The sequence below is a fragment of the Onychostruthus taczanowskii genome, unplaced genomic scaffold (genome assembly GCF_017590055.1).
Source record: "Onychostruthus taczanowskii isolate IOZ18803 unplaced genomic scaffold, ASM1759005v1 scaffold81, whole genome shotgun sequence".
Classification (NCBI taxonomy): domain Eukaryota; kingdom Metazoa; phylum Chordata; class Aves; order Passeriformes; family Passeridae; genus Onychostruthus; species Onychostruthus taczanowskii.
Genome location: NW_024506002.1, coordinates 1,800,259 through 1,870,475, shown reverse-complemented (window position 1 = coordinate 1,870,475; position 70,217 = coordinate 1,800,259). Strand labels below are relative to the sequence as shown.

The following is a 70,217-nucleotide window of genomic DNA, read 5'->3' as shown; positions in this document are numbered from 1 at the left end:
TCAAAGATCAATTAATTCCCCAGGGTATTTAATCCCTGACTGCCTGGGTAGTCAGAGGGCAGGGGAAGCCCTGTCTGTGCTTGGAGAAGCAGCAGGAGCTGTTCCTTCCCAACCCCTCTGTGTCTCCAGCAGCTCTTGTGCTCATCCAGCTCCTCCTGATCCCAGGGGAAACACAGACCCCACGTGAGGGAAGGCAGAGATGTGTTCTGGACTCTGAAATAAAAACACAGACACACAGAGCATGGCACATACCTGGGGCAGCAGCCCAGATCTTCAAAGGTTTTAATTTTACCCCACAGCCCCTCCCCAAATTTTTGGATATCCTCTTGACAAATCACTTTAACAGTTTTATTTACAGTAATAAAAATAAATTACTCTTACAGATGAATGTATAATATTATACACAATAGAGATACAGTGCAATAACAGCATTGATTTGTTTTCACTCGGTCATAAAGTGCATCAAAGGGGCTTGATCTGACCATAACTGAATGACAACTGTACATTTCCTTTGAGATCAACTTTCCCAGTCAAGTCTAAAGGCTCATGACAGCGCTGGCAGCAAACAAGGCGCTGTCCTGACTGCTGTGGGATGGCCTCATTCCTGGGAGATCAGGTAGCAGGGAATGGGGTGATTGATTCCCCCGGTCCGTGCTGCTGGCAGGGCTGGCCCGGGGCTCGGAGCCCCAGGGGTGAGCACGGAGCAGGCTCTGCCTCTGCCGGGGCTTCCTGCTGGGCTTGGCCGCCAGAAACTCATCCCTGCCTCGGGCTGGAGGGTTCCCTGCCCGAGAGGACGCTCCTTATCCCGGGGCTGGTGTGCTCTGACCTGCTCCCAAGGGACATCAGCCTCCAGCCCTGTCCTTGTCCCTGTGCTGCAGAGCCCAGGGCCGCAGCCGGCCCCTGCCCAGCTGGAATAAAAGCTTTTCCTAGGACGAGCCAGCTGTTTTCCAGCTCCCAGAGCCCGCAGTAAGGCCATAAACCTGTGCTTGTGGTGGCAGTGGCCAGGGACACGAGGTGCTGTCAGTGCCCCTCCGCAGGGAGGGATCACCTCGGAGCCCACTCAGCTGCTTCTGGCACCGGGCAGAATTCCTGGAGGAACTGTCCCCCCTGGAGCTGGAGACAGCTCACTCACACCCCTCCAAGGCAGGGAATAAAGGGCTTCACACCACCCTCAGAGTGGGGTGTTCTCTGCTGGAGAGCCCCTTTTCCCTCTGTGCTGCTCTGTGCCGCAGTTTTCCAGCGGGAACGGCAGAGCTTTGTTCCCGGGGCTGCAGGGATATTTGGGGTGCTGGGGGGGATTTTGCAGTGGGCAGCTGCACTGACAACAGAAGAGCTGCAAAGGGTTCAAGTGGAGCTGCCTCACCTCACCACGAGGGAAGGCTGAGAGGAATTACAAGGAAATACCATGTGCATCCAACAATTATTCCTGACAATTAGAAGTGAACTGTTAATTCTTCATTAGCAATGATGTGGGTCTTGATGCTGGTCAGGACACACCAATACAAGTGAATACCAATGGCCTTTTGAAAGGTCTCCCCAAATTTGATGCTTTTACAAGAAAGAGATATTTAATCACCTAATGAGAACAGTAATGGTTTCTTGGGGGTTCATTCCAGGTTCAATTAAAACTCTTTGATGTGAGCAGACTGGAGCTGCCACATCAGGACTGAGACCCTTGGAATCTTTACTGCTGGTTACTGACACGAAGCTGGTTAAAGAGAGACATTTTCACTGCTCAAAGTCCCAAACTGACCAAAAGGGAAAAGGAAAAAAGAAAATGAAGCCCAAAATAAAAATAAGCAGCTTTGTTGGTAGAGTCTGTACATTTTAACAGGGATTTTTGTACTTTTTTTTTTTTTTTTTTTTTTTTTTTAATTTCTCATGCTGGGGCAGGGACAAGGGCTTGTTGTAAATGCACAAGCTCCCCCCAACCCTGGCACATCTCCACAAGCCTCAGGGCAGCTGTGGTTACTTTTTTTTTTTTTTTTTTTTTTTTTTTAATTTCTTATGCTGGGGCAGGGACAAGGGCTTGTTCTAAGTGCACAAGCTCCCCCCAACCCTGGCACGTCTCCACGAGCCTCAGGGCAGCTGTGGTTACATCCCACCCCACGGTGGCCCTGGCCTTGTCACAGTGTATTTGAGGAATGTTTGCTCCTTCTTTCCTCCTCGCCCTTTCCTCGTCCCCTCCGCTCAACCAGCCAAGCACCAGCACCAAAAGCTTTTCACCTCTACATTCTGCTGGCCACCAGCTCGTGGTGGAAAAGCCAAAGGCACCCAGAAACCTGCAAATAAATCAGCAAATAAGCACGGATTCATTTCCCTGGCTATGTTGATCCCTGCCATAGGCTCAGGGCTGGTGTGATGCCACCTGTAATTACTCAGGACCAGTTTTCTGCCCATTTCTGCTGCTGTGGATCCAAACCAGCTGCTGGAGAGTCCAGAAGTGACAAGAGTCCAATCCCAGCCTGGCTCTGGCCTCTCATCCTTTATCAAAAGCTATTTGCAAAGCTCAGAGTTTGAAGATGCAGTGGCAAGACCCTGTCCAGGGTGAGGACAGGGAGCCCTTCCCAACCAAACACCCAGCAGCCCTCTCCAGGCAGCTCCAGCTCCAACCTGGGGGACTCTGTGGACATCAGAGGACATCTGCAAATTTCCAACCAGCCAAAGACCCCGTGCTTTGCAGGACTGCCACTGTCCCCTTGTCTCAGCTGAAAAGCACAATCATTAAATCAGAGACTTTCAGAGCCCTCAGTTTTACAGAGATACAGAATTCCAGGTGGAGGAGGCCTCCCAGTACATCCAGCACCAGGAAACACGGAGCACTGGATGTACTCTGGTTGCTCTGTGTCCTTCTGGTGGTGCCCAGGAGGTGGAGAGGGGCTGCTGGGCTCTTTTCACCAAGTTTTGGATCCTCAGTGAATACACAGAGCATCCACCAGCTGGAAACCCCATTTGGCTTTTGGTGGTTCCCTCACCATTGGTGCCTCATCCACATGGGATTCCATTACATTCATGGGAGCTGCTCCCTCTTTATGGCAGCAGAACCCCATCCTAAAGCCCTGAATTCCATCCTAAACATGTCCCAAAGCCAGCCCCAAGCACCAGGACGTTCCCACCCTGCACACAGCAAGGCTGCCTCAGTGAGTGATTTCAGGTTTTAAATCAACTTTCCTGGAGCTCAGCATGGGGAGGCTCCGAAATCCATCACCCCCCCAATGTCCAACATTGCCACTCCAAATTTTCCCAGTAAAAGGTTTTCTCTGTGGGAAACAAAACCAAAACAAAGCCAAAGCACTGCAGCAAACAAAGGTACAGTAAAATGGCCAGAGGTTTCCAAAGGCAACGCGTGGCAGGTGAACCTAAACCTCTCTATCCTCTTCTTCACTTCCCCTCGTTTCCTCTGATAAAACAGGAGAGGAAGAACAGCAAAAACAACACCTGGAAATTGCACTAGTTTTATTTAGGGGAATGACTGCAAAAATGCCAATTTATCAAAATGGGGGTTTTTTTAGAGGAGATTTCTTAAGACTTTTCCTGAAACCTAACAAGTGTTTTTAGCAGCTTCCACGGGCAGCTTTAACATCCCAGAGAGAGAGGTGCTAGACCGTCAAACAAAAAGAAATTAGATCCTTATTTTACAGTAATTCTGAGCATGGAACAGCTCGTGCCTCATCCTGGTGCTGACTGTGAGCTGGGTCGGGGCACTCAGGGACCAGAACTCAGAGTTTGCCTTGCCAAAGGGGCTCAAATGTGCCTGGGTGACCCCCAGTGTCCCAGGGAGGACACCCTCTCTGCTCTTAACCTCACCCTGGCAGGGGCTGTGTCCTCAGCTTTAGCTCCTCGCATCCCAAATCTTTCTCCTCTTGCTGTGGAGAAAATTTTCATTGATCCTCATTTGACTTTGGTGAAGTTTACCAGCGCATCCCTCAAACTGAGACACATTTTATGTAAGCAACTAAACTCCAAAAAGAACATTGTTAAAATCAAGCTCTTCAGCAACAGGGAATTTACTGGAAAGCCAAGAAAATGCAACTTATTTTGTGCCAAGGTTTCTCTGGAGCTGATTAGTTGAACTACCTTTCATCTAAAGATACAAAATGGGCTGCCCAGAGAAACAAATCCTGACTTCTAGCTAGGGTGGTTGTATAAAAACATTTCAAATGTTCACAATGTTTCAAAAAGGGTTTAAGCTATTATGTTTTCACACTGAGGAACTGCAGGGACCTGGCTGCACTTAAGAAACCAGAAGAAACAGAATGAGTAAAGTGTTTGTATAAATATTAGTCTTACATATATATTTACTTTAAAACTTACATTGATTCCACATTGTGCCAACTGCCCATTCTCCAAGGTATTCATCAGAGAAAGGAAAGGAAAAAAACCCCAAAACCACAAAACATAAAAACTCCAAGACTGGCCACCTCTCACAGGCAGACAATAAGTCCAAGCCCCAGGCACACTTGGGAACCTCAGAGCTTTCTCTTGTGCACTTAGCTCCGAGGAGCGAGAGATTCATTGCCAGATCCAGGGACAAAACCCACCTGGATCTGTCTGTACCCAGCCAGAAAGTGACTTTGTACCCTCTGCAGCCACACAAAGCAAGAACATTTCTTCCACTATCACAGACTCACAGAATGTTACAGGTTGGGAGGGACCTCAAAGCCCACCCAGTGCCACCCCTGCCATGGCAAGGACACCTTTCCCCGTCCCAGGCTGCTCCAGCCTGGCCTTGGGCACTGCCAGGATCCAGGGGCAGCCACAGCTGCTCTGGGCACCCTGTGCCAGGGCCTGCCCACCCTCACAGGGAACAATTCCTGCCCAATATCCCACCCATCCCTGCCCCCTGGCAGTGGGAGCTGTTCCCTGTGTCCTGTCACTGCTCACCTTTGCCCAAATCCCTCTCCAACATCACAACAATTTCTCTACAGCAAAGCAGAACATTTGGGTACCAGACCCAGCTGCTGGAGGGTCTCCCAAGCCCCCCCTGCCAGGAGCCCGGACAGCACACCCCCTGTGCCCTGAGCCACCCTGGATGTCCCACCCCAGCCCTGCCCCCTCTCCGGGGGTTGTTGGGCTCTCCCTTCCTTGATCAGTGAATGCACGATTCCACCTCCGGGCCAAAAGAAAGCCCAGGATAAAGGACACTTCATCACGGCCTCACTGACACCACAAAGCACATCACACAGCACGGGAATGTCGGGGCTGGCGCTTCTCTGACGAAGCGAGGTAAAGTGGCAGCATCAGCAATGACACGTGTGGTGACAGAGGCTTCTCTCTCGGGGACTCCAGCAAGCCCGGACCCCTCTTTGGATGAAAACCCCACCCCCTGTAAACAACTCGCGTGGAAGAGGGGAAAGCAGCGCCCCACTGCCCCGCTGGACAAGGAGAGCCCTTCCTTGGCCTCCCAGACTTTGGGGTGCAGGGCACCCCCGCTGCCCTCACCTCGCCAGCGCTGCCCCAGTCACATTTTCGGGGGGAGGTGGGGGGGAAAGAGGGAAAGATCCCCTGGGTGCCCCCACCCCTGCGACAGCCCGAACAAGCCACACCTGAAGTGTCTTTCAGCCGCAGGTTCTCAAAGTGCTCCTCCAGCCCCCGGGCACGGGCAGCCCCCGGGCCCCTCCGCCCCGCGCGGCCCCCCGGCCCGAGCTCTCCTCCCCCATTATTGCATAGCATCGCAGGCCCTGATTTCGGGGGATGGGCACAGCCCCCCCACGCGTGGGGACCAGCCCCGCCGGGGGGGACGCGACACCTCCCTGCCCGCCCCCCGCTCCTGTGGCCTTCCCATGGGATGAGCCCCGAGGCGTGAGACCCCCCGGATGGGGCCCGCTGCTCCCCTGGCTCCTTACCCCGAGAGCAGACAAACGCCATCGTGCGAGGATCCCTTTGCTTTGCTTTGTCTTTTTTTTTTTTTCTTTCTTTTTTCTTTTTTTTTTCTTTTCTTTTTTTTTGGTGTTTTGTGTTTTTAAATAAAAAATAAAATGTGTAAGAAAATAACATTTCTAAAGGAAACCATTATCATTCTACTCTCTCTCTTTCCTTTTCTCTTTTGCTATTTTTTTTCTCTCTCTCTCTCTCTCTCTCTCTTTTTGGCCATCTTTCCATGGAACGAGATGTGCTGACCGGGGAGGGGACTCCTCCCGGTAGGAGACAATAACGACAGAGGGGAAAAAGAGAAGGAGCAGGAGAGCCAGGGAGCACCTCTGGCTCTTGCTCAGTCCTCACACGTCGCTGGATGTCCTTGGTCTGGAGGAGAACGTGGAAGGGATGCACCCGCAGCAGGCCAGCCAGAGCGACTTCTGGATGTCCGGGTTTCTGAAGGCGTAAATGATGGGGTTGATGAGCGAGTTGCAGGTGGCGGGCAGCGCCAGCGAGTAGGTGTACACCGCGGGGTAGCTGGAATCGGCCACCAGCGAGTAGATGGCGAAGGGGATCCAGCACAGGGCGAAGGTGCCGAGGATGAGCGACAGCGTGGAGAGCCCTTTGCGGGTGGAGGTGGCCTGCGCCGTGGCGATGAACTGGTGCTGCACGGCGATCTGCTGGGCGTGCCGGAAGGCGATCTTGCAGATCTGCAGGTAGAGCTGCATCATGAGGGCGAAGAGGAGCAGGAAGGTGACGGCCAGCACGGCCGCGTTGTCCTTGGTGACGGGCCGCAGGATGCTGCAGGAGCTCTGGTCCCGCAGGCAGTTCCAGCCCAGGAGGGGCAGCAGCCCCACGCCCAGGCACAGCAGCCACATCAGCAGCACCATGGCGCAGGTGAAGCCCAGCGTGCGCTCGCTGTGGTAGGTGAGCGCGTTGTACAGCGACAGGTAGCGGTCCACGGTGATGGCCAGGAGGCTGCAGACGGAGGCGGAGAAGGCGGCCAGCAGCAGCCCCGCCGCCGCCAGCTCCGCCGCCTCGCTGGGCGGCCGCAGCAGGTAGCGCACGGCGAAGTTGGCCACCAGCCCCAGCCCGGCCAGCAGGTCGGCCAGCGCCAGGCTGCCGATCAGCAGGAACATGGGCGCCCGCAGGCTCGGCGTGTAGAACAGCACGGCCAGCACCAGCGCGTTCTCGCCCGCCACCGCCGTGCCCGTGGCGCACAGCGCGATGTCCCAGGGGCTCACGGACCCCGCGGCCGCGGCCCCGCCGCCCGGCGCCGCCGTGCCCGGCCCGGCCGCCGCCGCCGAGGGCCAGGCGGGGGGTTCCGAGGCGTTGCCGAGCCCCGGGAGCCGCTGCTGCTGCGGCTGCGGCGGCCACGGCTCCCCCATGGCGGCGGGGCCGTGCAGCATCGCTGGGGAGAGAGGGAGAAGGGGGCGGTGAGGGACGGAGCCCGAGCCCCCGGAGAACCGCCGAGCCCCGAGCCCAGCCCGGGCAGCGCCGCGCCGAGCCCGCACCTCGACCCTCGCCCGGAGCCGCGCCGAGCCGGGCGAGACCCTCGCCGAGCCCGCCCCGCGTTCCGGAGCCCCCCGCCCCGGGACACCGCGCCCCGCACCGGGCCGCCCCCGCCCGCCGCATCCCCGCCCGCTCCCCGCCAGCCCGACTGCAGCTTCCCTGGGATCGAGCCTCCCATCCCCGGCTCGCCGCCCCCCGCCCCGCACGCACCCCTGGCCGCTATCTCCCGCCGGGCTGAGGCCGAGCACAGCTCATCACCCCGCTGCCCGCAGCCGCCTCCGTGCGCTCGGCTCCGTGCAGGGTCCGCAGCCACTGCGCACCCGGTGAGGAACCGGCCGCCCCCTCCTCCTCCCCTCCCCGGGGCACGGCCACCTTTGCTACCTATTTATAGCGCAACCCCTCAGCCCCCCCCTCCCGCAGCCCTTTCTTTTTTGCGTGCAGTGAGTAAAAATAAACACTATTAATAGGCCAGCGCCTGTATGCGGAGCCGCTGATGGAAGGAGAAGGCAGCGGCAAGGAACAGCCTACGTTAAGTTTCTCCTTCCTCCCCGCCTTTCCCCCCTTTGGAAAAGGCTGGTGCGAGATGCTCCCGGCCGGCGGCAGCGTCCTGCCGTGCCCGGAGGAGTGAATCCCCCCGCCCGGGGTGGGCAGCCAGCCGAGGTGTGAAGGTCGGGGCTGTGCCCGCAGCCCGCTGCCATCCCCCGCCGCCACCATCGCCCCTTCCCGCATGCAGCCGCGACGCCGGGGGTTGTTGTTTTACCTGGTTTTAATGCTCGAGGATCAGCTTGCTCCCCCCACCCCGTTTTTATTTTTTTCCTTGCCGGTCCTTCCAGCCCTTGGTGCGAAGCCTCATTCCTCGGCGAGCATCGCTAATAGCGTTGGCAGAGAGCTGGCATCGACTTGCACTTAATATTCCTGCCCCATTGGATCTGCTGATAAATCTCAACTCTGACGTCAAAGTCTTCACTTATATTCATGATCCAAGTCTGTGAATCAGAGCCGCTGTGATCAGAATAACAACAAGGCTGGCTCCCCGCTCCACATCCCCTTCCACACCCGCAGGCACGCGGGGGGTGCCGCGCCCGCCCCGCCGATCGTTCATTCATCAGCCTCAGCCTCCCGCCGCCCCGACGCACCTCCCCAAGGTCGGGCCCGCTGCACCTGCGTCCTGCGGATGCAGCTTGGGCACCGGCCAGGCCCGGGCGGCTGGCAGGGTTTATTTTTACCGCTTGTGCCGAGGGACGCGGGGATGCGAAGGGAGGGCGGCGATCCGGCGTGGCGCGGCTCCGGTGCCGCGCTCCTCAAGGACAATGTCCAGGACAGCGGCGCCGCGACGCGGCGGCTGAGGCTGCTCGGGGATCCTGTGCGGCCAGCCTGGGCCAGGGGCATCCCTCCACAGGGAAACACCGCACCCCGCAGCCTTCGCCCCACACGGGCTTCCCTCCAGCCAGCGAAAAGCTGGGATGAGGAGGAGCTCGCCGGAATGGGGACCTGCCCAAGGACGCCGAGTGTGGGATCTGTCCCCCTCACCGCAGCACCCACCCATCCCCAGAGCTTCCTCCCCGACTGTTTGGGAAAGGAACAGCCTGGAAAGGAACAAATCCCAAAGACACGATTATTTTCCCAGCTATAAATGGCTCCGTGATTCATCTTGGGAGCAGGATCATCAAAGCAGGGATGCTCAGCTCCTGGATCCACAGGATTTCAGCTACACCTTCTCCCTTTTTTCCTACTCGTTTCATAACACTCCAGCTTCCCTCTTTCATCCCCCTCTCTCTTCCAGGCTGGAGCAGCCAGCTCAGCGCTGGGAAGGATTTCCAGCTCCTGATGTGCAGAGATATTTAGGTGAATAGCAGTGATTCTGGCTGAACCCAACCGCCCCAATTTGGAGCATCTGTGTTGCTAATCGGGCCAAGCCCCATCCCAGGGACGTGAATCGTCATTTACCTGGGGCCGCGTGACCGAGCGCCGGGCGGCAGCACAAGGGGCGGAGGAAAGGCGAGCGAGAGCTGAATGAATTCGCTCCCGCTCCCGGGAATTACGCACGGCCCGGGGAAGGGGAGGCGGCGGAGCAGGGACGCGCCGCAGGCAGCGCTGGCGGCGCTGGGGATGCGCCGGCCGGGCGTGGCGGTCTGTGCGGTCTGAGCCCAGCCAGGACGGGCCACCAGCGCTGCGGGGCTGAGCAGGGATGTCCCCGCTGTCCCCAGCCCGCGGGCAGCAGGGCTGAGCGAGGATGGGCACACGCAGCACACGGCAGTGACCCGGCCCGGCCCTTGTCCCCTGGAGCTGCCCCTGGCAGGGACACGCGCGCTCCAGAGGGTCCCGGCTGATCCCAAACCCCTTGGGCTCGCTGCAGCTGCCTTGGCCCTCCTGCTCCGTGCAGCGTCCCACCCTTCCTGCCCTCTCCCTGCCGAGCCCCTCAAACACCCGGCACTCCCACGGCAGCCCCTTCCTTCCCACCTCCAGCTCCTCCCCTCGACATCCCACCACAAGTTTGCCACAATCCTGGGATGTTTTTCCTGTGTCCTACAGGAACACCAGTCCCTGGCAGGTGTTACTCCTCTTGGCTCCAGAAGTGCCCCTTTCCGTACACACATCCCAGTGGATTTCAGCCACTGCTGGGAGCTGCTTGTCCCCCTGCACAGGGAAGAGCAGCCCCGTGTCTCCAATGAGATTTTTTGGGGTTTCACCTGTGCAAGGGGGTGCAGTGCATTGGCAAAGCACCCGCTGGGGTACCCCAAGAATGCTGAGATTTTCTGGCGACAAAAATGGCATTATCTGGCCCCTTTTAAACCAGGGCTTGCTGTCCCCAGAGCAGCCCTGCTGCACATGAGGACAGGCCACTGCACACCCTGTTTTCAAGGCTTGAGAGTCTACTTTTTGAAGTTGTATTTAACGTTCTGAGCTCCCTGAGTAGCTGCAAGATCATTCTGAGAATATTCCTACATTAGACATAGGAGTTTATCCATATTTAAATTACAGACTCAATAGAGAGGAGCAAAGATCAAAGCTAAGCAAAGACACAAGCCTGATCTGTAATTACAGAGCAAGAGGCCACCAGCCTCACCTGAGAATGCTGTTCAGCATGGAAAAAGTCTCCCACCTTCATTCCTCATCATCCTCCTTGGATTTTGGCCCTTGGGAAAAAGCTCAGTGCTGGACAAGGCAGGTTTTCCTGTGGCACTGCCCTGTGGGGGTGCTGGGTGCTCCCAGCCCACAGCAGGGCTTGACCTGGAGCTCATCCTCCCTTAGAATTTGTGCTTTTTTGCTTAAAACAAGTGGGTGGCAAGTTAAAACCGGGGTGGCAATCGCTAATGACGTGGTGTCCCAGGCCCAGCCCACTGGGAACCAAAGCTGGAACAAGAGCTGCTGTTCAAGGGCACACTGGTGGTACACAGGGATAACCACAACTCCAATTCTCCATCATTTTTACCTCCACAAGTATTAAAATCAGCTTTACATCTTTTCTTCGGGTAAACGTCATCACCTCCCAGCATCCCATCAGCTTTACCCACCCCAGCTCCCACTCCTCTGGGAGCATCCTGTGGCTGAGCTGACAAATCCAGGAGCTCCCTGCCTTGTGCCAGGCTCAGAGCCACGCTGCTGGAACATTCCCCCACATTTCATTTCTCCCGGCGTCTTTTCCGCAGCGAGCGGATCCAGCCTCATTCCAGCACCTCCGCTGTTCCCTGTTACTCCAACGGCTTGAGGAGCTCTGAGCAGGAAAAGCTCAGCTATAATTAGCAGTGCTGACTAATCAGGGTGGCAAACAAGCTCTCGGAGCCCGTCAGCCTCCCCAAAACGGGGCCGTCGGGGGCTGCGCTGCTGGGAGCCCTACATTCAAAGGCTTTGCATAATTTGCGGTGGAAACGAGGCCATTTTCTCACTGCTGCCACTGGAAAGATGGGAATTCTCCTAGAGCTGCTCCAGCTGCAGCATCCCAGCCTGGTGGGAAGAACCAGGGCTCCGTGGTGGGTTCGGGTGGTTGAGGTGCCGGTGCCAAAGGCAGGCACTGGAGGAGCTGGAGGGTGCCAGGCAGGAGTGTGGCTGGTAAAATGACCCACCTCTGTGGAAAAGCAGCTGATTTGCCTGAAGATCCTCTCTCCAGGCAGCTGGAGTGGGCCCCTTCCAGGTCCTGGCTTGCAAGGGTGACCTCTGCCACCCTCCTGCAGCAGCACTGCTGCAACCCTGACTTCACCTCTTGGAGAGGCACTTTGGCTCTCCCAGCAGCAGGGAAAACCTTCCTGCCCCATTTCCTCTGGGCTGTTCAGCCTGGGGACAGTGGGGACACCATGTCCCACTGCTCTGTTGCTGTTACACATGCAGGGAACATTCCCCACTTGGGGGGACAGTGCCTGGCTGTGCCAGCAGGGAAGGAGCGATCCCAAGGCTCACTCCCACGTCTCCTCCTGATTGCCACCAAACAAACACTCAGGCCAAGCCAGGGGGAGGATTTTTGCTCCTTCCATCAGTGATATCATCCCCACACAAATGGTTTTGCTCCAAGTCCTTTCCTGAGCCAGAGGGACATGTTTTGGAGCACCTTTGCTGGCACATGCCGTGTCACCATATGTCACTGAGCAGGGCTTCTGGGGAAAGGGTTTTTTTTCCCAAAATTAAGGGTTTTGCACTGTGTTTTACTCCTTCTCCCAAGCTGTATGTGCTGCTCTGGCTGGGTGCCTCATCAGGAGTGACTGTTTCCCTAAACTGCCATTCAGCTATAGGGAACACTGGGAGCATGCAGAATATGAGGCAAAATATGAGTGTGATAATTAATAATTAACAATAACCCAATTTACCTGATGTGGCATGGAGGTAAGGAAGGTTTTCTAGGAGTTTGGATGGGGAAAAATAGGAAAGATCCTTAAGAGAAATAGAAAAGCTGGAGGTTTTTGCATCTGAGTGCTGGGCAGCCGTCCCTCCCTGCTGTGCCCCTGCCACCTGCTGCCACCAATGGGAGTTTTCCAAAACCAGGCTTGGAGTGAGCTGCTCTGGAGCACCAAACCCTGGAGCCACAGCAGAGAAGCAGCTCTGAGCACCAGGATGGTCCCAGCTCTGTGTGGAAAAGCCCTCGGCTGCCCCGAGCCAAGGACACACCAGCACCAGCAGGAATCCCCAGGCACCGAGCGTGGAATCCACGCAGGGATGGATTTGCTGCTCCATTCAATCCCTGAACCCCCTGGGGATCCCTCCTGGGGGACTGGCATGGGGGAACATGAGGTTTTCCATGGGGAAACCCCCCTGTGGTGGCCCTGGAAGCACCTCCAGCCTCCCCAGCTCCCTTCCCGCTGGGCAGGAAAGACTTTGGCTTCCAGAAATCCTGGGGAACAAATTCCCAGCTTTGAAGCAGAGCACCAGACAGCTCCACACCCCCATGCTGGTCCTCTCTATTTATTGGTTTTAACTCGGGCTTCTGACATTGAAACAGGATCCTGTGTGGAGCCACAGCACTGGGCTCCCCTCCTGAGCACGGACACGTTGCTGGGAATTAGCCTGGGGAACCACAGTGCCTGGATCCAGAGCCTGCTCTCCAAGATTGGGTGGCTTAGGACACCACCCAGAAAAGGCCACAGCTGCTGGCTGGGAGTGAAATCATTTCCACGAAGCAAGTGCTTGGCTTGGAAAAGATCTGTTTACTTAAAGAGAGCCATGAGTGGGGCTTGCCAGCAACGTGGTCACATCCCAGCCCTCAGCCTGAGCCATGCCCACCTGGATTTTGGGGGGTGGAAGTGCTTTTCCCTCTCTGGGCACTGCAATTTCTCCTTCAGCACCACTGTCCAGAGTTGTCTCAGCACTTGGGGATTCCCCCAGGATAAAAGAGAAATTTCCAGGAATGTGAACACCCAGCCAGAGTGTAGAGCTGCTAAACATCCTGGGAATCTGCCTTCTCCATCCTCCAGGCTGGGGTTTAAAGCAGGGGGGTTCTCTGGTCCCACAGGAAATCCCTCTGCCCTGGGGGTTTCACCCAGAGCTGAGCTGGGCCTCTCCCCTTGGTGATGCTGGAGGTGGCTCGGCTGTGAAACATCCTCCCCCCAGACCCCCACGGATGAATTCATGGCAAAAAGGCACCTGGAGCAGGAAATGGGAAAAGCAGCAACAGGGAAAACCCTCCAAATTCTTTAAAACTACTGAATTTGAAGGGGTTGGGGGAGATGAAAGCAGCAGGACAGATGGGGAGGATGAGACCCAGAACTGCACCTTCCCACCCAGTTTTGAGCTGTTCCCCTGGGGATTTTATGATTTTTTTTTCCCCCTGAAAGGTCAGCTCTTCTTGTCAGAGCTCGAAGTCACAAGCAGCATCCCTGACACGAGTGCAGTCGTGTTTGATGAGTCACTTGTTTAACAGGAAGAGGCTGCTGGTTGCTATAGGGATGGCAGCAGAGGGGAGAGGATCCCTCCCTTACCACAATCAAACAGAAAAACGCAACAATTGCGGCCCGAACTCCCCTTTGCTGGAACTTTTTGGCACAGTTTGGTACCCTGGCTGCAGGGATGGCCAGGCAGGTCCCTGAGCACGGGACATCCTGAAGTTTGGGGACATCACAGGGCTGGGAAAAGTCGAGGGAGGGGTCTGGATGAGTGCTGGGCTTGGGTTTGGAGCTCCAGGGGTTTTGGGGTGACAGAAGGGGACCCTGCTGAGCTCTTCAAGGCTTTTCCCTCTGTGGAAGGGAATCACAGCACTCCCGGGAGCACCTGATCCCTCTGCCACGGAGCTGCTGGAAAGGCGAGCTCCGCGCCGGGCTGGGGAGCCGTGCCTGCTGCCACCTTCGCAATGAGGCCACCGGCACACCGAGGACACCCGCCAGTGCCACCGTGACCCGTCTCCTCCCGGCTCGGTGCCTGCCAGCCTTCATCCCCGGCTGGCAGCACCCCCAGCCCGCAGCCAGGCTCCTCCCGGGGCTGCTCCGCCCCTCCCTGCCCGCCTCGTTCCCCCTTCCCTGGGATCCATCCCCGCATTCGGACCCGAGGAGGCTCCTGGCTGCTCTTACAGGGACACGGTGGGGGAATTCTGCCAGGTCCATCCCCGTAGAGCCTCGGGAAGCCCCAGATGCTGCCGTTCCCGGGGACACCCCCAGCTCCTCATTAGGGAATCGCTAATTACCTCACCATTGATCCTCGACGCTTTTTGTGGCTGAGTTGAGCTCCGCTGCTCCTGCCAGGGATGCAGTTTGCCCACTCGCACTTTTTCCTGTGGATCAGGAGAATTTGGTGCCTCTTCATGACAGGGAGGTGAGAGGGAAGAAACCTCCAGCCTTCAGCTGTGCTCTGCAAAAGTGTTTGCATTCGATCCCTCCTGCATGAGGGGGTTTAAGAGATCCTTATTGTGCTACCAGCAGCTCTGGGTTTCAGAGAGGAGCACGTTCACCCTTCCACAAATCCACTGGGAAAAATAAAAGGTGGGAAAAATGAGAAGACGGCACTGGGGAGACCCAGACCTCCTGGGGGCATGATGGTTTTGGGTGCTCTGATGCCCCGGTGGCACTGCCAGCACTGGGGAAGGCTCTGTCCCCCCACCTCCATCCTCTCCAAGCCACCACGGCCCCGCCAAACCCAACCTGGCAAATTCCCCAGGCATTTTGGGAGCTCCTCACGCTGGCAGCACCACGCCCATGGAAGGGGGAGCACTGGAATTCCCTCTGCCCCACGAATCCCCTCGTGCTCCACGGGGTGTCTGTGCCCAAATCTGCCTCGCTGGGTGCGTGAATTCCCCAAATCCTGCCCTGCTGGGTTCCTGCATCCCAAATCCCCCTTATTGAGCCCCTTCCCATCACATCCCCCTTGTTGAGTGCCAACCCCCAGATCCTTTCTCAGCGGGTCCCTGGCCCCCAAATCCCGTCCTGCTGTCTCCCTGCACCCCAAGGTGCACAAGCCCAACCCTGGGGAAGGGAGAGATTCTCCACGGCCACCCAACCAAATTATCACAGCCCTGTGCTTAATGAAATCCGACTCGAAATCATCCACCTTGGGATCATCTGAGGCCAGGTGGTTCTTTCAAGGAGGAAAACCCCTCGTTTTCCCCGCCAGGTGTTTCTTGAGGCACACCAGAGGTTCTTTAAAGAGCGCAGCACAAGCGCAGCTCCCGGGTCGGCTCCGCACACGGATTCACGCCGGGACACCGCGGGCCGCCGAGAGCACGGCTATTTTTAGCTGCGTGGCTTTTTAAGAGAACAAAACCCCATCCAGGAAAAACACCGCGGGGATATGGGAGAAATAAACCAAGCCCGCGTTGCCGGTCCTTGGGAGCGCTCGCTGGAGCATCTCCGAGTCCTCGGGCGCTCGCAGCCCGACCCCCAGCCCTGGCTCACGGCAAATTTAGTAGGAAAATGTCAGCGATTTACCCCAAGGCACAGGGTGTCGGCATTTCCTGGCTCTTGTTAAACCGGGAACAGGCAGATCAGAGCATCCTCCCGGCGCACAGCTGGGTGCTGTGGCATTAATTAGTGCCTCAGCTCAATTAGTGCGTGGGGAAGGGGAGGGAGGCGAAGGCAGCGGGGTTGGTTTGCGGAGCACCCAGGGCAGGTGGGGCCACGGCCAGAATCCCCCCAGCAGCCTGGCCCGGCCCTCGGGGCTGTTTTGGGCTTGGAGCATCCCCAGGGCTGGGCTCCGTCCGTGTGCCCCAGCTGGGGCCCCCCAAGGTGTCCCTGGGAGCCCCTTCCTGCCTGGGCCTGGCAAATCCAGGGGTATTTTCCCCTCTAATGACAGCACTTTCATAATCTAAACCCTTCCAGGTGACACAACCCGGCAGCCAGAGCAGCAGCAGGGTGGCACAGCCCGGGGCCTCACCTCCCCCTGCCTCTGCCAGGAGGGTGTGCCCGGAGAAATGACCCCAAAACAGGGAGTTTGGGCTACCGCGGGTGCCCTGGCAAGGGGCAAAACCCTGCCTGGGAGCAGGGCTGTGCCTGGGTAGGGCAATTTGCTCAGCAGGGTAAATAAAAGAGAATTAATGCACAGCAAGAGCCGCTGGAAAACCCCCGAGCCAGCCCAGCGCCCCAGCTGCTGCTGCTGGCTCTGCACGGCTCTTGAGACAGCCCAAGTCAGGCTGGAGCGAGGGAAAAGGGGAAAAGAAGCAGCTCAGCTTCTCCCAGCACCTGAGCGAGAGGAGATGCCCTGGAGCAGTGCTGGGGACTGCTCAGCAGTTTCCAAACTGAGCAGAATACTGAAGTATTTCACCTCAGCTTGTCCAGCCGATGGGAAAGAGAGGATTTTTACAGGTGTGGGTTGGACCTACATGGGTTTCACAATCCAGGGATTCTCTGGGATGCAGAGATGGAACTTCCCACCTGCCACAGGGGAACAGCTGCTGACGGTGCCCCTCTGGCTGCCAAGGGGAGAGCAGAGCTCAAATCCACCAAAGATGCACAATGGCAAGGCACACCTCCCTAAACAGCTCCCAGCAAACTTGGAGGAAAAGCAGGGTGGAAACAGATGGGATGAAACCCAAAGCAAGGTGACTCCCCATCTGTGGAAGTGGCTGGATGGCTGGCAAGGCACACCTCCCTAAACAGCTCCCAGCAAGCTTGGTGGAAATAGATGGGTTGAAACCCAAAGCAAGATGACTCCCCATCCGTGGAAGTGGCTGGATGGGGCTTGGAACAACCTGGGAGAGGGAAAGGTGTCCCTGGCACAGGGTGGAACGAGATGGTCTTTAAGGTTCTTTCCAAACCACTCCATGACGATTCCCTGATGATAATCAACGCTGCAGGGATGGAGGAGGGGTCTGTGGGTCTGCAGAGCGGCTGCTCCGAGGTTTTGGAACAGGAATACCCGGAGCAGAGCCGCTCCCTCCCAGCAGATCCAGCAGCGCTGTTCTGCTCAGTGCTGAGCTGAAATCGGTGACAGGAGCTGTCACTCAGACCCCAGGGACTAACAGGCAAACCTTGAAACACGCCCGGGGAAGGTGCAGGGCAGAGCAAAAATTTCCTTTCCTCCCCGGGAAGGGAAAAAGACAACTCCAGGAGCCACTCTGCAGCCTCGGGGAGCAGAGGACACTCGGCAGAGCTCGAGGAGGGCTGAGGGAGCCGCCTCCCAGTCAGCCACGGCTCCTCCCAGTGCCGGTACTGGGAGCCACTGCCGGAGATGGCATCCCCCAGATCACCGCTGGGATGTCACCACACACAGTCCCCCAAGCTCCTGGTTTTCCCTTCCCGCTTCCTTCAGTGTTTTGCTCCATCCCACCGCTCCCAGAGGATGCTCCTGCCTCCCAGCACAGCCCTTCTGTCCCTCGGCTCTGTCCCCTCTCTGCTCCGAGCACGGACACAGCTCCTGCTCCCTGCTCCAACTCCTGCCAGGATCGCGCCCCGCTCCTTCCCCGCGTTGTTTCAGAGAGGTTTGAGATATTTTTAGGAGGTAACGTGGTGCCAGCTCTCCCAGGAATCCTTCTGTCCCCGAGTCACTCTCGGAGCACTTGGCTTAGACTGGTAGGAAACAGCATGGAGAAACTATTTTTAGGAGGTAACGTGGTGCCAGCTCTCCCAGGAATCCTTCTGTCCCCGAGTCACTCTCTCAGAGCACTTGGCTTAGACTGGGAGGAAAACAGCATGGAGAAATTGGTTTTCCCAAATCCAGCAACCTCCTCCCGTGGAAACTTGAATAAAACCAAAGCTTGGCTTTTCTGCTGGGTCTGAGGTTCAAGAAATTCCATTTAAACCTGGGTTTAGGTTCAGTTTTGTACCATCTATGAGAAACCAGGAGAAAAAAAAAGTAAAATCTCCATTCATTTTTTGACTTTACTACTCCCTAGGGGTGAGTTAATAAAATAATTCCATTTTGCTCTGTCTGCTTGCTTCAGACATCCCATAATACCCCTTCCTGATGCTCACCAGACCTGTCCCCACATCTCAGGGGACACCTGGCAGGAGGCTCTGGCAGGAGATGAGCACCCTCAGCACCTGGAGGAGTCGGGGCTGTCCCTCCATCCCCAGCAGCAGCAGGTCCCAGCTCAGCTTTGGCTCTTCTGTGCTGAAATGATGGCAGAGAATTCTGAAGGAATAAACTGGATTTTTTCCAGACTTGTGGCCTTTTGCTTGGAGAAATATTGTGACTCAAAATCTCAAAATGAGCAGCTAAATGCTTAAAAAAAGAAAAAGAAAAATGAAAAGAAGAGGACCTGGGGAGGATGGCCAAGAATAACCCTTTCCCTGATCACCCCCAGTGCTGCCTCCTGCAATGCCCAGAGAATTGGCTGAGGAGGAGCTGAGGGTGGGAGCAAAGGGACCTGGAGCAGCTTCCAAATTGAGCAGAATACTGAAATATTTTACCTCAGCTTGTCCAGCTGATGGGAAAGGGAGGACTTTTACAGGTGTGGGTTGGACCTACACGGGTTTCACAATCCAGGGATTCTCTGGGATGCAGGGATGGAACTTCCCATCTGCCACAGTCCCCACATCCTGCCAGGACACTGCTGTGCAGCTGATGCTTCCAAAATATCCAGAGCATTTCAAACCATCCAGAAGGACCAACAGACCCATACTGGGGGGGATGCAAAGGAGCCCAGACAAGGAGGTCTCTGAGTTGTCATCAACATGAGATTCCTGGCTAAACACATTTCCCTGCTGGCTTTGAGTGGGTTTATCCCACAAAGATCTCCAAGAGAGCAACCCTGTGATCCCAAGTGCCTCTGGACACAGCTGGGTCTGCACTGACAGATGGGATTTCCCTTCCTTTGGGGCATCCCAATCCCAATCCCAATCCCATCCCATCCCATCCCATCCCATCCCATCCCATCCCATCCCATCCCCCACAGCACTTTCCCTGCCTTCTGCCTGGCAGTGATTTGCTGGAGTAGCTGTGGCTGCCCCTCAGAGAAGGAAACAAAAACACTTCATTGAGTGCTAATTAGGGCACTTAATCACTACCAAACCCGCTCAGCTCCTGCTGAACTCCACCTGCGATTTCAGGGACTCACAAACTTCAGCTGCATTTGGCCCCAGCCTCCCATGGGCTGGTGGCAGCAGCAGCCCCAGATTCAGTTCAGCTCTTGATGGCTTGGCCCTGCTAATTCCAGGCCTTAAATCCGAGTAAATGTTAAATCTTTTCTACATCAAAATTCCTCACAGAACACGTTCTGTTAAAGCAGCTCACCCCAGTTAAAAAACACCTGGAAAACAAAATGAACCCTGGTAGGTCTGGGATGTTCCCAACCCCAAATGCAGCTCCCAAACCCCATCCTTGCCCTTCTGCCCTTCCTTCACACTGCCTGGGACTTGGAAATCACCAGGGAAGACCCAGTTGAGACTATCTGAATATTTTTAATTGATTTTACACAAGCTGAAGTGTTGCAAGCACTGCAGTGTTTTGTATTTGTGTTTGTTATTTGTATTTAGGAGCTTTTAAAACAACTGACAACCACTAAATGCACTCATTATTAGCAACTCAAATATTTAACAGCTGCTGCTGCTGTGTAATTAATTCATGCTTCCCTTCCCAGCTTTCCCTCTCCTGCGGGTGCAGAAACTTCCCCCACACTCCAGCAGATCCAAACAAGCACCACGAGGAAGGGGAGGGATTGGAAGGGACCTTAAGGATCATCCCAGTCCATCCTTGCCATGGCAGGGACACCTTCCCCTATCCCAAATCCCATCCAGCCTGGCCTTGGGCACTGCCAGGGATCCAGGGGCAGCCACAGCTGCTCTGGGCACCCTGTGCCAGGGCCTGCCCACCCTCCCAGGGAGAAATTCCCTCCCAGTATCCCACCTAAACTGCCCCAGTGTCACTTTGAGGCCATTCATTCTGCCACAAATGATGCGTAAAGATCAAAGCATTTCCCTTGCAGCTTTGGCTGCAGAGCACAAGGACAGGGTGACCCTGGCACCACCCCAGTGCCACTGCTTCCTCTCTAACCCTCCCCACCCTGAGCTCTCCCTCCCAGACACCTCATCCCACCCGGATTCTGCTCTGGCACCACAGAGATTGCCCAGCCAGGCCGGGGTTTGCAGGAGCAAGAGGGAAGCAGAGCAGCAGCAGCCCCGAGGTTAATTAGTGCAGCACTTTACACGTTGGGAATTAATTACGTTTCAGAGATTGTTTCCTTTTGCTAAATGCCGAGCCCACAATGGGAAGGTCTGAATTGTCTCAGGGGCCTTTCTCAGTCCATTTTATTTCTTGTACCCATCAGATAGGATTTGTTTTAAGTATCTCCAAAACTGAGCTGGCACAGGGACTTCAAAAGCTCCTGCTGGTACCCGGAACGTGCTGAGCACCACCAGCAGGTCAGAGAGCACCTCTGTGCTGCAGAGCCAAGGGCAGAACCTCTCCACCAACACTGCAGGATCCGTGGAATCTGAAGCAAAATATCATTTCATAGAGAAATAATAACCATGGGATGGTCTCCACCCTCACTCCAGTAGAGGGTCTGGAGAGGAGCTGCAGGGACCAACCCAGCTCCCAGATTCCAGCATCAGTCCTGCCCCAGTGGCACTCAGCTCAAACCACTTTGCTTTCAGCCCTTCTGGATTTGGTTGTTTTCTCCCAATTTCCAGGGAATGCTCTTCCTGCAGGTCCAACTCATGTTCACTGGAGTTAAAATTAGCTCACTTACTTATTTCCTGCTAAGGTGTGACCCAGCAGGACAAGGGCCAGACAGCATTTGGGATTTACAACATGGTTTTACAGAGCAGCTGCCATCTTCCAATCTCCCCTGCTCCTACTGCATGGTATTCCCATAAATTCCTACTCACAGGATCCCATTTTCCTGTGCAAAGGTGAACTGCAGTGAACCACAACGAAATGAAAACCTGTCCTGCAATGAACCTCAACAGCTCCAAGCACAGGCTCCTGGTTTTGCCTTTAAATGTCTCTGCTCCAGATCAGTCAGATGATATTTGCAACAAAGTCTCAGGAAGCCCAAAACAAGGGGAAAGAGGGAGGAGAAATCCCAGGGAAAGGCAGCAGCAGAGCTGCAGGGGTGATGGAAGGATGGAGGAACAGAGGCCCTGGGTAACCTCTCCCTGCTGCACCAGCGCAGCAGTTACAATCTCTGACACTGAATTATTCAATTCTCCTGCTCTGACCCGTTCCTGCACAGGTTGTAGGGATGCAAACACAGCAGGATCAGCATCCTCAGCCAGCCAGCAGGCTGGGAGAAGTTAAGGAGTGAAATTCAAGGAAAAGCCTCTGGGTGCTGTGGGTTTGATCATAATGACCTTTATTGGAGACAGGTGGGGTCATTTATTATACAGAAGTAACATCACACCATTCTCTTCCCATTTAATTCCTTTTAGTCTCCTTATAAATCTGTAGCAAAAGTGCACTTTGAACAGTTTTTAATCTATAGTATATATCTTTCAATATTATCTCTCAGTCAGGTATTTTATTTGTAAAAAGGTATCACCAGATATACAAAATACATGTCTAGTGTACTACATTACTTTTTTTATTTACTGTTTAGATTATTTTTAACTCAGTGCTCTCTTTTTTTTTTTTTTTTCATTTTTTGCAAGACTCAGTGATGAGAGTCTTCTGGTGGCATCACCAGGAGAGGACTCACAGCTTGTGTGTGGAGAAGGGGAGAAGACTCTTAGCCAGGAACAATTGTCACACAACAGGAACATGATGACAAGAACATTTGCTGCTGTTGAATGTGTCTCTTAAAATGACAGTACTCTGTATAATAAAAAAGAATTAAAAAACCCAATGTCCATATTTTATCTTCTGGAAGAGATGTACCAGGAGAATGGAAGCTGTACCCAGCTGGAATACAATGGCAATGGTTCATTTGCATTTTGAAGGCAGGAGTTAATTGCTAAACATCACCTTTGTGGTCATGAGAGGAAGGAACAGACACAGGCAGCACGAGGAGCTGTGAGATGCTGCTTTCCTGAGGACAGTGTTTTGGTAAAATATTGAATATCCTGCACAAGCCACAGAATTGCATAAGTTAAAGATCCTCAAGAACAACAAGCACTGGGGACAGATGAGGGGCTGTGACAGCCACACTGAGGACACAGAGCTCAGGGACCCAGCAGAACACTCATTCCCACTGGGAGGCTGGAACCAGCTGTGACAGGCTTTGGCACAGCAACAGGACTTCTCCAAAAGAAACTTGCACAAGATTTTCTGAGATTTCTCACCAACTTCCTTAGTCCTTTCTTCCTAGTTATCCTTGAGATTAGAATATATACACATAAGAGATAATTGCTTCATTTCAGTCTTCAGCAGACCAACCATTTCCCCTGGGAAACAAGGCCTAGAGAGGTAAAACAATCAGAAGCATTTTAGGGGGTTATGATTCCCAGATGGAGACAAACATCACCAACAATGGCTGCAACACTGACCAGGTAATGTCTGCTGGGTTGGTTGGTTTTCCTTCTCACCTGTTCATTACCCTGAAGACTGAGAACCCCTGGATTAGTTCCCTAAACACCCCTGGCCAACCTTCCCAACTAGTGCTGTTTCTGTGGATTAGCATAGATTCAAAATGCAACCTGCATCAGTTTGCTTGGAATTGAGTGAAATGTGGAACAGATCCTGCTTCAGAATGAGGGCACTTTTGGTTTATGCAACAGCTCCAAGAAAGGCTGGAATTCCCAACTTTTCTACAGCAGAGATGGTCTTTGACAGGTCAGGGCTGCTCTGCTCCCCTGGAACCGGCAGCAACGGGGCCTGGAGGCAAAACTGCTGCTCCCAAAGGAAAATGCACAGCAGGAGAGGCTGGATGTGGAGACAGTTCTCTGCCTTCTGCAGGAGAAACAGAACAGCACAAATAAGAGTACAAAAAGAAGCAGTGCTGTTTGTGTTCTCTAAACCCAAGAGAATGCAGAATGGGGAGGTTTACAGTGCTGCAGAGAGAAGGGTTTGTCTGCTTTTTCTTTATAAAAATTACAGACTTGACATTTCCAATATGTCTTAGCTTTGTACTGCTTCTCAAGTCTGAGTCACCAAAAATATCCAGCAACCAGCTGCTGCTCATATCCTAAAATATGCCTTCAGCTGACACTGAATATTGAAATCGTTCTGCTAAAATACAGAAAAACGATGGCAGAAACCAAGGTATAGCCTCAGGCCAACTTTAAATGGTAAAAATCCTACAATGCTACTTTGAAATCTCTTCTTGAGTTCATGAACAAATAAGCAGCCGGGTTTCAAGTAGAGGTAACACAGATTTTGGAAGATAGCACATAAAAAAAAAAAAGCCCAGAAAGAAAACTGGAACAAAAGCTCTTCTTGTTAGGGCAGTTCAGCACTAATCCTCCAAAGAGGGCAGGAGGGAGCTCTCCCCTCCCCCTGGGTCTGTCCTGGTCCTACAGCAGCAGTGAGGAACTGCTCTGCTGGCACAAACGTGTTCCACTCGGACAAAGCTTGATCCCTTTTCCTTGTGTCCATCCTCTGTGTCTCTTGTCTCAGTCCCTGGACTGGTAGAAGAGGATATATCCAGACTCAGAGTTTTTGGAAATGTCTGATGTTAACCCATAGAATTCTTCAATGGCCTGGGCGTCAATTTTCTGAAAATTAATGGAAGTTTGAATTAGCTTCAATCACATCACCACCCTAAAAGCCTTTTCCCAGATAAACCATTGTTCCCAGCTCTTGGAGGTGATCTGGAAAGCCAAGCAGTGCTGACATGGTGACACTCCAACATCATTCAATCCAACAAAACATTTTTTTCCCCACTTAATGACTTACTGACTATTGAAAAAACAGGAAATGAGGATGAAATAATAAACTTCTTAGAAGGGATGCAGTCCTAGGCTGGACTACAAAACAAGTGATCCATGAAAATGGATCCTTAAAGGACTACAAGATATTCCTATATTTGCTTTTCTCATGCTGGTACCTTGCCTGAGTATTTTATAATAAAAGAAAAAAAATCAGTCACTAATCAGGCAAGAAGGTTTTTGTACAGATGTGTAGATTGAAAATTCAGCTAAAATAACTCCACATTTCAAAGTTATTGTGACCCTTTTAAGGAGAAAAATCCTGCAAGTGCTTCCTGAGCTCTGTGGGTATCATCTAATTATGATCTTTGGTCATAAAAGAGCTTTTCTACCAAGCAAAGCCTTCTGGAGTATTACCACAAGGTTTGTGTCTTAAGAAAATCTGTTTGTATTTCAAGTTGTGACCTCTGTGCAGAAAAGCTGCTTTGCTCTCATACTCCAAGCAGCAACTGGAGGGAATTTTAAAGGGTTTTTTAAGATATCCTGGTCCAGGTCCTGAGCACAACTGGCTTCCCACCAGTGAGCTGGATCCTGCAGCCCAGGGACTGGAATAAAACATTCCCAGGCACCTGTGCTGCTCAGCACTCCACTGAGATGGAGTTTTTTAATCCCTTTAGGACTCTGGATCCCCAGAAATGAGAGGCTGAGGAGGAGATGAACCTCAAGTTTCCTTTTACTCCCAAGGAACAAAGTTGAGGAAGTAAAGGAACGTTGCAAACACAAGAAGCTCTGGGTGGAACACCTGCCCACCTGAGGAGGAGCAGAGACCAACCTGTGATTACACCTCAAAAGAAAGGGACCCTCCTCTTTTAAGCTGCAGAACCCACTTGGAGAAGGTGAAATCTCTGCTCCCTGAGCAGATTTTGGCATCACCACGAGCTCAGCAGCACTGGCTTCTCCCTGTGGCACTGCCAAACAGCACTGAGCTGGGAGCAGCCTTTTCCCAGCACAAGAAAAAACAGACAGGAGTTTTCAGAGGATGCATCAACTGCAGAAATTCTCTCTGGAAGGGTTTTGTTAAACACCTTCTCTTAAAAAATTAGAGGGGAAAAAATCCCCCTAACAGATATTTTGTCTTTTCTCCATTCAAGGAGTGAGGGGAAGCTGAAAGCCCCTGCTGAGACTGGTGCATTTTCACACCATTTATTAACATAACGTTACTCCAGACTGTTAGAGGCACATTTTAACAGAAATACAGTGAAAGAACACTCCTCAGCTCCTGCAGTATATTTAGCAGACAAGTCAAACATGTTTTATTTTAAGTGCCAGCTCACTTGCCATGCAATCAAGCCTATTTCCACTACTCATCCTGAATGCAACTCAAACATTTGATCCATATTAATTCATGCCTCAGATATTTTTAGTTTCAGCACAGAAAAACTGACTTCCTTCTTTAATTTCACTATGCACAGAAAACAGAGTGGAACTGAAAGGGGATTATATAGATTCTGTTCTTCCCATTCTTATTGACCAGATATAGTTTAACCCAGTTGTAACTGCAGAGCAACAACCAGTGGATGGCTGTTACTCTAAAGCTACAACTCTTAGGATTCTGCAACCTCACCTGGCATTAAAAATTATGTTTTTTGAAAACTGAGATTTGCTCATTTCCAGACATCTATTCTGGTTCTCCAAACCAAATGCAGTTCTGCAATCCCAGTGTCAGCACTCAAATCCCTGAGGTGTTTTTGAGGCAGAGCCATTCTGTGCCTCCCCTCAGTGTGGAGAGCTCCCTGGATGATGTTTCCAGGTAAACTCTGGCACTGGGTGCATCCCCTGGCTGCTCTGGTGACAAATGTCAAACTCAGATCAGCCACAGATCACTGGCTCAGGTTTTCAATCCATTTTGCTTGGCTCAGGATCCCCCTTGGACTGAGTTGTCCCCTGGATTTGTTGTTTCCCCATATGCTGCAGGATGTTTGGGGATCATCAATCTCCAATTTAATTGAGAGTTGGCCCTCCCATGAAATCGTAACAGACAAATAAATCTGCCTTCCCCACTGCTGACATTTAGTGGGTAATGAGGACAAACTCCTTCCTATTTTCAGTTTGGAGCTGTTCACTCACATCACTTGCCAAAAATGCAAGAAAGCTTTCTGTATTTCAGGGGGAAAAGGCTTTTCCTGGCTTTCAGATGCAATATCTGTGAACAAGAGCTTTGCACTCACCTTTTCAAACCTGTTTTGTTAGGTGGCCACACCTAGAATTTAAACCCTCCAAAGAGCTTCGTTTTTACAGCATTTAAAAAAATATATAAAAGAAGATGAACTTGAAAACCAAAAGCAAGCCAGAATTGAAGACAGAAAAGGAACATAAAGGAAAAAAATGTGTGTTTTTTTCCCAGAAGAGAGGAACTACACGACAGCTCCTTGGATTTACTGCCCAATAACAGACAGCACAATTTAAAAGCCATTTTTGGCACATCTATGAAAGTGTCAACAGTGCTTGCAGATAAACAGAAATTTGGTTTTGCCCTAAAAGTGAAGATATAACATAGAAGTGACTGATAGAAAACAAATACATAATAAGAGGGTGGAAAAAATATTTTCCATCTTTTAAAACGTGAAGTTCATCTCCTGGATGGAAAAGACAGAGAATACTTGCATTTCAAAATATTGGGCTGAACACTATTTCCAAATTAGGTGACACAATTTTGTACTTGGACTATGACAGAAACAGAGGAAAATGACCCCAATAACATAAAAATGGGGAAAAGGGAACTGCTGACAGCCACACACACTGGGGAGCCACCCCTGATGCTCAAAGCCATGCAAAGATTGAAAAAAATTAAAAATGGGGAATGTCCTACATTTTTATTTCAACACAAGCATGGATTTTGCTATTTAGACACTTAATCAAGCCTTGACCACGGGACCTCCAAGACAAACAAAGCATTTTCATCTTTACAAAAAGCAGCTCTGCTGTGGCATTTGTTCTGCTGTTTGATATTTGCTTAATAATTAAGTGAAATCCATGGATGTATAAATATTGTGGATAGCAGCCTTTACAGACATGTTGGCAGAAAAGGAAAAATTTGCTTGAGCTGTTTCAACATCATCACTAAAAATAATTTTTTTTCTACAATTTGTTGGTGAAAAGTGACCCAAAAAAAAAGTGAGAAGCTCTTAAGTGCAGCAGTGAAATGCAAGTTAGCAATGGAAAGGAGCCCAAAAATGGGCTGCAATGGGTTTTGGGTGTTTTGTTTTCCTTACCCACCTCCACAATGTCATCATCAAAGAGCAGCCAGAAGCCGTGGCTCTTCACGATGGTGATGTAATGCCCACGGTTTGGGCCACTGCAGGAAAAGGGATGGACATTCATCAGCCAGGAGCCACTGCCCTCCCCAAAATCACCTCTGCTGTCCCAGCTCCACTTCCCAGCTTTCCCCTGGGGAGGTTTTTGGATTTTTGCCTGATTGCTTCAATTAAAATGTCACAGTTGGCTACTTGAAAATACAAAATATCAAAAACACACAATGCTGTAAATATTTCATATCATCACTCATAGATTTTAAAAACCAAAATTAAAAATATTTCAATCTCTATTTTGTTGTATTCACCACTGCTGAGTATTTTGATTAAAATTGAAGTTTTGAATTAAACCAGCTCTGAAATATTTTATTTCACAGCAGGAATTCCTTAATTTCTCAGTGTGGATTAACCTGACCACAGCCAGATCTTCTGGGAGAGCTCTTCCCACTTTTCTGGTGGAAGTTTCCAATTCACAGAGTGGAATTCCTTTGTTTAGGGCAACTACATAGAACTAAATTTAAACTTAAACCTAATTTAAATTTAAACCGTAATAAAACCCTACGTGCAAAATATTTCAAACAAGTTTTGAGAACTCAAAATATTCAGAAAATCTCATTTATCTCAAGCCTTTGGTAAATTCCCAGTAAGAATTGAGAGCAGGCGAGCTACAGGAATCCTAAAAGCTCCAAACAGGATAAAATGTTTGAGGAAAAAAAAGAAAATGACTTAATAACCTGAATAATTAATCACCATTATCCAAATATGTAAGTGGAGGCACAGGTATGGCAAATAAAAACTACACAAGAAAATGGATTGCATGAGATCCTAAAATGGTAACAATTCTATATAACTATAACTGCACCACAACAAAAATCTTCTAGAATTATATGAAGTTTATTTATACTAAGTCTATGCATTACTAGCAATTTTTTCCCCTCACAAAGATATTTCAAAGCATTTATGTGCTGTCATAACTGGTTACTTTAAAACTCACACTTCCTGCAGGCAGTTAGAAATATTTTTTCCCTTCCAAGAGGGCTTTCTTTCCTAAAATGCTTAGACGTTCTTTCCTCTTTGCTTTTAAAACCAGAACTGAAGCTGCTAAAACCAAAATTTAATGAAGAAAATAAGGATATTTTAGAAACCCAGCAGTGCACAGTTTATTCCACATGATGGCACCAGCTTCTAAAGAAACTTCAAGGGTTTGGGCAGCAGCAAGATGAAAAATATAATTTAATTCTATTTCAGTAGGTGTTTTTCCAAGACTTCTTTTTCTTCCATTTAGACTTCCTGGAAAGCAGGGTTAGGGGTGGGGGTTTTTATTGTTTTGGAGTTTTTTAATGACTGCTCTTTGCTACAGCTCAAAGAAAGAACTAGTCTGATGTGTCACTGTGCTGATGACACAAATGACACAAAATGACACAAAAGGACAAATCTGAGCCTGTAAAGGAAAATTTAAAATAGTAAATAATCTAGGTCTCAGTTCTTAATTGGCTAGTTTAGTCTTAAAAGATCTTTTAAAACAAGAGATTTTTAGCCATTTTTGTGCCTTGCTAATGAAAGGCTGCAGAACTCATGGTTGTGAGGCTGTTTCACTGTTAAGAAATAATAAACACCTGAGTCTGAACATGAACTACCTTCTCAAGTGCTTTCAATCCAGACCCAGAGAAACCGACAGTAAAAGATTTAAAGTAAAACTTAAAATAGCAAAAAACCTAGTAAAAAAGACATTTTTTAAAAAAATCCAAATACTTCCAGCCAACCAGCTCTGACAGTGCTCCTGCACTGCCAAGCAGCGTTATAAAACAGCACAGGGATGAGAGATTCCCTCAGAACTGCAGGGGAAGGCAGGGATGTGCAGCAGTACCTGCCACAGTGCACCACCACGGCCACCAGGTCGTACATCCTGTCGGGGTTGGTGGCATCCCCCGAGGTGTTGAAGAGCCGCAGCTCCAGCGGGAACACCACCCTGTAGGACAGCTTGGTGTAGCGGTGCAGCTGGTCCATGTACTTGAACCTCTTCAAGTGCAGAGCCAGGATCATGGGCAGCTTCTTCACCCTCATTCTGAAGCACAAAAATGTGGGGAATAAAGGGTAAGGATTAGCAAATCACCCCAAAGAAAGATTTGTTCAAGAACGGCTTCATTATGAGGAAGCGCCGTAAAAGGAATCCAAAATACTGATAGAATAAAAAAATCTTTTTTTTTTCTCTCTTAGTGAGAACAGGCAATATTTATTCCAAATTATTAACAGCACAACTGACATCTGAATGCAAGACAACTGCAAGAAAACATCAATTTTTCACCCATCAGTGGGAAGAAAGAGCTGGAATAAATCTGTGTTGCTGCTCTAGCTGCGACCAAGTCTGAGGGGAGAAATAAGATTTTTTTGTACCCAGTGCTCCCAGACAAAGCAGATGGAATGTTTTCCAGTTTAAGCTGATTAATGCTAACTGGGGAAAATGTGGATGTCTGGAAACACCAGATAGAAACTCTTCAGGGAAAAACACAGAATGAATCTCCTCACGACGAGGCTACCATGAAGTTACTTGGTCTCTCCACTTCTCCTTCACCAAACACAGACCTAGACAACCTCACCTTTCCTTTGCCTGAATTCACCAGGTGTATTCACCCAGAAATTTAAAGAGAACATCTCCCTCAGCCTGAATATTTGGCCCTTACCTCTTCTGTGCCTCCTGTTTGCTGCGGCACTGCTCACAATAGTATTTGTATTCACTGCATAGAGTTTCAGTGTTACTAAATCCCCTGTGGAAATCAGAGAGTGGCATGAGCAGGGATATTCCAGAGCATCCAGGCTGAAAATGCTGAAAAAAACCCCAAACAACACACAGAGGATGAAGCTCCTTTCATTCATGGTGCTCCCAGACCCATTTGATGTGTATTTGTCCCGTTCCTGGGAAGCAGCATCAATGTTCAGCTGGAAAAATCTGGAATTTGCACTATTAACTGCCTGTTTTCTGGCCAGAAAAAGTAATAAACAGCAAGAAGGTGACTGAGTTTTGTTTCCATCAGTAGGCATTCCATGTTTTCTTTAGTGGCAGAAATTAAATGTTCACATCTCCAGCCATTAAGTAGCAAAGTCTGGATGATCCTTCAGCTCCCAGCAATTAGAGATCCATTATCAGCTATTAAATAGCCAGATGCTGGATGCAAATTAAATATCCAAGCAGATGATAAGCCTTGGATCCAACAGACAAACACATGGAGCAAATCTCTGCATGGAGCCAAACTGACCCTTAACATCAGGGCCAGGCAACTGAAATTCAATAAGAATATGAAAATAATCAAGAATTTATTGTAAAACCAAACACTACATGTTTATTTTTGATACAGCCTGGCTGTGTGATGTTAACAAATTCAAATCCCCATAAAAGAAAGTGAAAATCTTAGCTACCACTACTATTTATTAACTACTAAAACCCACTTAGAAACCTTCCAAAACTCACAATATTTTACCTCATATCAAAGCCTACAGAGAATAACTAATCCAGGCTCTTTCCTTCTGACCAGGGCAGGTATTTTTTCCATTCCCAAAGAATTCTGTTTACCTTAGACAATGTGTAATTGATGTATTTTGTTCCACATCAACCGAGAGGTCCAGAAAGTCCTCATCTTTGCTACTAACCTTGAAAAAAAATAGTAAGAAGAGATATTTGGTAACAATTTAGAGCCGGAAGATTTCTTTTATCCAATTCTGGAGTGGTGCAAAGTGATTAAAAATAAATGTACACACACACAGAGGCCTTTTCTTGAGGTAAACTAAAAGTGATTAAATAATCTGATGTGGTGTTAAAATCTGAAGAGGAGCATTAAAAAAAATCAACAACAAAACAAAGCCAAAAACCCATGGAGAAAAGCACAAAACCCCAAACACTTTCTCATGAAACATCTCTCCCCCTTTAGACTTCAAGGCACTTCTGATTATTTCACTGGCAAAACCAGGTTTGAAACACCCAGAGCTCTCACTGGAGAGGTTTTAACCACATTCCATTTTCTCTGCAGCCTGCTGCAGCTTTCTGCTGCATTTCAGGGTGTAACAGTCAATACTCAGAGGCAAGGCAGAAACAGGCAGATGGCTCCTCAATTAAATGGGTTAGCAGGGAGGAAAACCATCTTTCCATTTGTGGAACAGTCACATTTCACTGCAAAAACCTTGAGACAGAATCCTATTAATGTCATTTTTAGAGCTTCCCCTCACCACATAGCTATAACTTTAGATTTTAATTGCCAAGAGCAGTCTTTTCTGTTGTAATCACTTCTTGGGTTTTTTATTTCTCTCCCCATCTGGGTTTTCTTTTTTTTTTAGCACTATTAAATCAGAGGATATGACGAACTACAAATCCCTGGCCTGAAGGTGCTGTGGTTCTAATTCTAGACTTCATGCCACTTTTTTTGGTCTCAAATAGAGTGGCCAAGGACCAGCACTCAACACAGAATTCCAGTTCAAGCAACTCAGTTCGTGCCAGAGTTAAATTAAGAGCAACTCTCATGTAGGAACACAACATAAACTCTCAGTCACTGACACAGGGAATAACATGGAGACAAAAAGGCAGCTTGGATCAGCCAGGTGCAGCTGCCTCGATGGAAACAGGGAGGAGAAACAGGGAAAACACTAGGCTTTTTCTGGGCAACATACCTTAATGAGCACTGGTTTGAACATAGAGTCCTAAAATAGGCTATGCTTCATATTTTAACAGAGACAGTGCAATTTCATCTACCCTAATGAATGAAAAAGGGTGCTCAGTGTTAGGGAAACCAATCCAGAAGCTGGGAGAAAGCTAAAGAGGAGTGCTTTGGTGGTGCACGTACAGCCTCACAGTTAAGACATCTGGTTTCATTGGTTAGTGTTCCTTGGAAGATTTCATGGACCCACGTCAGATCAGGCTTGTCTCCTTCTTCACTCTCAATGCTGCCATTCTGGAGCTTCCCATTCTGCTTCTCCTGCTTCTTCTCCTCTTGCAGTAAGTCAGCAATAGTGTTGAGTAGGTAGTTTAGGAATTCGTGTGCATCCTGCTGCATGTAATTATCAAATAATTCTGGAAAGGAAGACAGGGAGGAGAATGAACAACTACAGACACTTCCCAACACCAGGTCACTGTGGTTTTTTCCCTTCCCTCTTCTCCCCTGTTACACAGCTCTGGTGGCACTGGTGAGTTTGGGAAGAATTGCACTTTGTTGTTCTCTCAATGATTATCTTCAGGTTGCGAGAAGCAAACAGCTGAAAAATACCTTTAAGGAAACTTAGTTTGGCCATTTCTCAGAACTGAAGAAAACCATGATTGGTTTGGAGTTTTTGTAGTTTTTTTTCTTCTTTTCTTTGGAAAGTGAGATAAATAAAGAAATTCAAATGTGTTGCCTTGAGCCACTGGTTCATTAAATTCAGCAGCAAGGGGCAAAAATCCCCTACTGGAAGTTTGTTATCTTTTCAAGTTCAAGCACAGAGGAGAAATCAACAGACAAAAATCACCTCACCAAACAGCCCTGGGAAATAACCTCCAGTTCTGATCCTAAGGAATTAATCCTGCCACAAATGCAAGAGAACAGGTTATGAGTGGCTGGGTCTCCTGTGAGAATTCATGAGAGCCTGGAGCAATGACCTGGAGTGTGTTTTGTTCCTCTAGGGAGCACCATACCAGTGTGGAATATCTGGACATTTCAAGTCCAGAAACACAGACACTAAGATAAGAACAACTCACAGGACAAGCACACAGGTGGTGAACTTCACACCACAAAAATCTCCAAGAAACCTGTTAAAACTTGACAATTCAGACTCCAAAAGAAACCCACATTTAACATTTTACATGCTTAAAAATGCATTAAAAAATAATTTCTTCATTTACCATTTTCCTTCCTCAAGCGGGAAATAAATTTCTTGGGTGGGATGACTCCCACCTTCTTCTTTTGTGTGGCAATACTGTTGAAGAGATCAGAGAGGCAGGTCAGGAGGCTTTCCTTCTTTCGAGGCTGCACCTTGTATGCCAAAACCTTTTCCCGAAATGGCCGACAAAAATAAAGTGCCTGTAAGACCGAGTTGCAGTAGCAGGTATTGCCGAACTGGTCAAAAAACAGAACAGAGGGAAAACAAAGGCCTTTGGATTAGGGCTGCCAAAAAGGAATGACAGGAAGAGAGTTCAAGAACGTCACACAGTGAAACTGGAGGAGTCACCTGGCAGAGCTCATTTACTGGGGAATACTGGGGAATGGGGGAAACATTGGTTGGAGTCGGGGGAAACACTGGTGGGAATGGGGGGAAACACCACTTGTGAGATGGGGGAAATACTGGCTGGAATGGTGGGGAAACTGGTTGGAATGGGGAGAAACACCACTTGTGGGATGGGGGAAACACTGGTTGGGATGGGGGGAATGGGGGAAACACTGCTTGGAATGGGGGGAACACAAGTTGCAATGAGGGGAAACTGCTTGGAGTGGTGGGAAACTGGTTGGGATGGGAGGAAGAAACACAGGTTGGAATGGGAAGAAACACTGCTTGGAGTAAGGGGAAACCCTGATTGGGATGGGGGAAACACTGGATGGAATAAGGGGAAACACTGGGTGGAATAAGGGGAAACACTGGTTGGAATAAGGGGAAACACTGGATGGAATAAGGGGAAACACTGGATGGAATAAGGGAAAGGCTGCACCTTGTGACAGCAAGGGAAGGGAGCGGAGACAACACTCACAGGACACTGGGAATACACACAAAAAGTAATTAAGGGTTCAGCAAAGAATCCAAATTTGTGGAGACACAGCACAACTCATCATCCTGAGAGGGGAGAGGTAGCAAGGACACTAAATAAATAAATAACAAATTCCACAGAATGTTTTAAGTTGGGAGGGACCCCCGAGGATCACCGAGTCCAAGTCTTAGGTGAACAACCCACACAGGGATCAAACCCACAGCTTTGGCACTTCCAGCACCCTGCTCTGACCAGCTGAGCCAATCCCAGTGGCAAAACCTATTACAAATTAATAATAAAATCAGAATTTTCTGCTTATAACAGAATGTTTTGAGCAGCACATGATGCAGGGCCATGCACAGAGCAGCTGGTTTGCATCTGGCCTGTGTGAAGGCGGTGTCAGGGACAGATAAGGCCTTGCAGAGGCTGCTCCCCGTGGCTGAACAAGGAGGACACCAGGATATCAGCTTATCACCCACAACCACATACCATGGCTTCAGAGCTGCTCCTCTGCAATCTACTGTGCTGCTGCTTCATAAAAGGGACACAAATTCTGGGTTTGCCAGTCCCCAGATATTCTGGTAATGACATTCTGCACCCCAAGAGCAATATATTTTAAATAAACCAAAAAAAGCATAAAAATCTGTCGGCAGAGCAGACTGGTTTTAGGTGATACACTGAGACATGGCCACTGCTCACCCAAATTTGGTGTGATTACTGCAGCAGAATGGTTTCAAGGTAACAATCACTTTGACTGAAACCGAAAATGAATAGCTTCATTCATACAGCTCAAAAGGTCACAGATTGACATTGATTTACACCATGTGCAAACAACAGGGAACAACAGTTAAAACTTACTGACATGAGGAAAATAAATATGAAAACTAAACAAACACATGAATTACAAGAGAGAATCACTCACATGCTTGTTAGTGACCTACAAAAACAAAGAAGCATCATGCTAAATAAATCTGCACACAACACAAAATATGCATCCTAAGTCTGAAAGCTTATTTGAAGATAGGAGCTTCTTAAAATGAAAATTGAGATGAAATTCTGGAATTAATTGTTTCACCACTGTTCCATCCTCTTGGGCTTTAGTAAATATAAACTATTTTAACAGTTTCCCACATATTCTGCAGTGGCTTTAGACACAGTTTAACAGAGTCAGGTTGCTTTAGCTTACTGATCCAAAAATTAAATAATTATTCAACCCAAAGCTTTGGCCTCCATTGCCCACGAGTTCAACACCTGATTGTATTTGCAGTGCCATCACACATTTAACAGCACTGAAGCTGAAGCCATGAAACTGACCTCTTTAAAATGCTCCAATTAATTCCAAATCATGAAAGAACCAGAAATAACTTCAGAAAAAGCTCAGCAGAACAACAGTGTGAAAACACCACCCTCAAGAAACCAGTTGCAAGAAATGAAGCCCAACAGTGTTAGTCATGTTTGTCCTTCAAAACAGAGAATGGATGGGGTTCTAATAACTCTGGTTATTTTTAGGATGCTGTTTTTCCTCCTCACACCATTCAGTCTTTGCTATTTCTGTTACAATTCCATTTTTGCCATTATGGTGCAAACCTCAGCAGCTTTGGAATGGCCACCAACACCCCACGTAGGGAACAGAATTCTGGGTGTTTGGGTAGCTGGGTGTCTGAAATATAAACTGTTAGAAACCCACACAAACTCAATTAACTGGGTCTCTAATGAGCTCAATAAATACTATTTAGTTGGCCATACTTGGTGTGTGAAGACATGGAGCATCTCCCAGCTCTCAACACAACCCTGATGACGAGAACACAGGAACAATTGTTTCTAGTGAGTTCTGCCAAAATTGCATTTTCCCATCATGAATAGGATGCCACAGAACTGCTGCTGCTCTGAACTCACCAGGATCAACATGCTCTGCACAGCTAATGCTGGCAGGCAGCTCTGCTGCCCCACAGCCACACAAACTGCAAAAATCCAGCTTTTTGGAGGGCTCATGGCTACACCAAAAATCCAGAAGGAGTATTACAACACGAAGGAATTATCCACCCACTCCATATCATTCATCTCCTGCACAAAACTTCCACTTCTCCCACGAGAGGGGTGTTTTTAGAACTAAAAAGTAACACGTTTTAATTTTAAAGCCTCCTTTTAAAGCCTCCCCTGCACTGCAGCATCAGTGGAAAATCTTCTCTGGAACAGTATATGAACAATGGACACACTTTATTATTTCCAATTTTCCAGCTAAATATTAAATCTTAGAAGTGGAAATGAACTAGAGGAGGAAGAGTTCTCTCACAGACTCTACAAGAAATACATTTATTTCTCTGTGTTTCATATGAAATGCTATCTTGGTTAATGAGCACACTGCAGGATGTCTGTGCTCAGTCCCACTCTAAGTGAGAAGTCTCATCAATCAAGTTCTCAGAGAATCCTGCTAAGCTCCAAATTAGGATGTGAATTAAAACCCAGCATTTTAAGCATAGAAAATTCACTTACATTGACCAAGCCAAAATAATGCTCATTCACAGGGAACTGCTCAGGACCAATCTCTTTCTCCAAAGCAGAGGCATTGGCGCCCTACAAAAAACAATATTTATGTTAGAGAAAATAGAAATTTCCCAAAAAAACCCAAAGCTTAGGAAATAATTTACTTCCATTGAAAATCAGTATTTTGTCAGAATTAAATGAATGTGATGCTTTATTATCATAAATGTACCAAGGTCTCATTTAAAATCTCAACTCCCTCAGCCAAAATCAGTAATCTGATCTAACAGAGGGGTTTTCTACATTTGAGTTTATTTGGAAATTACCACAACCAGCTGTTCTCACTTAAAACACCAGGTTGGCCACAATGATCTAGAAACAGCAACTCAATTTAGTCAAGAATGCACTGTAAAAATAAAGAAACTTATTCTGTATTTTTCTAGCTTTATTTTGCAAAATACTACGGACAAGTGAAGTTTTTGATTACAAACCCCCAGAAGAATGGAAGGAAGAGTTTTATCACATCTCAGATCACCTGAGAGTGCTTTGGCTTGGTTACCTTTAATTTCAAGGTATGGAGCTCACAGTGCATTTTGACACATCCTTGAATTTCCAGCAGTACACTGAGGATGGACTCTGCTGTTTTAGACACAACTGAAAACCACCACTGCCCTTATGTGGCACATAAAGCAACAACTAAAGCATTCCAATGTTATATTTTTAATTTTAATTTGGTCCACTTCATATTCCAAGTGGTTTCTTCATCTCTTTCCATTTTCAATTCACCAGCCCCTTATTGATGGGAATATCTGGGGTTGGTACCTTCCCTCATCCCTCTCCACCTTGTTCTTTAATGCTTCTTGCTGATGTTCCAACATTCCTGAGCTCCTTTGTGCAGAATCCAAACACTTTGGATTCCTAATTCCGCTTTAAATGCCCAAGTCACTCCAAGTCTAACCTTGCCCAAACAGAAACCCTCCTGCACAGGTGAGCCACCTTCAGACACCTCAGAAAAACATTAAACCAAACATTACAGTCCAGCAAAACCCAATTTATTTATTTATTCCCCTGAAGCAACCAATGCTTTTCAATTGCTGAGCAAACATTTCCACCATCTCCCTATTAATATAAATCACAAGCAGAGTAAGGACAGTTCCATCCAGATTGTCTTTAACAGAAAAATAAAAATTTCCTAAAAAAACAGGAGAGAAACCAAGAAAAATAAAAATTTCCTAAAAAAACAGGAGAGAAACCAAGGAACAATATGGCTTAACAGCTGTAGTTGGATGTCTCCCATCAGATTTACAGTGAGTTACATTTCTCAAAGCAGATAAAACGAGGCAGGCTCAGAACTGGGTACTCCAAACCCCACAAAACATTCACAGGGTGCTGACAGATTTACAAGCAGAGCTCTGCTCAAGCAGCAATTACACACAACATTTTTGAGGCATCAGTGCCAGTTCAGGCAGCTCCTTTCATTTGTTTCCTTGCAGCCATTCCCTGCTTTCAAGGAGCTCTTTTTCCTCCAATATCTCCCCTCAATAAAACCCAAATCAAACCCAAAAAAAAGGAGAACCATCAGCAAGGAGGATTTGCTGGCAGGGGTCTCTCCTGGGCTACCTCAGCTCTCCACTTCCACTGCTCTGATCCACACTTTGGGAAATGCTGTAACTGGAGATGAGCATCAAAATTCATGGAAATGCATAGGGAGGGGAAAATTCCAGAATTTTCAGCCTGGAAATCAGAACTGGCTCCTGCTGAGGCTGTTTTGCTCTTCCATGCTGCACGTTTGGAGATTAGGAAAGGGAGATTTGTAAATCCTGTGAACTTGTGAAGTGCAGTTTCAATTCCTCTGGAGTTTCCTCGCCCCCTCCATGGTCTCCAGTACTTCATTAGGAGAAAAGCCCATTAAAGGAGGTACCAAACCTCACAGAACCAGTGAAACCTGACAGCCCAAATGCTCCAGCTAGAAAGCAACACATGGAATAAATATCTGAACAAATAAATAAAACCATAAGAACTGTAATTTTAATAAAGCTATTGAAGAATTGGAATAACTTACCATAAACCAGGCTTGTTAACCAAGCCACCAACTTGTATCCATTTAACCTGACAGGTTACAGGTGAGTTTTTTTCCAAGTGTTTTCTTGTATTTATTGCCCAAATTTATAAATTTGGGTAAACTAACTGCAGAGGCAGATTAAAAAAAAATTAAAGTTTCCTTAATAAATTAAATTATATTTAATGTATTATTTACAACTGAAGTTGTAGGTGCCTCATCCCTGGGAGTGTTCAAGGCCAGGTTGGAGCAACCTGGGATAGTGGAAGGTGTCCCTGCCCATGGAATGGGATGAGCTTTGAGGTCCCTTCCAACCCAAATCATTCTGGGATTCTGTGATGATTCTCAAGTTTCTTGCCAGAGAGTATTTTAAATTCATAAAATCATAAAAAAAAACAAAACAGAACTCAAAGCACTTGTGGGAGGAATAAAAAAAATCAGAGATGAATCATAAATAGTTCTGAAGATGCAAACTTGCAAATTAAATAGTGAAAAAGCTCCAGGAAATGCAATGCCCAGCGTTCCATGGAAAAAGAACTCCCTTGCAGAATCCCAGATGATTCACCACGGAGTCAATGTCCAGGAGAACTGCACTGAACAAGGATATGGGATATGGGGGGAAATCCACTTTATGGGGAGGGCAGCACCTGGCCTCGGTCACATTTTGGGCTAAGGTCCAGAACTGCAGCCAAAGTCCAGCTCCTCCCAATCAGGGATCTCTGCAACTCAATTAACAATTAGCCAATTAACCCAGCGCAGCTGAAACCTGGTCCAGCCTGAGCAATGAGGCTTTGCTGTCACACTGACAGGTGTCACATCCCTTTGGCCACCCAGCTAAAAGGTTTTTCCATCTGCCACAGATCACAGGAATATTTCTTCACAAGAAACAATCCACACTTCAACATTTTGGAAATATAAAAGTCACATTTTGTCTAGAATTAAAAATGTAACCGAAGTTGCAAGTGTACATAATATGAACATTTATTTTGTTATTTGGGGAATTAATTAAATGCTCCTATTTGGGATGCCACAGCCGAAGTGTTCTGCATCTTGTGGTACTTTGCACACCTAAAACCATCAGAAGATCAATACAGTTTTGCTAAACTATGTCACATATTGTGGGAGCAACAAGAAATGCCATGAAAAAAATCCCTCATCCATAGCAATTGAGTTTGCTTGGCATAAAGCATCTAAGCAAAAACAGTAAAAACTAAAATACAGCTGAATATAAAGATTAATGACTTCTCACTGCTAGTGCAAGGCAAATAAATGAATGCTTTAACAAGCCCAGAGTACATCCCTGACTGCTGGGAGGTGCAAGGAAATGCTCTCCAGGAGCTGTTCTGCTCCTCTGCTCCAGGACCATCAAACTCAGTGTTGTGAACAGGAATAAAGCCAGATTTCTCCAACACACAATTACCCCAGGAGGAAAACTTCCCCTCATTTGACCACGTGGCAATCGTGATTGACTTACATAATGAGACCTGAATTTAGTGGTGGGGGAGGTGACAAGGGAAGCTTCAGCACTTGTAAGCAGAATTTTCCATTTTCTGGAAATTCCTGGGACTTCAAGAGTTGTCTCAGAGCTCCCCTTTTCTGCTCACAGCCCACTCACAGAACTGGCTGTGCTTCCACAGTTCTGGAATTATCAGCTAAATAGGAAAATGAAAAACTGCCTGGCCCATCTCAACTATCACCACCTCAGCAGGAATACACACAGCTAAAAATGGCCAAGAAAACCCCCAAAGAACAACAATAAAATATTTCCTGTCATAGCTGCAGTTGTTTTACTTTATGAGTATCAGCTAATTAGCAGAAGAGTCTATCCAAGAACATTTCATGTCTGAAAAGACATAGAACAGCCTTAAAAAAATCTAATATACCAAATACTGAAGTACCAAACACAGCACAGGGAATTGTTAATATTCAAGTTTTCCTCACTTTTTCATATCAACACAGTGAGGGACATCACACCAATATCTTGATTTAAAAATGCAAGGAAAGGCTGGATGTGGCACTCAGTGCTCTGGGCTGGTGACAAGGTGGGGATTGTCATGCTGGGCTCGATGATCCTGGAGGTATTTTCCAACCTAAAGGATTCTGGGATTCTATTCCATGCTCAGAGCTGGATGAGATATAGAGAAAGTAGCATGGGGGTAAACTAATATCTACCCAGAGAACACCCAAGGCAAGTTTTGTTGAATTTTTCAAAGAAAAGGGATGTGAAAAGAGCAATTTCCAACCCACTTACCTGAGGGAGCTGTTTAACCAAGCCATACTGAGGCAGTGATCCCACAGTATTCCTGAAATTTTAACTGAAAAACCCATCAAAACCAGAAGAGAGATCTATCAATTCTTCCAGCTTGTAAGCTATGAGTGATTTTTGCTCACCAGAGAAGTCTTAAAGATTTATTTCCAGTTCAATGCACTGTGCAAGTGGAATAAACAGTAGTAGACTTTTGTTTCTTAGCCAGTGGTAACTCACTGCAGCACTAAAAGGAGATCACAGAGAAGGATAATTAGGCATTATTGCCTCTTATTAGCAAAAAACAAACAAACAAAAAAAATCCTATTCCTGCAAAGAAAATTTGTATTTTGCATAGCCTAGATTTAACTGATTTCAGAAACTGGAAATGTATCAAACAACAGGGTCTTCAATAGTTGGTGACCTTAAACTTACTGGATTTGTAATTATTCTTACAGACAAAAGGCTCATAGTTTGCATTCACTTATCTGACAGGAATCAGAGGAGTGCTCAGTTTTGTCTGTATTATACTTAATTAGCTTTATGGCAGAAATTGCAATCAGGCTCTGAGTTGAAGAGTTTTGGTGAAGCTGTGGATGAATAAAAGCTGGGAGTGATTAAGAACAACCCCACGGCTCAGAGCAGGAGCTGCTGTCAGCTGAGAATTCCACATTTCCAGCATCCTTGTGGCTCCTACTTCAAGTTACAACCTCTTTTCCTTTCCAGCAATATGAGTTTTACTGAGTTTCAATGAAATCCTGATCCATCACAAACCCTGGCTGACAATTAGTGGACTGTTATTACAGACTACCCATTTTTTTACCCTGAACTAACACTTTCCTGTGAGATTCACATCCTCTGAACAGAGAGAGACAATTCTCTCTCTCAAGTTCCTGGAGAAGCAGAGAAAAGAATGATCAAAACAATTCTTATCTCATTTGCTGCTCCTGTGTTTTTGCCCAAGTAGAATGCATTATGGAAGATTGTTTACCTGAAGGAATTTAGTAATTAGATTCTAGAGTGAGTATTTTGTTTTCTTAACCAATATCTGCAAGCTGTGTCCAGACAGAAAGTCAAGAAACAGTCATGAGATTTGGTTCAGCTCTTGTTCAGTTTCAGTTTAGATGCCATGTAATATAGTGTAATACAGTATAAAAGACTATAGTATAATAAAGTAATTAATTAACCTTCTAATATCATAGAATCCTGCTCATCATTCTTGGGAAAAAAATCACACCAATACTTTCCCACTTCGCTGGAATCCCCAATTCCATTCCAAATATCTGCTTTTGCTGCTCTGGAGGCAACTCTGCACATGTGGGCATGGTTAGAAAAGTAGAAAGAAGGATGTGAGGAGACCAGAGCATGGAGCAGCTGCTGCTGCAGGTCCAGGGAAAAAAGGATCAAAATTAGCACAACTCTGGGGCAGGACCCTCACTGCTATTCTGAGCTCTTGTCAAAATAATCAGGTCAGTGCTGTGCTGCTGCTCAGCAAAGAGTGAGCACTGGAGCTGGGAAATGAGGGGAAAACCCACAAAGCAGGGAAGGAGCCACGAGTGGGGAGATCCCGCTCCCCTCAGAGTTCATGGCATCCACCCCTGACAAGTTCTGAGGGGCTCTAATTAATCAGCTTTTGAATTGCCAGTGGGTTTAGAGCCATTCCAGAACCACCACTGGCTCAATGTAATGACAAAAAATACTCAAGATTTCTTTGGTGTCATTAAGAGACACAGAAATTCAGAGAGACTTGTCAAACAAATGCCCCATGAGGTTTTAATTGATGGTTTTTAACAGGTATGAAGCAGCTGCTTAAAGTACAAGGGAATTAAGTAAAATGGTGAAGTTCTTCCAACCTTTTCAAAAATACAACTACAAACTTACACCTTGGTCTTTTTTCAAAATTGATTCTGCCAAAATCTACAAGAAGTAAATTTTTATTTTTTTTAAAGTCTGCTGTGCTTATTTTGGGCACTCCACTACTTTAGATGGACACACATAAATATACACACCCCAAGAGATGCTCCATTTACAGTTCACTTGTGGACAGTTGCAGATTGTCAGAAGAGAACTTTAAAAATGTGGATGTGTGTCCCAAAATTCCAGAAACTTTCTATCTGTTCACTGTATCCTTTTGAAACTGCAGTTCTCTATGCTGGCCTCCACCCTTCAGCTGCTTCAGGCCTGTCTAAAACACAGCCAAGACTAATCAATTCCATTAGCTCACTTTTAACAATCAATTTAAAGCCCTCTCCATACATGCAAATTGGAAGATTCAGCCTTTCTTTAAGGCTAATTACAATTATTTTAGCTCAGTACAAAATATTAATTTCAAATTACCTGATTTTTATGCATTTCTCTCTTTGCAATAAATCTAATTCAGTTCAAGTGAAGGAATTAAAGGCTCATAACTCAGGGGATCTCTAACCTTTCCCTGCAGCTGGATGCACACCCAGGAGCTGTATAACATCACTGGAGTAAAAACCTGATGAAATAAAATCCCTGAGGATATTTGGCTTGGACTCCACACCATCCTAACTCCTGGACTGGAACCAGCTGCTTCCCACTGAGCACCTGCCTGCAAAAGGCATTTCCCTTAAAGAAAGGCAAAAAAGGGAAAATAACCTACAGGATTTCAGTGTCCAGAACGTGCCTGGTGCCTTGCTCTCTAGTTACTCATTTGGGGAAAATAACCTACAGGATTTCAGTGTCCAGAACGTGCCTGGTGCACAAGTCTTGCTCTCTAGTTACTCATTTGCCTTTGGATAAATGAGAGCAGCAGAAGATTCAGGGTTTAGACCAAGCTGGGAAGCAGCTTTCAGGTTGTACAGAAAAGCTCCCAGGGACACCATCATGCAGCACTCCAGATTAGAGGAGCTGCTTAAAGCCACTGCTGAGGAGTTGTTTTAAGAGTGAATAAACAAATCAAAACAAAAAGGGGGGAAAAGAACAAGTAGGCCAGGCCAGAGCTACTTAAAACCTTGCAGGAAAGAAAATCTGCATGAGCTGATGCAGAAGTCTGCCTGCACTTGCTGTATTTGCTGAGATAATAGTTCCAGCTTCAGGACTATTAAAATTACCCTGGGGGGGAAGTGGAAATGGAGCAGGTTGGGGTTGTATTGCTGCAAGTTTATAGAACACACTGTCATGGTTTTGTAAACACAGATTAGATGTTGCTTTCCCCATCCTTTAAAACTCCTTGGCTGTGGAGCACTGAAGTCAGATAAAAAGAGTTGTCAGCTCAGGTTTGAAAGGATCCCTTTTCATGGATCCAGGAAGGCTGTCTGTGTTCCAGGCATAACAAATTACTGTAAATTGAGCCCTGGATTGCAGCACTTTGCCTGCATAAGCACTCCAAACAAACTGATAATCCTGAAAGGAGCAGTGTCACAGACTATCCAAGGCTCCACGCTTCCCAGTGCCACGGAATCTTCCTCCTGGAAAGGCTGTGTCCATTCCCAGCAGGGAGGACAGCTCACAGAGCACCCTGACTGCTGCCATGGCACCCAGAGAAACTCCAAAGTGCTGTATTTCCAAAGGAGTTTCTCCTATGAAGCCTTAATTGGAGTGGTTTTAAATCAGTGAAAGCAGGGTGCTTTGTAAACTCCTCCAAGCACATGTTTATTCTGTGAGGAGCTGGTCCTGCAAGGTCCACAGGATCCACACCTCCCAAAGGCAAAGCAGGGCCCACACTCCTGGAAAACCCTCTCACTTGATGCTCTGTAAGAGAGACAGCAAAGCTGGGCTCCAGTGAAAAGAACACGTGGAAAGGATGCTGCAGAAAGGGCAGGAAAAACAGAACCACTGCTCAGGGCTGAGCTTTGTCAGCAGCTCCTTCCCCTCCTCAGCCCCTGCCTCCCACACCACCACTGCTCCCAGTCCATCCCAGGCTCCCACACCACCACTGCTCCCAGTCCATCCCAGGCTCCCACATCACCACTGCTCCCAGTCCATCCCAGGCTCCCACACCACCACTGCTCCCATTCCATCCCAGTTTCCTCAGCCACTGCTTCCCAAATCACCACTGTTCCCAGTCCATCCCAGTTTCCTCAGCCCCTGCCTTGCAGACCACCACTGCTCTCAGTCCATCCCAGGCTCCCACATCACCACTGCTCCCAGTCCATCCCAGTTTCCTCAGGCACTGCTTCCCAAATCACCACTGCTCCCAGTCCATCCCAGTTTCCTCAGGCACTGCCTCCCACATCACCACTGCTCCCAGTCCATCCCAGTTTCCTCAGGCACTGCCTCCTACATCACCAGTGCTCCCAGCTCAGCCCCTGATTTCTCCAGCCACAGGAGTCCTGGTGACCTGTGCTTCTCGCAGTGACCCAGTAACACACAGGCATGGAGGCTTTGCCAGCTCAGCTCTCAGGGATTCTGCAGCTCTCTTGGAGAACAAACACAAACAGCTCCCAGCTGTGCAAGGCCCAGTGTTTACCAGCATTGTTCTTTTGTGAGCTGGCACTGAGATTTTATCAGGAGCCTCACACATCAAACAGGGCAGGGACAATGCTGTGGAGAGTGAGGAAGTGGATGCTGAGGGAGAGCAAGGATTTATAAATAGGTTAATATTTCGTTTATAACTTCAGACATTACACGGGCACAGAGCAGTAAAATTCAGCTGTGAGACCAATCAATGGATCTGAATGGGGAAATACATTCACAACTCAGTGCATGAGAGGTTAAGTGGAAAAACCATGGAATAGTTTAGGTTGGAAGGGACCTTAGAGCCCATCCACTGCCACCCCTTGCCAGGGTGGAACACCTTCCACTATCCCAGTCTGCTTCTTAGGGTGGAAGAGACCTCAGAGCTCACCACTGCCACCGTTTGCCAGGGTGGGACACCTTCCACTATCCCAGGCTGCTCCAAGCCCTATCCAGCCTGGCCTTGGACACTGCCAGGGATCCAGGGGCAGCCACAGCTTCTCTGGACACCCTGTGCCAGGGCCTTACCAACCTTAATGGAAAATGTTCCTTCCTTTCTAGTCTAAATTAACCCACTTTTAGTTTAAAACCATTCCCCCCTCTTGTCCTTTCATAACAAAGTTTATCCCCATCTGTTCTACAAGCCCACTTTAAGTATTCACTATAAAAGGAGCTGAAAATAGAAAATACAACATACAAACAAACCATAATGATGCACAGTGCTGCCCTTTATTTTGGCAGCAAGTGCAGGACTCCCCCAAACTGGCATCTGCTGGAGCAAGCACTGAAAGCCATTTCTCTTTTAATGGCAACAAGACAGCGAGTGATGTGCATGTAAACAGACGAGTTCCAAGGCAATAAAAGCATTTGCTCTAAATCCTGATTAAAGAACCAAACAAGAGATTCAATAACAGAGCACACCTTGAACAAGCTACACTCTGTTATTTTTGCATCCTTGCCCAGGTAGTCACACTTCATTTTTAAATGGTAGCAGCTATGAAGCAGAAGTCCTCTAATATAATCAGTGTCTACTTTGAACAAATGGACCATGGAGTGCCCACTTTCCTCAACTCCATGGCACAACACAGCTGGGATCCCTCATTTTCCTGAGGACAATTAAAGCATGACGTTTTAAAAGCTTATGGACACCAGGACAGCACAAAAGCTCCTTCATGTGTTCAGGACTCCTGTAAAATCCCAAAGGTCATTCCAAGGGAGCCTGTGTGGTCCACCTGAACTGCAGCCTGCCTTTGCTTCCAGCCCCAAACTGTCAGAAACCCCAAATCTGCAGCAATAAACAGCCACCACACACAGCATTAAAGCAGAACACAACATGTGGGAAAACCTTGAAGTGACCTCTGCCCTGCTTTGCACAGGGTTATGCATTTCTTTTCCCCCCAAAACAATTATTCTCAGTTATTCTCAGGCTGGATTTTAAGTGCAAAGATGAATATTTGGTTTCTTTCAGCTAAACAAGTCAGTCAAGAAGCAAAGCACTGCTAGAGACAGAAATCTGCTTAGCCAGCTCTACTTCCACCCTCCCTTCTTCCAGTGATAAAAATGAAAGCTATAAATGTTAATTCTCTGATAGAGCCAAACCAAAGTCCCACAGCTACAGGTGACAGCAAGGAGGTGACATTACACACCAGGGACACCCCAGCTCTGCTTGAGCTGCCCAGTGTAAATTATTCAGCAGGCAAATGGAAATGTGGGACTTACAAATGCTGCAGCCACCTCCTCTCTAGCACTGAAGTCAATAATTATGTCCTGATTCAGTGTTTGTAAGACTACCCCCAATTTGTAGCCTGGATTGGAGTTCTTCAGGCATGTCCTACTAGTTTAACCAACAATTAGACATGAATCTAGAGGAAGTGGCCCTAATTGCCTACAAGAAACAATATTTTGCTCATAGCTTACTACAGCCTCCTCACAAGCTGCCAGAGAGGAAAAGCCCAGCTCTGGGCTTTGCAGCTTGCTCCCTTCTCAAGTTCTGGTCTCCTCTTCCAGAAGTTCTATCAATTCAACAAAATCAAGTTCTGACTCAAAAACTCAGTTTTACAACTGCCTCAGAGCACAGAAAACACATCCTGGGTCAGAGGAAGCAGTCAGACCCACGGAATTCTGCTCTCCCCACTCTCAGCCAAGAGAGGATTCCCACCTGCTCACCCCAGACCCACAGACCCCCTTTAAACACTTCTGAAACAGCAACTTAGATTTTTTTAAGCAAAATGCCTCAGCAGTGCTCTCTGTTTCCATTTCCCTCAATCCTGCAGTTGCCTGCAAAGGAAAGGAAAGACCCCCAAAGCCCAGAGCAAAGGGAAGGGCTGGGACACAAAGCTGGTGCCAGGGAAGCAGAGCTGGGGCAGTGGCTCCTGGCCATGGCTGTGCTTTCCACGTGGTGCCAGCAGCCTCCCCAGGCAATGAATCACATCCAAATGGACAATCCCTGCTCCCAGTGCTGGCCAGGCTGAGCTGCCACAGGGATGTGATGAAACTGATGCCTTGTGAAGGCTGCCCCAGAGCAGAGGCTGGACTGAGCTAAAGAATAAAGCAGGGATTTGTTCAAAGGATCTCCTCAATGGATGCACCTTGGGCAGCACAAGAGCCCAGCCAGGGCTGCACCCAAGATGAACCAAAATGGGCACAAAAATCCCCAATTGGTCACAGGGTCTGTCACTTTGATAAGTTCTGCTCCATTTGCATATTGGAGTTCATTGTCCAATTCCAGCTCCAGCCCATGCAGTCCCATCCTGCTTGTTTTTCTCTCTTCAGTTCACATTGTTTGTGCTCTTGGGCCTGAATTTGGGTCATTTGTCCTTGGTCCCCAGCTAGAGCAGGAATTGTTTTGTCTCCCTGCTCTGTGCACAGAGCTCACCATCCCCTGATGTGAACCCAGACCCACACACTAAAGCAGCACAGAGTCTGAAAAATAGAAAAGCTAAAACCTGAGGCAACAAAATCCTGGAAAAGGGATGCTGCTCCCACCAAGGAAATGGCACCACCCTGAGGCCCAGCAGAGCTGATCCACGGGCAAGTGATTTCAGGGAGGGGGAGATGATTCAAGTTCAACCTCATTACTGACTGCTAACGAGCTCAAGCTTGGAGTTTTATTTTTAAAGAGACATTGGAGAGGAATGAAGTGGCTGAGAACAGTCAGGAACAGCAGTACCTGTGATGCTGAAGGGTCTGACAATGTCACAAACCTGGGTTTCACTTTTCCAGCCTGGAGCACAGATGATGACTAGAAATGCTGGTAAAAATTGCATATTTTACTAAAAAAATATGTGAAGTCCTGTACAATCACTACAGTTTAGCATAATCCTGAAGAAAGCAGCTCCCAAAGGGACTTTGTTCATATATTTCAATGTTTTTAAAAAGAAGGCTCAGCTTTTTCATCTACCTTTATGACAAACCAAACAGTATTTTTACTTGCTGGACATGCAAATAAACTGATCCAGTTTTGAAACATGGGACCCAGACCTTCATTTCCTGGGCTAGGTGAAGGAATAAATGTTAATATTGACAGTAAGTTTAGCCAAGCTACACCTGCACCTAAAACACTGATGCTAACAGATCCCACAGCATTTGATTAAACAACTAATTAAGAAATCTGGAAGCCATTTAGTGCTACCAGCACTGCTCTAGAATTTCTGCACAGAACTGAAACAGCAAATTCTCCACCTGAAACACAATGGGGAGAATCTGCCCCCCCAGAGCTGCTGCAGTTCTCGGAAAAGAACACCCCCAGCACCTCAGGAGGGGAACGGGAGGAACCTGCCCAGCTTCCATCCACCATTCCCACCAAAATCCAGGAGCAAAACTGCCAAAACCCCACTGGGATGTGCTGAGGTCTGGCTGCACAGTCCCAGGGAAATGCTCTGCCTTCCCTCTGCCCTCTCAGTCCCAGGCTCAGCCAGCTGCTCTCAGGAATGCACCCAAAATATTCCAGGGACTGAGTCAATCTCTGCCTCTGGGTGCAGAACTCCTCGGCAGATTCCTGACTCACCTCTCATGGCCTTCATCTCACCTGTGTCTGTGATGGCAATTCAAAAATACAAATTATGCAGGAAAAAAACCCCAACTGATGAGATTAGGGAAGGATAAAGTCCTGGGAAGTCTTCTCCCAAAGACTTCCAGGGAGGTCTCCGTGGCCAGGGACTTGAAAAGCAAAGATTAATGTCTCTCGTTAGAGGTGTGAAGCTGCAAATGCCCAGTTTGTACTGGCTCAGTTCAGCTGGGCCTGGACTCACACTGGCAGTCAGCACCTGCATGGAGCAGGAGGAAAGTCCTGTTGCTGTCCCACACAGGTGAAAACAGCCAGTGACCTGGTGTGGAACAGCCCCTGCTGCGCTGCAGAGGGAGATGGAGGAGATGGAAGGCTGAGCAATGAAAAGGTGGGATTGTGAGAGCCAAACTGCTCCACGGGGGCACCCCCAGGCCGCTCCCTGCCGCTCCGGGAGCTGCAGCCCCGGCTCAGGGCACGGAGCTCCCCCCGGAGGTTTCGGAGCGCAGCTCCGGTGTCTCACGGCCGGGCTCAGATATTTCCCTGCTCGGAGCCACTCCGGGCTCTATTTACACGGCAGCGGAACTTCATTAAAAATTCTGCATAATCATGCAATTACCAGCCCGCCCCTCTCCCTGGCGGCAGGACGGTCCCGGTACACGCATGCACGTGGAGCGACTGCAGAGCTCTGACAAACGAGTAGAACGAGCTTTAAAATGAACTCAGTTATCACAACACCCCACTACGACCTGGGCACGAGGCCAATTAATGCTCCATAACTCCTTTTCTCGGCGAAAGGCAGCACCCACCAGCCCGAAAAACATTTCAGGGCACAGGCGGCCGCAGACACACCCACCGGGAGCCGAGTTCGCGTTTCTGCCGAGCCTCCAGCACCTTTCCCAGCGGGATTTCAGCCCGATTATCCCAAACCCCTGCGAGCCCCGGCCAGGCTGCCACCCGCGCTCAGCCCGGCCGCGGCTCCCCGCGCTCCCCTCGCCCTGCCCCGGCACAGGCGCTCCGCCCCGGCCCCTCAGCCCCCGGTGCCGGCGGCGGGGCCTCCCGCAGCGATGGGTCTGGACTGCCCGCACGGCGCCGGGGCGCGGAGGGCGGGCTCTCCCCGCCGCTCAGCGCGGGGCACAAGGCCGGGAGCCCCTGAGGAGCGGCCGTGCGGGCCGTGGGGCCGCGAGGGCTCTCACCATGGTACACACGGCGGCGAGTCTCCGCACCGTCACCAGCGCCTCCATCCGCCCCCGGCCGCCGCCATCTTGGGCCGCGACTGACAGCGCCAGCTGCGCACCCGCTAACCGGCCCGGCCTGTGCGCCGCCGAATCGCGCCGCCGGCGCCGCGCAACCACCGTTCCGAGGCGTTCTCGGTCCGGAGGGAACGGGCTGGGGAACGGGAACGGGAATGGGATTGGGAACGGGATTGGGAACGGGAATGGGAATGGGAATGGGGATTGGGAACAGGATCTGGAATGGGAACGGGAATGGGATTGGGATTGGGAATGGAAATTGGAATGGGACTGGGATTGGGAATGGGGAATGGGATTAGGAATTGGACAGGAATGGGAAAAGGATTGGAACGGGAATGGGAATGGGGAATAGGGATAGGAATGGGAATGGAAATTGGAATGGGATTGGGTTTGGGAATGGGGAATGGGAAGGAGAATAGGATCAGGAATGGGAATGGGAATGGGGAATGGGATTAGGAATGGGAATGGGGAATGGGAGTGGGATTGGGAATGGGAATGGTATGGGGAATGGGAATGAGGAATGGGGATGGGAATGGGATCAGGAGTGGGGAATGGGGAATGGGAATGGAAATGGAAATTGGAATGGGATTGGGAATGGGGAATGGGAATGAGAATGGGAATGGGACAGGGATGGGAAATGGATCAGGATGGGAATGGGTTGGGAATGGGAATGGCATTGGTATGGGATTGGGATCAGTATGGGAATGGGACCGGGAATGGTATGGGAAAAGGATCAGAATGGAATTGGGATCGTTATGGGGAACAGTTTTCCCAGAGAAGCTGTGGCTGTCCCTGGATCCTGGCAGTGCCCAAGGCCAGGCTGGACAGGGCTTGGAGCAGCCTGGGACAGTGGGAGGTGTCCCTGGTGCCAGGGGTGGCACTGGATGGGCTTTAGGGTCCCTCCCCACCCGCAACATTCTGTGGGTCTGTGATTCCATGACCCTTGTGCTCCCCGTCCCTCAGGATATCCCGTGGTTCCCGGGGCTCGGGGAGGAGGCTGGAGGCCCCATGGGATGGGCACTGCGGGGTCTCTGTGACACTGGAGGAAGGCACTGTCCCCACAGGGCTGGGGCTGGGAACTGGGGGGTGTCACAAAACCCCAAGGGACACCATGGCCAGCCCAGAGCACCAGAACTCTCAGAGGTGCCTGTGGAACTCTGTGATTCCCAAGACTCCTTGGGAATCAGAATTTTGGGGCGGGACAGTGGTGCAGCCCAGGGATCCTCTGCTGTTCCACACCACACATCCCACTCCAGCACGGTGACAAAAGGGCTCTTTGAGAGCTCAGCCTGCAATGACAACAGTGCCCATTGTCAATCCACTGTCAATCCTGTGGGAGAAGGAGTGGGAAGCGTTCCTGAGACACCACAAGCTCGTCCTGCATGGCACAGTGACAGCAAACACACCTCAGAAGGAACAGCCTCAGGAAACAGCTAGGAACGGGCAGAAATTTGGGATGGGGCTGATCCTGACCCAGAGCTGTGCCCAGCAGGAGCAGGGAGGTCACTCTGAAACCCGGTGGTTCTGTGAATTCTGTGAATGACAACAGTGCCCATTGTCAATCCTGTGGGAGAAGGAGTGGGAAGCACCCCTGAGACACCACAGAGCCCATCCTGCAGGGCACAGTGACAGCAAACACACCTCAGAAGGAACAGCCCTGGGAAGCAGCGAGGAATGGGCAGAAACTGGGGATGGGCTGATCCTGACCCAGAGCTGTGCCCAGCCTGGAGGCTGCAGCCTCCCCTTGTCCCCCAGAGCTGTGGGAGTGCTGCTGAGGGCACTGGGAGCTCCCTGCTCACAGTCCCCGCTGGGCCAGGGCTGTTTCCACTCTCCAGCCCTGACCTTGTGGGAATATCTGTGGGGAAGGGAGAATGGTTCTGTTTCCAAAGCAGAAACTTTTTTATGAGGCTGAGATGTTTCCATTCTGTTTGAGCTGCTGGCCTGCAGCGATCTGCTCCTGCACATGTTGGGCTTCCCACGTCATCTGCTCCAGCCTCCCCAGGGACACAGCCTCCTCAGGAGCACAAAAACCCCAACCCTTAGCAAATATCCCCAAAGTGAAAAGGTACACGTGCTCCTCACAGCGTTGCCATGAGTGGCAGTGCTTTAAAATTAGAGAGAGGAAATGCAGGAATTATAGAAGCTGTACAGTGTTTGACCAGACTGAAGTGTTTATTTAAATGTTCATCTCTCTTACGTCCCAAAATAGAGTCAAAGATGATTTATCACAGCTGCTGCAGCAGCATCTGAGGACATTTCCTTGCCCTTTGGCCTCAGGATAAGAACAACTTGGTACTGAGTAGAATTATGGGGCTAAAATTGTAGTCTTGCCCAAAATGTATCCAGAGGTCACTGCTGGAGCACAGAGATGCACTTTTAATTCATCTAAACTCAGCAAGGTGGAATTCTGAGCATACAGGCCAAGGCTGGTTCCCTGAGCACACCACACTCATTTTTGATCCTTTCTTATCTCCTCCTCTTTTACCTTTCCCAGTTTGGAGGTATTTAGTTGCTGGGAGCAGAAAGGTGGTTCGAAGACAATTTCTGTTGAGTGCAGTGTCAGAAGTGACCTTTGGGCCCCAAGTTTGCCACAAAGAGGGGCAGAGAGAGCTGCAGGGATCAATTCTTGTTGGTTGGAGTCAATTCAGGAGTGTGTGCACAAGCCGCCAGCCACGAGTTCTGTCTCAGCACCTGCCACAGCCCCTGGCACTTCCCCACAGCCACATTTCCCATTTCTGCTCCAAAACCAGCCCTGTTTCTCCTCCCAAGTCTCCCTAACACCAATATATTCTATGAAAGATGTACCAGAGGCAAATGTAATGGTTACAAATGGACTTCTGGAGGAAAAATCATTTCTGCCAGAGCTAGGCAGAAGGAGAAACATTTTCCCAACATGCTGGGACCTTAGCAAGGTCTCTCTGGCTCTGCTCATCTCTTACTCCTTCTATACAATGCATGAGGAATAATTGCAGCCAGTTTTAAAGCACTCTGACATCCTCCTGTGACGGGCACTGTGGTCATGGCAAATACTTTTATTTTTAGCAAGCTTCGTCTCTGAAAATGTGTAGGAGGGCCAACAACAATATAAATAGAAAATCTTCTAACAAACAGAGCCAAAGGCAACACAGAGCAGTAAATAAATCTGTAAAAAATTCATTGTGGAAATAACAATCTCTGTGCACCATGCAAAGGCACAGACTTTTGCATGAGCAACCCAAGGGGTGGTAAAGTGAAACCTCCAGAACCATCCAAGCGTTTCCAAAGTCGCTCTCAGTTTTGCAAACATTCCCCCTCTAATTTAAGCTATTGTTTTTCCAAGAGAATTAGAATTTAAAACATGGGTTTCTTAGCTAAATATAAGTTCATTGTACACAAACAATGAACATCTCCTTTAAAAACAATTGTTATTCCACATGCCAAGGGTTACACAATCTCAGAGTGTGAATCCTTCTGCGTGGCTTCACTCCATGAAAAGGCAATCTAGAAAATCAGACAAGGACCACACTTGAAAATCTCTGGGTTTGATTCTGTATTTTACTTGAATCCTTTCAGAATTAAAGCCTCCAAGCTGAGAGGAGAGGGGAGCTTGAGAGTAGGCTGAAAACTTTGGGAGAATGCACAGGTTTTTTTATTTGTACTAAAAGCCCTTCTCTCTGCACAGAAATTCCTGCATGTGGTGGAACGAGATCTGGGGAGAAGCACAAGAAGCCAGGGCTGGTGCAGAAGAAATTAATATTGAACCACATCAGCAAAGGAACTCCAACTCCACTGCTCTGCTTCCAACATGCAGCCTGAAACTGCTTTCACATTTGTTTTAAGCAACCAGAAGCCCTCAGAGCTGCCAAAAGCAGCAGTTTGACATTTCCTGCAGCACTGCTGTCTCATTCCTGCCCCCACACATCCCCTCTCCCGTGTCAGCAGCAGATCCAGCCCTGCAAGCACATGGAGCAGCTTCCCTGTCCCTCCTCACACAGCAGCAGCTGCTCCTTGCCCCTTCTTGGGACTCCTGATTTTTTGAGTGCCACATCCCAGCTCAGCATCCTTTGAGCACAGTTTGCATTCTTTGTGTCTGCCTCACATTCATCCAGGCCAAAACTCACCCTCCATGTGCCTCTGACTCCCTTTTGTGTTCCTCAGCACCACATTTGGTTACCCAAAACGATTTTAACTTTTTTTCAATTGAACGTGCCTCCCTCTTGGAGCAAGCCAGCAGAGCTGTTTTCTTCCAGGAATGTCTTTGCTTGTATAGAATATTCTTCATGGTCTTTCTGAACTTATCTGGCTTTTTTTTTCCTGGGCTGGAGCTCTTCTGGCCACCTAGAAGCTGACAGATCTATGACTGTTTGGTTTTGGAGGAGGACTATTGTGATGAATGGTTTTATATTACTCACTAACATATGCTTTTAATAGCAAATGGGAACAAAGGTTCCAGCACTCAGAGAGGCAGACAGTGACTAACTGCTGCTAACTAATCCCAAATTTATCACTGTCCTGCTCAATAACACATTTCAAAGTGCTGCCCTATTAATTGACCACAAGATTTTGAGCTTTTTTCCTATTCCTCCTCTCATTTTGCCTCTTCTTACAAAACTAGTGTGAGATTAAAGCACCCCGGTAAAGAAATTTCCTGGAAAAGATTTCTTTTTTTTTTTTTTCTCAGTGTTTGGGGCTTTGCAAAAATCTGGAAGCAAATTGACACTGGAAGATTTGCAAATCATTCCCACAGGAGCCATGTCCCAAAAGACACAGGATCCAGCCGCTCTCTCCCAGTTCCATGAGCTGCTTCAGTCTCCAAACCTTTCTTCCTCCTCTTCATCAGCTGCCAGGATGGTCAAAGGAACAATGCTGGGAGCTTGCAGAGCATCACTCTACAAATACTGCTGCACAAGGAGCTTTCAGAGGGGAAACAGAACCTTGGGAAAGGGACATGTCCATAAATCTCGGCATTCTTGTGCTGATTTCACTGCACTGCTGAGCCCCAGAGCTGGATTTTCCTCAGGGCAGCTCACGCCCACCTCATCCTGTGAGGTGCTGGTGTGGAAGCTGGGATCTTTGGGAAGGGGCAGTAATTCAGAGCCCTGCCCTGATCCCCCATCCCCTGGGAGCCCAGCCTGCCTCTGGAGCCTGCTGGGGAGGGCTCAGGTGTGTGCTGCGGGTCAGGGCTGAGCCGTGAGAGCAGCTGGGCACAGAGAGGCTTTTGGTGGCTGCAGCCTCTCCAGAGTGAGCCAAGCCCATCTCCTGCCTGCAGAACATCATCTTCCCCAGGTCTCCATGAGCTCGGGGGGCTTATCTTGGTCTCCATTCCCATCCACATCTCCCACACAGCCTGACAGAGTCCATGTCCCAGCCTTGCCTCTGCTCCCCTCTGAGAAGCCTTCCAAAGATGTATGCTCCAACTATATTATTTTTTTAAGTTTAATTTACATCTGTTTCGTATTATTTGCAGTTCTGCTTTATCTGGGTCACTCCCTTTCCAGTGTTCTTCCCTCCCTGCCATCCCAGAGAGCTGAGAGCTGATTGTAGCCAGTGTTCAGTTCCAGGCTGTCATCCCACAGACCCTGCCAGCTGTCTTAAAACCCCACTCAGTTTTCCTAGAGAAGCCATTCTGTCCTCATTCCCTCTGAATGCCACCCAGCCCAAGTCTGTCAGCAGCCCCAAATTCCCTTCCCCACGTTCGGAGAGCCTGCAGTTCCCACCCCAGCGCTGCCCCACGTTCCAGCGGCCCTTTAGGACTCACAAAGCAGCAGATCAAATGTATCCCGGAGCATTCACGGGATGTCAGTTGGGATTTTGGAATATCCCACAGCCTCCCGAAAGCTCTGAGGGGGGGATGGAAGTGTTTATTATCCTGAAGAGCGGGGTCCCATGGGCTGCGGGGCTCTGGAGGGGCAGCACACAATGAATGGAGAGAGAACAACAGAGCGGGGCCGGGGCCATTGAGAGGGCGAAGGAACCGGACAGGCAGAACCGGATTATTCACAGCCGAATTAGAGCAGAGCATGGCCGTGACTGCACCGCGCTCCAAGCGCTCCCGTGCCGGCTGTAAAGTCCCAAAATCCGGATTTTAGCAGCCAGCCAAGGGCAGAGCACGGAGCAGGCCGTGCGGAGGGCTGAGGGGCGAGGAGCGCTGGGTGCCGGCTCTGGGCCGCGGGGAGGGCTGAGGGACGCCGGCTCCGGGCTGCGGGGAGGGCTGAGGGGCGCCCGGCTCTGGACCGCGGGGAGGGCTGAGGGCTGAGGGGCGCCGGCTCCGGGCCGCGGGGAGGGCTGAGGGGTGCCCGGCTCCGGGCCGCGGGGAGGGCTGAGGGGTGCCCGGCTCTGGGCTGCGGGGAGGGCTGAGGGGCGAGGAGCGCTGGGTGCCGGCTCTGGGCCGCGGGGAGGGCTGAGGGGCGCGGGGTGCCGGCTGCAGGAATGTCCCGCTCCCCTCGTGATTGGCTGCGGGCTGCCGGAGTCAGTTTTCACGGGGGCCGATCAAAAAGTTCCCTTCGGCTCTCCGAAGTCGCTGTCTGAGCTGAGGCATCGGCCGGAGGAGGCCGGGCTCTCTCTCGCATTCCTCGGGAGAACGCCTGCGGTGGGATGAGCGCGCTTCTCGCTGCCGGGAAAGCCGGGCGAGGACGGGCGCAGCGGAGCCGCGCTCCCGCTTTTCTCCCGCAGCCCGGGCTGAGCAGCCATCCCTTCTGGCATGCTTCTCATCCCTGAGGACACGATGTCTCAGTACTCCACGAACTTCCTGCTGCTGCCCATCCCGGAGTACCCCGTGCTGGACTGCGCGCCCAACAAGATCATCAAGCTGGTGGTGCTGGGCGGCAGCGGCGTGGGCAAGACAGGTAAGGCACAGGTGTGTGCCCTGCTTTCCTTCCCAGCTCCTTCGCTGCCCCCAAACTGGTGGCATTTACCGCAGCTTAACTATTTCAATTTGCTTTTTTATTATTTTTTTAAAGAAAAAAAAACAGGCGAGTTTGTGAGGCAGATTTGCTGTAGATGCGTGAGGAGCCAACGTGAGCCAGCAGTGAGTTTTGTACTCACAAATGCTTCTAGATGCTCTTGTGCAAATTATTTAACTGTAGCTAAATTTCCACACCCCACAAGGTGGCTTTTATCCTCCTGCTGTAAGTGTTTTATGCGCTGCAGACAAATCACAGCCTACAAAGATGTGCCTTTATTATTCTCCAAAGGAGAGGGGAAGAAAAGAGGGTAGAGAGAGCATTGTTGCATTTGAATATCTGGTCCATGATTTCAGGAATTATTAAAAGCAGATTGATTTATTACATCTGTGGTTCCATGGGATTCAGCAAAATGTTTGTTTTGGCTTTGAAGCAGCCACATCTTCATATTATTTTTTTAAAATAGTTTCTTGAAGACAGCTGCACAGGCAATTTCATTTAAGGGTGCTAAAGGATGACCCAGTATCACTGTGAGAAAAATTATTGCTTGAAATGAAATCTATTATAAAATAATGTTGCTTGCAGAATAAGACATTTCATTTAATTCTTAATTAAGTGGTGTTGCAAGTTACTAGGAATCTACTGAGATCAAAGCACCACAGGAATATAAGTTACTGTTGCCATGATGGGATTGAAATGTTTTATGCAGAAAAGGAAAATGTTCTTATCAATGAGTTTAAGAAAGAAGTTCAGGTTATGGTGAATAAGAAGGCCCAGGGTACTCCAGCGTGACCCAAGGGTGCAGAGCACATGGAGTTTGTTTGCTGGGTGTGATTAGATATCCCTAATGGGTTTTGTGAGAGGTCTTAAGGCTGGAAAGAACCATTCCATCCATCAGCCTCACTTCTTTCATGACAGAGAATGCTTAAATTTGGATTAGCTGCAGTCTACTGGCTTGTTACTCTTCTTCTAAATTATTTCAAAGCAAAGGACAGATTGTTTTACCTGCAGGTAAACACAGGGAAACAACCTCCCTATCCCACGCTGAGCTGCCACCCTGAATCTCAGGGCTTATTTCCAACACAAGCTGTGAAAAACTCTGTGTTGGGTATCCCAGGCTGGCCCCAGATCTTTGTCTGAGAGTGCTGAGAGCAGCACTTGCAGAAGAAGTGAGCAATCCAGAGATTAACCTGGTTTCATGGGAGACTCCTTCCTGCAGGAATATGCCCCAGGAGCTTGCAGAATAAGACATTTCATTTGCCAGGAGGGATCAGGGCTCTCACTAAGGACCCACCTTTCTGTCATTGTTTTGCAGCCCTGGTGGTGCGCTTCCTCACCAAGAGATTCATTGGGGACTACGAGGCCAACACTGGTGAGTTCTGCTCTCCCCAGCAGCACTGCAGGGAGCTGGAAAAGAAATCCTCTCTGTTTTGTGACTGGTGCACGTTGCAGGGAAGCCAAGTGGTGTTAGATGTCCATAAGGTGCATATTTTCAGTTAATAGCCTCGAGCTATGAAAGCAATAAATCAAAGGCTCATTATTTATGATCCTTTCAGCTGTTTTTCCCCAAGTTGATGGAAAAGGATCAGAGTAAAAGGTTTGCTTGGGGACATGCCTATAGTGAAACACAGGCTTTAGGAACAGCCTACACACCAACTAAACCACGGAAACCCAGTGCTGCCCCCCCTGCAACCCCAGGGAAGGCAGAGGAATTCTGAGGAGTGTGAATGCAGTTCAGAACCTTTTCTGTGCATTCCCTTTATTTAAGGGGCTCTTATAACCAGGAAAACCTTGAAACTGAAACCTCTCCATAAGACAAGCAAAGCAACCATTAATTCTTTGTTTAATCCAGAGGGTGTGTTCATGTGAACTGTTCCAGGAAAACACTGACTGATTTGGCCAGTGTTGTAGGATGGATCCATGTATCCCCCATGCTCACCCCTACTGCACACCCCATGCATTGGCCACCTCACATTTTGGGGGTGAAAGTGGGCAGAATTCAGAAAATGCTTCATTTTGGAGACTTTTGAGATGCTTGCTGAGCTCAGGATGAGGAGGGAGCAGCACAAGACACCTTTGATCTGAGGAAATGCACTCTGGAAGCTCCTCCTTCCAGCTCCCCCTCCCTGACCCCGAGTAACCCCGATGGTTGGCTGCACTTTTGCTCCTTTTCTTCTGTCACCTCTTCTCTGGGAGGTTGTACATCAAGTGAGAGCTGGGAGCTGTGCAGTGATTGCTGCCAGAGCAGTGCTGGGAGCCACATGGTTTTCCCATTAAGCTCCCAGGCCCGTGGCCATGCTGCAGGAGAGGTGAATATTCCAGCAATAAGGAACAGGTGGCAGTGATTGCCCTTGGGATCACCCAGCCCTGCTTATCCTTGTGCCAGGCATGGCTGGGCAGAGCAGGGCCAGTACCTGATCTTTGTTCTGCAGAGCATCATGGAATGGGGACATGGGGCTCTCTGGTTCAGGGGTGCAGTGTCTTCTCATAAAACCACCTTTACAGCTTTAAATCAGGGCTGGTTTTAAATACAAACTAAGTCCTGCCAGGGCTGGATCCCCTCACAGTATTAAACCACAATATCATAATGTGGGATTCAGTGCTGAATTTCCTTGTGTTCAAAATGCTCTGTGAGCTCAGGCTCTTTTCCACTGGAATAAAATCACTTGTTTCCTTGAAACAAAGCTGATTTTCAGAAGTGAGTGCATTACTGTCACTAGCTGGGCTCCCTGTTAATGTGCATTCCTTGCTCTCCAGTGGGTGGATTTCTCCACATCTGACATTGTTCTGGAGGCAGCAGTGACAATTGTACTGGGGCAGGACAGAAGGGCTGTACACAACAGCTGTGGATTAGCATTTCCTCACAGCCCCACATGACTTGTGTTAAGTTCTAAAGAAAAATGATGATGACATTAGCCACTGAAGCTGTCCTTCTCACAACCACGGAGAGTTCACAAGATCAAGACTTAAATTTTCATTGTCATTTAACTCAGCTGCAGTAACAAAATAAAATTCAAGCCCAGGTTAGGTCAGGCCTAGGTGGGTAGAACTGGCACTTGCCTGTCAATGTGTCCTCCAGATTAACCAAAGACAGGTTTAAGTGTCCAGCCTTTGGGGACTTCCAAACTCTAAATCAACAAACCCCAAAGAGCACCTGGGGGGTTTGTATACAGTCATTCACTCTGTGTCCAAAACTGGAGCACCTTCCTTTTTTAAAGGCTTTCAGAAAAAAGCAGCAGGAAATACTCACTCCTTTCACCAGCCACACCTGGATGTCTTCGTTTGTGATCATTAAAAGTGAACTGCACCTCTATTTAAAGTTGACAATATGGACTGGAAACCTGAGTGGGATTTATGTGTCCACTTTGAGCATGTGACTCTATCCTGATGGCCCCTTCCCAGCCCCAGGCTGGCTGTGCATTCAGAACGTGTCCCCACACAGCAACCACAGCCCCACTCTGCTGAGCAAACAGCCACACAAACACTCCAGGCCAGTCACTTTCCTACAGGCACCTTCACATCCTAAACCCCAAAGCTCTGGATTTCAACAGTCCCATTTTACCTTTCCTTTGTCATTTTGGTTCCCTGGTATAGTCCCTGACTGACATCTTCCTTCTCCCCCAGGTGCTTTGTATTCCAGGAAGTTCACCATAGATGGGGAGCAGATCTCTCTGCAGGTGCAGGACACTCCCTTTGTCTCATTGGAGGTAAAACAACTGCTCTGTGCTTTTCCACACACTTCTGTCTTATGTTTATTGCCAGCACTTCCATCTGTAATTAACTCTGCTTAGCAGCAGGAAAATACCTGGGCTCAAACCCAAGACTAATCAAGGTACATTAAACTCCACCTAAATGAGCTCTTGAAGGTGTTAAATCAGGCTCCTTCAGGAGTAAGCCAAAAGTAAAACAATTTTATTTCCAACACATTACTAAACAGCACTAAAATCACAATCTGGTTCCCTCCTGCCAACAGTTTGATTGCTTTATTTTCTGTCAAGTGGTTTCTGTCCCTGCATGGCAGAAAACTCACCTGCCCAGAGGCCCAGCTGGCTCAGCTTGGACTTCCCTCCACACCCAAAGTCTCTCAGATTTAGAGAAGTGTTTCTTTCCAGGGGGCCATGCTTCACAGCAGCTGTCATTTCCAGCTATGGTGCTTTGCCCTGCTTTCCTTACTCTGGTTTTAAATATAATTAATTCCTTTTTTTTAAGTTGTTAGCATTTATCACACTCCTTTTTCTATCAGTGTTCTAGACAGTTGGACTCGATGATATTAAAGACCTTTTCCAATCTTAATGATTTGATGATTCTTTTATAGTCTAGATTTAATATTCTACCAGGAACCTCTTTCTAGAAATATTTTTCCAAGCAGGCTTTACATTGTCTCTCCTTGAAAATCTGCTTCACATGCAGAACAAGAGGATGAAAATAGTGTCAAAGCAACAGGAAATGTAGTGAAATTTGGGGTTACATGAATAGTGGAAATCTCATGAATAATAATTCCTAAAGAACAGCAGAGATTTCATGATAAAATCAAGTACTGTCATTGCACCACCAAGCTTAAACTTCTAGGTGTGGCCTTCATCTCAGACTAGACTTAGCTTTGGCCAGTATAGGTTGGGATGGGAACACCACCTCTCTCCTTGTGTGTCAGGCTGCTCTGGACAGCTCTGCACCCTTGCTTCACCTGCACAGAGCCACCTGTGCATCTCTGTGCCACGGGACTCTTCCACCCTGAGTTCCCAGAAGGGAATAAGCAAAGCTCCCACAGCTCCCAGCTTCTCTGACTGGGAGTGGGTCCGAGGGGAAAGCTTTGATGCAATCCCACTCTGCTGTGCTGGGTGCACAGAGCAGAGTGCAGGAGCCCTCATTGCTCTGGACACTCAGGAGCAAACAAAAGCTGCAGTGGAAGCTCTCCAAATATTCAAGTGGGATTTACCAGCACAAAGGCCTTTGCCATCTTGCTCTGCAGAGAGGAGCTGGGGGGGATTGGGCACCACTGGGACTGCCTGATAAACACTGAACAAAGGGAATCCCCTCTCTCTTCTGTCCCATGGAGAAAGGAGGGATTGGAATAATTTAACTCTTGTTTTCAGACCACATAGGTGCTATCTTACTATTTAAAGCTGAGAACTACAGTCCAGTGACTCCGGAGCTGCACAAAATTTAGTCAAGCCTACAGCTGAGGTTGCTTAGTCAGAAATTATTTTAAATTAGTTAGGAAGGAGTTCCATTTTCTTTGTCCCAGTCCAAGGTCTGTGCTGTTCCAAGATCTCCCACAGACACCCTCCCACCTCTCACCCTGTGTCTGTTTGCTTCAAATTATAAATCTGCAATAATTGAAGGGACTGTGCCAGAACAGGTTAAGACTGAGAAAATGCTGTAATTTTTACTAAAATCCTTAAGGAAGAGAGTTTCCTGCATTCTGCTGGCTGAGTACAGGAAACTGTCAGGAGGAAATCATATTGAAGGGACTGTGCCAGAACAGGTTAGGACTGAGAAAATGCTGTAATTTTTACTAAAATCCTTAAGGAAGAGAGTTTCCTGCACTCTGCAGGCTGAGTACAGGAAACTCTCAGGAGGAAATCAGTGGAAACAGTGTTTCAGGAGGAAATCATGTGGAAACCCTCAGGGTTCAAGCCCCCAGAACTGTGAAATTGTAAGACAGAAACAGAAGCAGATGAATGGTTTTGTTGGGTGATTCATTGCTGCTTGGCCTATACACTGCAAAAGCCTGTGTGTTTCAAAATTCATTCTGGAGCAGAGATTTCCATTTAAAAAGTAGCCCATTAACCTTTGATTTCCTGAATAAAGCATTCCACTTGGGATTATCCATCCATCCATCTCACTACTGGGTGGGCCTAGCTGGAGTGAGGGAGAATTTCTGCTCCTAGGGCACTCTGAATGTGCACCTTCTTCAAACCCATTTTCAAAGCTTGCCATTGCAATTAGTTCTTCTTCTTTTTTTTTTTTTTTTTTTTTTTTTTTTTGCCATGAAAGGCTTTTGCTGATGAAAAGAGACTTCCAGGACATGGAGAGTGGCTAATTATCCCCAGACTGGCTACAGCCCAGACCCCAACAGTGCAAATTGCCCTACTTCCCACAGCCTGCCCCGGCCTGGCTGGAGTTCACTCTCATTAACCTTTCCAACAAGGCTGCTGAGGAGGATCCCTTTGCATCTTTCTGTTTTGGGCTTTGAGGTGATTGGGGAGGAGTGATAAGAGCAGCTGATAACCAATGTCACAGCTCACAGGATTTAGCTGTGAGCTGGCAAGGGCAAAGAACCTCAAGGTGTGATGAGCCAGTGTCTCTGTGGGCAATAATGAAATATTTACAAAGGGCACTTGGCTGGTAGAACTCCTGGGGAAAGCTTTAAGCCTAAATCACACTCTGACCCTTCAGAAATTCTGCTTCCTCCTCCTCACAGCTTATCAGTAGCTCTCTTACTGTCTGATCGACCAGAATAAAACTGATCAGTTTTACTCATTCTTTTCTATCTCTGCTCTCTGAAGTTAGGCTTTAGCGTTCATATTTAGGTCTAAATAAAAGTGATCTGTTTGGGGAGAGTGCTGAGCACTAAATTCTGTTAGAATTAATGTGAATGGCAGATATGTATTCCATAGATTAATAGATAATGGAATGTTTTCTATTAGTCTTACTGAAGATGATGAAAGTTTCTTGGGTAGAATTTAGCAACAATAATAAAAAATTGAACACTCTATTTATGATGTTGAACTCCCCTTAAGATACACAATTTCTATCAGCTTCATGAAGAACTGTACAAAGAATATGCTTGTTATATAAAATATAAATAAAGGATACTTTAAAAGGTGAGGATAAAGGATATTTAAACAAATTACAACATTGCAGAAATGTAATATTGACAGGAGAGTCAGTTCTTGCAAAGCAAGCAGGCTGCAGCAGGGATCTCCCTCTCTGGCTGGGTGATCCTACCCCAGCAAGGATAACAAAGAGGAGAGGATTAGCTGGAAATATCATGAAATATCATGAAATATCATGACTTCATCCTGACAAGTGAGCTGATCTCTTTTCAAGCCCACAGTGCTGCATTCAGCTTTGTATTCCCAGAGCTGGTGGTTGTTGGGGCTCTAAATAGGAGTGGTGATGGACTCAAGAAATGTGTGACAGAAAAAAATTATATAAACCCATCACTGCTCCACAAATTATCAATGAGATTTCAGCTGATTTTCAGTTCCAGTCATTGGTTCTTGGTAACCAATTGCTTTTGTTCAAAAGAACTTTACCTCTGACTATCTGGAGACTTGCAAAGCAGGAAAACCTGGCAGCCTTCACCAAACAGAGTTAGTGAGAGCCTCTGTCCATGGAGACATTGAAAAAAGAATTGGAAAAAGCCCTAAAAGTCACCTGGGGAGATAACTGTTCATTTGTCATGCTGTGACAAACCTGATGGATTTTTAGTGCTCTTACTGTGCCTGTCACAGTTTTATCCACAATAAGAGAGTGAGTTTCTGACTGGTTGGGTACAAGAGAATTCAGAACCAACTTTCCAAAGCAGTATTTTGGCTTTTCTCTTCAACCAATTTGCTCTGACCCCTCTCCACTCCACAGTACTGCTTTCTTGCAGTATGGGATGAGAGAATCATGGAATCAGTGAGGTTGGAATAGGAATGAGTCCAAGCCATGATTGATCCCCACCATGCACTGAGTGCCACATCCAGTCATTCCTTGGACACCTCCAGGGATGGGGACCCCAAACCTCCCTGACCTGCCAATGCCTGACCACCCTTTCTATGGAAAAACTCCTCCTGACATCCAACCTAAACCTCCCCTGGTGCAGCCTGAGGCTGTTTCCTCTTGTCCTGTCCCTGGGAGCAGAGCCTGGCCCACACTTGGCTCCAATGACCAGGTGTGGATGCAACAGCCTGGTCAGAGAGTGAGGAAACAGGTTTCATTTTCTCACAGTGGACTTGTGAGACTTTTTAGGGAGTCATAGAAATCATGATAACTTGTTAGCATAAACAACCTGAAGGTTGTGTTTTTCTACCCTGTTTTTCTGTTCTTCTCAAGGACTGTTTGTGAGAAAGATGTTTTTGTTAGCCAATCGAGTAGAATGTGTCGAATCTGTCCATAAAAGAGAGCATTTTTCATATTAAACGCTCTTCTCCTGCAAACCAGCCTTCGAGTGAATTTGTGTCATTTCTGGCTCAACGGCGACAACCAGGTCCCCCCAGGATCTCCTTTTCTCCAGGCTGGAGAAGCCGGCACAGTGGGAGTTTCCCTGGTACCTCCAGAGAGGTTTCTGGGAGTCCGTTAGCAAACAGGCCTGTGTTCAAATGCAGCTCTGTCTGGGGCTGGTTCCTGATGTGCCAATGCCGCTGTTTTGCAGGATGACACGGACAGCATCTGCTGCCAGGAGCAGATAAACCGCTCGATCTACTGGGCCGACGGCTTCGTGTTCGTGTACTCCATCACGGACTACGAGAGCTTCCGCACGCTGCGGCCGCTGCACCAGCACATCCGCAGGATCCACCCCAACGCCAACATCCCCCTGCTGCTCATGGCCAACAAGGGCGACCTGCTGCGGGCCAGGCAGGTGTCCTCCAAGGAGGGGCTGCAGCTGGCCTCCGAGCTGGGCGGCACCTACTGCGAGGTGTCGGCGCGGGAGAACTGCGAGGGCGTGCGCGAGGCCTTCCAGCAGCTGTGCCAGGAGCTCAGCAGGAGCAGCGGCAGCTGCAACGGCGAGAAGAGGAGAGGTCTGCACCTGGTGCGGCCCAAGTCGCCCAACATGCAGGACTTGAAGAGGCGCTTGAAGCAGGCCCTGACTTCCAAAGGCAAATCTGCCACCACGCTTTGATGCGGCCGCCCGGGAATTGTGTTCTGGAGCCTTGGATAAAAAGGCAACAAGCCGGGAAAAAGGGGCAGCAGTTCAGCCATCGGGTTGTGTGGGGACTCTCAGGTCCTGTGAGAGACTCTTTTGTTGGGTCTTCACATCTTCCTCAAAAAGCCCCTGCTCGTTCAGCAAAGGAACTCACAGAATTTGCTCTCTGGGGCAGGGATTTCGAAACTCTGGTTTAAAAAAGAGATCATCCCAAGTTATTTCTTTTTTTTTTTTAATTTGGAAAGGAGTGCAGTCAAATATCTTGGTGTTAAAAAGTGGGTTTTGTTAATGAGAATAATGAAATCATATTTTTAAGAGATGTGACTTCCCCTGGGGATGGTTGTGTTCCCAAACACAGGCAGTGAACTACAGCAGAACATGAGGGGCATGATGGGAGCTGTACTGAGCAAGAAAAATGGACCAGATCTCCTTCAGTGCAAGACTGGAAAATAAATGAATTGATTCATTTAAATGAAGAGCATAAATAATGAAAAGTATTAATTGAAAGAAAGAGTTCTGAGCAATGGGGACAGATTTGTTCATATGCAAATTTAAGCCTTATGGTGTCTCCTTAAAGGGAGGTTTTTTTAAAAAATCACTATTTTTTTCAGATTATTTTTGTTTAAAAGCACAGTGACTGCTTCTGAAAGTGATTATTTGGGCTAAATACAAACTTGTGGCAGCGTTCTGTTGTCAGTTCCTCCATGGCACTTCTCACTTTTCTGAAGGTTTCTTGCATGGCAAAAGGGAAAAATAGATCAGAGTGGTATAAAACCTGCCAAAAAATGGATTGCACTGATCAAGAGCAATGAGGTCACCTAAAACTCTTAATTTTTTTTTCCCCCAAACTAGTTAGACTTCAAGTTCAAAATGCTTTTAGAGAAACAAAGCCTTCACACAAAACATATTTACATCATTAGGTTGTCCGGGATTTTTTAAGAAGAAAAGGTTTTACGACACCTGAAATTTTTGGCTTTGGGAATTCATTATTTTGTTGAGTGTTTGTTGCTAAACCCAGGCTTCCCTGAACAGCTCCCAGAGCATCCCAGCCAGTCAGGACACATCCCAGTGGCAGCGTCTGGTTGTGCCTCAGCACGTCCGAGGATTTGGGGCTGCATCCCATGAACTGATTTATGGAACCAATAACAAGAGCAGGGAGCTCCCAGCACCCCGTGCTCAGAGTGGGGAGGAACGGGCTTGGACCATGTGAAATTCATCATGCACCAACTCTTCTTCAAACAGAGCAGATGAGCAACTCAAGGACCATGAAATGAAGTCAAGCTCAGTGATTTACACTCAGGGACACTGGAGGGAAACCCGAGTTTGATGGATATGGAAAAACACTCCCAGCTGCAGTTTCATCTGCAAGACTGAGCTAAATCAACCTTTTCCTCATTAGGAGCAGCAAAAATGGAAATGGAGTCTGATGAGTATTTGTATAGCTCAGGGCTTTAAAATGTACTTTGTATTTTTCATTTCCCTATATTAGACAGCTCTTGCCATGATTTTATCACCTGGATTTGCCTTATCTCCAGCTCACTTTCTGTTTTATTTATTGTTTTCCACAGCTGCTCATCTGAGAATGTCTTGTGTTCTGATTCATTTAAGAGTCTTTCGTTCCCACAAATGCTCTGCACCTGGTTTTAAATTCAGTTTCAAGTGGTATTAGGAGGGGAAAAGTTGGATCATCCAAAAAGGGACTCAAATTATATCAGGGAATTTTTACTTTGGCTTGTGCTTAATTAACAATTTGATGTTTGAGCAGTGTCATTAATCATCCCAGGCACTTTGGTATTTATGGCTTGGAATTTCAACATTTTAAATTAATAATAGCACAGCTCAAATATTGAATGTGAAATTCAATAAATCAAATATTGAATCTAGAGATTCAATGGCTCAAATATTGAGTCTAAAGATTCAATAACAAGAAATAGAGCAGTTTGCAAGACACACAGAAGCTGAAGTATTTTTGTGTTGAAAAAATGATCACCAATTTTGAGTAGCAATTAACAATTTTGCCACTCCAGTACTGCATAACAAGGGCTAAATTTGCTGAAGACATTTTGCTGACATTGATTTGTTTGCAACTTCCTTCAGCTCAAATCCTTTCTAATTTGGGAAGAAATGTCACCAAAATTCAAACCTGTCAATGTTTTAGTTTCATTAGTGATTAATAAAAACATGCCAGGTCTTCCCTGAGTAGTGAATAAAATGGCTTCTTTATGTGTCACATATTTAAATATTCCTTGTTTACACTGAAATCTATTGTTTTCCCTTCTTACAGCCTAAGACACCCTGCTTTGGAAATATTCCTTATGTAAGGAAATGCTCCTTATGCAAATAAGTATTCCCACATTCATGGGGGGAGGAAAAAAAATTACATTTTGGCTAAAGCCAAAAAAGATTGAAACATTTAAGTCTTCTCTTAGGTACTAACACGTGGCAAACATTTATTCTGCTACAGAAACTTTAGTATTTCCTTTGTTCATTGACCAGGAGTATGAATACTGGTTTTAAGCCAGGACTAACCATCCACAGAAAGCAGTAAAGCTCAGTATTTTTATTTGGGGTGCAGCAGCTGAACTCCAGGACACCTCACTGTGCCCCAGAGTCAAGGCTGAAGGGCAGCACAAAAAGCAGGGAGAAAAGAATGCTATAGAATTAAGTGCCTAAAAATAATCCTGTAGGAGATCAAAGTTTAGTCATGTAGAACCTGATCCTGAATTAGAAACTTCAGGCTGCCAGGGGAAAACATGTATTCTACTGAAGGTTTAAAATTAACCCTCTAGAGAGAAAGCACTGCCACAAAGTCAAGAGGGGAGAGGGAAAACAAAGATTTGAGCGTGGGGGGTGATTTTTGGATATCAAAGAAAATTCTCCTCTCAGTTCTATTGATTTAGTCCAGACTAACTCTGCTGGAATCAATACCAACAGCAGTGAACTGTAGAATTCTGTCTTTCAAATTTTATTTTTTCTCATCCCTCATCATTCTCCTGAGCATTTTAAATCTTTGTGCACCATCTGGTTTTCAAGATGGTTTTACAGCTGGGTTTACTTGGGCACAAAGCAGTTGAGTGATTTGCCCCAAGGTTACACAGCTGAGCAAGTACTTGAGAGGAACTCCAGCTCTGTGTCCTTTGTAATTAATTCCCAACTCTCTACAACAACTCTCAGACCTTACACCTCCCTCAAGGTATGCACAAAGCACAGTGAGTTGTGTTGCACAGCAATGTAATTAAAAGCTGGGAAAAGTCTCTGAAATTTCACCTGTGTTGGGGACTGAGCAAAGTCTCAGTGGCAGGCTGGCAGCTCACAATTACAGCAAGGCAGGCTTGGGAGCCACTGGAGAGATTTCCTAATGGTTGTTTGTGTGTTCCTGTCAGCTGCATCTTGGCAGATCCCTTAATCTGAGTTACTCTGCCCATAGGTCACAGATATCTGTGACACGCTTGAGCATCCCTGGGACAGAATCACCAAGGAGAAAGAAAGGAATTGCCCCTGTTTGCATAGGGATGGCTGAAATATTTACATCTGAACTCACATCTTGCTTCTGCATTCCTTTAAAACTCCACTGTTGTTTGGATCCCACATTTGCACCTGGAAGAGAGGATAAAACCAGAAAATTCAGGTCCTGATTCCAGGCAACTGCTCAGACAGAAATATTTGTATGTAGGGCACATGGCTGCTCCCAGGATTTGTGTCAGGTGTACAAATGAAGAAGGAATAATTTTCTGAGACATCAAAAGAAACTTGCTCGGTACCAGAAAAGAGCTGTCTAATTGTTTTCCAAGGCAAGCTGGGTGGCTGCCAGTGGATTGTTACTGCTGGATTTCCCTCGGCCTACTGGCAAAGTAGATTTGGGGTCAAAATCCCACTGCAGTGTTTGCAGAGCCTGCACAGGCCCTGAGGCAGCAGAACACAATGAAATACTTGCTAATATTTCATGTTCATGGATTCTCAGAGCTCTGCTGAGCTGTGCCTGTCTCCTCTGGGGCTCACACAGGAAAACCACGGAATTAAAGTTAAAAAAGATCTCCAGCTTCACTTT

General features: G+C 48.2%; 3 protein-coding genes across 5 annotated transcripts; 1 reads left to right on the top strand and 2 right to left on the bottom strand.

Moving 5' to 3' along the window:
* Positions 1 to 6,218: 6,218 nt before the first annotated feature.
* On the bottom strand, positions 6,219 to 7,265 carry LOC121346513 (G-protein coupled receptor 12-like). Its single transcript, XM_041424377.1, has one exon. The coding sequence runs from the start codon at positions 7,263 to 7,265 to the stop codon at positions 6,219 to 6,221; it is 1,047 nt and encodes a 348-aa protein (XP_041280311.1).
* Positions 7,266 to 21,495: 14,230 nt separating this feature from the next.
* On the bottom strand, positions 21,496 to 50,486 carry LOC121346487 (ubiquitin carboxyl-terminal hydrolase 12-like). 3 transcript variants are annotated; one of them, XM_041424349.1, is made up of 9 exons: positions 50,375 to 50,486; positions 36,462 to 36,542; positions 33,132 to 33,205; positions 32,101 to 32,327; positions 30,840 to 30,916; positions 29,953 to 30,036; positions 29,139 to 29,336; positions 27,237 to 27,315; positions 21,496 to 23,807 (listed from the first exon to the last, which is right to left on the bottom strand). In XM_041424349.1, exons 2-9 carry the CDS (start codon positions 36,485 to 36,487, stop codon positions 23,706 to 23,708), a joined length of 867 nt encoding a protein of 288 aa, XP_041280283.1. In that variant the 5' UTR covers positions 36,488 to 36,542; positions 50,375 to 50,486; the 3' UTR covers positions 21,496 to 23,705. The 3 variants fall into 3 exon arrangements, with proteins under 3 accessions (XP_041280283.1, XP_041280282.1, XP_041280281.1); XM_041424348.1 differs by having other exon boundaries at positions 33,132 to 33,345; positions 50,375 to 50,480; XM_041424347.1 differs by lacking the exon at positions 21,496 to 23,807 and having other exon boundaries at positions 23,828 to 27,315; positions 33,132 to 33,345; positions 50,375 to 50,480.
* A 6,260-nt stretch (positions 50,487 to 56,746) lies between these two features.
* On the top strand, positions 56,747 to 67,760 carry LOC121346493 (ras-like protein family member 11A-like). The gene is made up of 4 exons (XM_041424356.1): positions 56,747 to 57,255; positions 58,628 to 58,684; positions 60,937 to 61,019; positions 65,678 to 67,760. Exons 1-4 carry the CDS (start codon positions 57,111 to 57,113, stop codon positions 66,143 to 66,145), a joined length of 753 nt encoding a protein of 250 aa, XP_041280290.1. The 5' UTR covers positions 56,747 to 57,110; the 3' UTR covers positions 66,146 to 67,760.
* Positions 67,761 to 70,217: the final 2,457 nt, after the last annotated feature.

Coding starts and splice junctions, on each gene's coding strand:
- LOC121346513 (XM_041424377.1), bottom strand. CDS start 7,265: ATGCTGCACGGCCCCGCCGCCATGGGGGAGCCGTGGCCGCCGCAGCCG.
- LOC121346487 (XM_041424347.1), bottom strand. CDS start 50,422: ATGGAGGCGCTGGTGACGGTGCGGAGACTCGCCGCCGTGTGTACCATG. Junction 33,346..36,461: donor ATTATTTTGGCTTGGTCAAT/GTAAGTGAATTT, acceptor TTTTTTGACCAG/TTCGGCAATACCTGCTACTG. Junction 27,316..29,138: donor GTGGTGGTGCACTGTGGCAG/GTACTGCTGCAC, acceptor CTTTTCCTGCAG/TGGCCCAAACCGTGGGCATT.
- LOC121346493 (XM_041424356.1), top strand. CDS start 57,111: ATGCTTCTCATCCCTGAGGACACGATGTCTCAGTACTCCACGAACTTC. Junction 58,685..60,936: donor GGACTACGAGGCCAACACTG/GTGAGTTCTGCT, acceptor CTTCTCCCCCAG/GTGCTTTGTATTCCAGGAAG. Junction 61,020..65,677: donor CTCCCTTTGTCTCATTGGAG/GTAAAACAACTG, acceptor GCTGTTTTGCAG/GATGACACGGACAGCATCTG.